The 63,379-nt window shown below is 40.8% G+C and overlaps 3 protein-coding genes across 6 annotated transcripts; 2 read left to right on the forward strand and 1 right to left on the reverse strand.

Annotated features, from left to right (window-relative positions):
- Positions 1–31,432: 31,432 nt before the first annotated feature.
- On the forward strand, positions 31,433–32,516 carry LOC137727690 (uncharacterized). The gene is made up of 3 exons (XM_068466516.1): positions 31,433–31,711; positions 31,909–32,004; positions 32,298–32,516. The coding sequence occupies exons 1-3, from the start codon at positions 31,433–31,435 to the stop codon at positions 32,514–32,516; spliced, it is 594 nt and encodes a 197-aa protein (XP_068322617.1).
- A 1,517-nt stretch (positions 32,517–34,033) lies between these two features.
- On the forward strand, positions 34,034–38,889 carry LOC137728847 (uncharacterized). 4 transcript variants are annotated; one of them, XM_068467628.1, is made up of 5 exons: positions 34,034–35,017; positions 35,842–35,983; positions 36,058–37,254; positions 37,739–38,153; positions 38,534–38,889. In XM_068467628.1, exons 1-4 carry the CDS (start codon positions 34,122–34,124, stop codon positions 38,138–38,140), a joined length of 2,637 nt encoding a protein of 878 aa, XP_068323729.1. In that variant the 5' UTR covers positions 34,034–34,121; the 3' UTR covers positions 38,141–38,153; positions 38,534–38,889. The 4 variants fall into 4 exon arrangements, with proteins under 4 accessions (XP_068323729.1, XP_068323730.1, XP_068323728.1 ...); XM_068467629.1 differs by having other exon boundaries at positions 37,739–38,146; XM_068467627.1 differs by lacking the exon at positions 38,534–38,889 and having other exon boundaries at positions 37,739–38,209.
- A 2,435-nt stretch (positions 38,890–41,324) lies between these two features.
- Positions 41,325–43,666, reverse strand: LOC137729031 (metacaspase-1-like). The gene is made up of 5 exons (XM_068467850.1): positions 43,219–43,666; positions 42,654–42,984; positions 42,364–42,481; positions 41,968–42,108; positions 41,325–41,580 (listed from the first exon to the last, which is right to left on the reverse strand). Exons 1-5 carry the CDS (start codon positions 43,664–43,666, stop codon positions 41,521–41,523), a joined length of 1,098 nt encoding a protein of 365 aa, XP_068323951.1. The 3' UTR covers positions 41,325–41,520.
- Positions 43,667–63,379: the final 19,713 nt, after the last annotated feature.

Consider the following 63,379-nt stretch of genomic DNA (forward strand, 5'->3'; position numbering starts at 1 on the left):
CTAATGCTACCAAAAAAATTACCATCTTTTTCATTTTTTTTTTCAAAGGCACGAAAAGAAAACATTGATTATTGTGATATTTTACATCAAGGAAGGCAACTTCACCATTGGACCTGCAAACATTGATTATTGTGATATTTTACATCAATGAAGGCAACTTCACCATTGGACCTGCAAAGTGGCCAAATAGTGTAAGCAGTCATAACTAATTTGAAGGTTTATTTATTTTTTTATTTTGGTAAAGGTAACTAATTTGAAGTTGTTATGTGTACTTAGGGGTCTCATAAAATTGCAGCTTTTTACATAGGGTAGTTCTACATGCACTAAATTTGTGCACCTACGTGCACGTACCAAATGACATGGTACATCCTACATAATATAAATTTTTATTGGTATCACATTCACAATTATTAACCAAATTCCAACTTAAATTAAAGTACAAATTTGATTGCTCCCACATCATTTGGTGCACAAATTTGGTATACCTAGTATTATTCTTTTATAATTTAAGGACAATTTTTCTTTATCAAAATGTTGTTTCACTTTAAAGTTAGGGAATAAAAATTGTTTGGTAAAAATAAAATATCAAGTTTTATTTTAAAAGCATTAAAAGATTAGCTGAGTCAATAATGAATATGTCAATTCCTACTATAACCTCACTGGTTTTCAAAAAATAACAGTGTTTATCCTTCTATACACACATTTTTTTTCTATTAGAAATGAAATCATCACCATCGCCTACCACTGCAACCACCAGCCAAACACTACCACCAACATCGTTGTTGCCGTCGCCATTGTTGCCGCCGCCACTGCTTGGACAATGCCACCACTGCCACCACTGTTGCCACCACCGCCACAATCCACAAATGCCACCATTGTCACCACAACCACTGATGGGTTGGGAATGCAAACTAAAAGCTGAAAATCAAAGACAAAAAATTAAAAACTAAAAACTGAAGTGTATTTCAAACGGCGCCTAAGGTGGTGTTAAAATTTCAGTAAGTGAAGGATTCCAGCCCTTCAAATATGACAACCTAAACTGTACTTGTAATATTGCTTTTGAGTTACACGAATCGTATTTCCACATCTTATTATTGAATTTATTCCCTTGTAATGTTATGATTTGCCTTTTAAGTACCAATAGTCCGTCAAAACTCTTGTAATTATTATTTGAATCCAATCAATGTGATCCAAATCAGTGTCATCCTTAACGATAACTCCGTCCAATTTTCTCTCATGTATTGTCAAGTCAGTCAAACAAGTCCAATTTAGAAATAAAAAGTAGGTCCATAAAATATAAGAAAAATGCTAAACAAATTAAAAGAAAAATAAGACAGGTGAGATGCACCCATCATATGTATGTGCAATTGTGCATGAATGGATGTTATTAGGTACCAATCATTTGTTGGGTGTCGGGGAGAGGGAGTGATACGGTCTAATCCGCCCCATAAATACCAAGACTTAGACAAGATAGCGACGCAGTTTGCGAATTTAACAAAAAGACAAGAGAACCAAAATAATGCATAGAGAGGATTTGGAATTTGATTGGCTTTTCTGTTCTTCCACTATTATTAATTATTATGCATGCAGCCCACCCCTTTTCAAAGTCTTTGTTTCTTTCATAAATGCAAATTTCATTTGATTCGTGTTTGTTCGTTCAACTTCGGGACCATATAATTGAAGCGAACTGTTATTATCATTTTAAAAATTTCATTCTACATTCTTTACAAGTATATATATATATATATAGTTTTAATTATAGAAAGTTTGGAATGCCAAAAAGATTTTTGGAGAGCTAATAACAATTCCCGTAATTGAATTACTGATGGACAACAATTTATATGACATAGGTACATTGATATGATATCATTCTATGTTAATGAATTAAAAATATGTTTATGTCTTTGTTCACATATAATTTTGTTGACACGAAACTTCACATAGCCGTATAACCGTACAATGTATGTTCTTCTCTTACCCGTACACAACGACGGAACACGAACATAGACACTATTATTGTTCTTTCTTTTTTTTTCTTAATGTCTTTATTTGGGAAGGAATTTCATCCCTTCTCTTGTCACCTTTTGTACTTCTTTAGTCCTCTTATATTTTGATTTATACAAATTCAATAACTAAACAAAATAAAGGAATTGTATAAGGTGAAAAGAGTAGTGTATAAATCATTTCACTTTCATAATAGGTAACTAGCAGAGAGCACACATTTTGTGTGTGTGAACAATCGTCCACCTTCTTCCACGTCTCCTCAAGTGCAACCATTTTAGTTCATTCTAAATATCCAAAAAAACATCATGATTGCACTTACCTGTATGAAAAAATGATTATGGGAGAATTTCTCTTAATAAGTGCATATTTTTATCTTATGTAAATATTTTGATATAAAATTACTATTTTGCCATTTTTATGTAAATATATTGTGTATCAAAAGTGGGGGCAAAATTGGAAGAAAAGGGGGGCAAAAGTTCAGAAGATACAAAATTACTAGTTTGCCCTCCTCATGTCAACATTGTGTATTCAAAAGTGAGGGCAAAATTGAAAGAAAAGAGGGCAAAAAGTTGACAAGCCCTCTTCTCTTAATAGAATAGATAGATATAAAACAATAATTGATCAGTCGTTAATAAGGATATTCACTAACTATACTATCACCTCATTAACAACTGATTAATAGCTGTTAAAAATATCTACCTCTACTTTAAATTTATATGTACTGTTGAAATCCTTCAGTGTAATTATTAGGTAATTAGTTAGTTAATTAGTTAGTTAGCTCTGTCTACATCTAACGTTAACTAGTTATTCATTTAATACAACGTTAATCGCTCTTCAGAGTTGACTCTATTATAGTTTATAAGATTCGAATTGTTCACTCGTAAGGTTATCATTCATAAATCATCCTCATCAAACTCGAATGTTGTTGAGTTATTTACCATGACTTGATATATAAAAGAACAGTCTCAGACCGCCCGTGGGTCTGGCATCTTGAATTCCCAGCCCGTGTCATATTCTCATCTGGTTGAATAATTTGAATAATAATTAAGGTGGTCTGAATATCCACATCCTAACTAGTTGATGACACTTAGAAGTTATCACCAATAAACAGCTTGTATTAGACGATGCAAAGTTGACCTAATTATATACCCAGAAAAAATGTAGATGCAGTCCATCTTTCTTGTACTATTATTTGATTTTCCGCGTGTATCGACAAACATTATTTAATTAAATCGGTAAGTGATTAATCGGGACAGGGCAAGTAGCCTACTCCATACAATACGAGGTCGGTCTGTGAGTTTGACCAACTGTATATTGGGTCTGTGAGTTATTGACCAACTGTATATTCCCCACGGGGTCGATTTCATACAGCTGCAGTTTATTTAGGATTTAATTACTTCGTCCTCAGAAAAATGAAAACAATTATCCCAATATTGCAGAGTTTGTTGGAGAATGTAAAGTCCTGTATCAGAGATATGACAAAATAATATGTAATTAATATGTGAAAGATTCACAACTAACGTCTTCAAAGCCTTTTGCGTTGAACCACACATCTAGCAATAAGTTATTAAGTGAGAACAATATCGGTGATGTTGATGGTAGAACATGTTGGGTTGAAAAAATTTATCAGAGTTTTAATTTTTTTTAAACAGAAATATTCATACTTCATATTCAGGCGATATATGTGGAGTAAAAAATAATCTGAAAAATCCTGGAGTTGATATTTGGGCCTTTATGCACAAGTGATGAGCACACCCTCATTAAATTGCATAGGCCCACATTTGTTCCGAGCACAGTTCAACCTTCAAGAAGCCTGAGCTACTAACTATGAGTTCTCCAAGTTCTGCTTCCCATGCAAGGAGATAAGACTAGGGAATTAAAGATAGAATTAATAATTAATCCCTATCTTTAAGCTTTCATTATTGAGATAAGACTAGGGAATTAAAGATGAATTAATAATTAATCCATATCTTTAAGCTTTCATTATTGAAGACCAACTCAATCATGCATCAAATTACAATTATATCCAATTAAGGATGCTATGAGATAATTCCAAGACATAATTTAATTAATAATATTTTTGGGATAATTCTCTTCTCATCCAATAGTTGAAATGACTTGACCAACTAGCTAAAGACACATAGCGCGAGATCTCTCTCCCCAGGCCACATCTCCCTATCAATACTCAATTGTATACTAAATTTTGGTAAGCTTTTGCTACGCAATTAAATCCTAAACTTTCTCTCTTTTCACATAAACTGATTTAGGCATTGGAGATCCATTGACAGTTGACCAACAAATTCGTCAAGACTGAAGAAGGTAGATTAGGCATCGGAGGTCCATTGACAGTTGACCAACAAATTCATCAAAATTGAAGATAGCAGATTTTTGCTAATACAATATACAAGTTTAACAGTATATTTAAGGACTAAGAAACTACTAAAATTTTGATTGTTTGGTAATTTGATAGTAGATCAAAAGCGATAGCTATGTTGCGTTAATCCTCGTAGTTTTTGTTGTTGATTTAAGTCCGTTTCACATTCGTCTGTCTCAGCTTATACTTCCTCTGAACTGATATGGTAAGTCTAACTTACTATTTTTCATGCCAAATAGCAAATGGTTTTAGCGGGACATCACTGCAGAAGCAGGCAGATGGATATTGCTTCAATAGTACGCAACAAATTTCGCAAGCGTACCAAACACTGCATTGCTAATGGGAGATACCATACTCCAAGGTCTTGCAAGTGCTAGCACCAAACGGAGCAAAAGGGTTAAGAACCTGTCTCCTATGAAGAAGAAAGTCTCATTTGGAAACCTTAGAATATTTTGGATGTGAATTGCAGCTTCATTTGATGCGATAACGAGCAAATATGATAACGAGAACAAGATAGACTCATGGTAAAATGGATAGAAGAAGATCTACGAAGACTTGGAAAGAGACTTTAAGAAAAGACATAGAGTACTTGGAGCTAACGGAAGACTTGGCGCAAAACCTAGCCCAATGGTGTTCTAGAATTCACACAGCCAAACCCATGTAGTGGGAAGTGGGATAAGACTTTATTGTTCTATTTTAGATTAATTTGATGTCTTTTGGGATGGATGTTTGATGCATTTTTATGGAGCTACGAAAAGGATTAACTAGCCATATTTTAGTAGTTTTTGTGCATTGTGATAAGAAGAAAGTAAATATGGAGGGATTTAATTTGGATGTATTTGTGATTATATTCCATATTTAGTTTTAACAACTTGGGTATGTATATTATAGATAGGTGGAGTTAAAACTTAAATGTTGTTTATCAGAGTGGAATGTCATTTCTCTTGTTCGCATGGACTCCACTTTTACACTCCAATATGTACCATGAAAGCCAAATAAGATTTTCAGTCTGACCCACAAATTTTATGAGATTTAACTTTTATGATACATTGAAGAAGAGAAATGTTTTCTTTCCAACTTTTTTATTTTTCGTCAAGGAAGATAATTTATATGAACTTGTTTATAACCTTGTGTCATATCATGTGAGTGTATTTCACGGTATTACAAATACCCATATGTAACCTTCTAGGTTCAACATCTTTTGGCTATTTGTATTGTATTAAAGTATATAGGTCTATTTTTCCACGTTCTTACAAAATTGTAATGGAATTGCCTCTCCATTTTGGCCAATAATTTTGTTGATGGAAAAAGAACGGGACTCAATATCAACACAGCTCATTGATGAATTTAATAGCTACTTGTAAAAACCAAAATTACCATTGGTTATCATCAATCTGTGATTCCATATTCTCATGTGCATGCGCATGCATAAAAGCTTTTCATTTCTTTGGATATCTATTGCCTTATCAAGGGCATTACACTATCTCTTCCAGGATAGTCATAGTTTAGAGAATGCGGATCATAACCTCCTCTTGAGCATTATAGAGCTTGGATTTTAATCTCTACTTCAGGAGTTGAGTCATTGGAACCTATACATCTATCATGCTTCATGCATGAGACATCAACATTCCTATGTCCGCGGATTGAACTTTCCGGGACAAGTATCCTTGCGGCAACTGTCATACGTCTGGCATGCGACAGTTATGCTTCGGGAATGCAATAGTTTTAGTAGTGCGATATTCTTCTTCTTTTGAAGGACTGAACCTTTTGAGTTTGAGGGTCTGCCACGCTTCAGGCGTGCAACAGATAAATCATTTGCTGCCTCACTATATTGTCCAATAGGGACATTAATTCTTGTAGGCACATTTGCAGCAAGTATATGTGATTTCATCACTTTCGTTGCATCATTAAATGCATCTGGCATTTGATTTGCATATCATTGCATCATTCAATTATTCTCACTTCGTTTGTATATTGATTGTTTCATGAATCAAAATAAGACAAATTCTCTTCGTTCTTCTGGAACAGTTTTTTATTTTATTTTATTTTTTTAATCATTCTTCTGGAATAATATTTTCTCATCATTCTTCTGGAACGATTTTATTTTCTCCCCCTAACGGCAGGAAAACTGTCTTATCAAAATCATAGTCTACAAGCCGCGCGATAAACATATCCCCAGTCAAGGGTTCTAAATATTGAATGATAGATGATGAATCAAATCCAACATAAATTTTCAATTTGTGTTGATGCCTCATTTTAATATATTGTGGCAATGTAATAGGCACATAGATAACATAACCAAAAACTCGTAAATATGTAATGTTTAGTTAGTGCCCAAACACGAGTTGCACTGAGAAGTATTGATGGTTGTCAAAAGGTCTCAACCAAATCAATAATGCATCATGTAAAATGACATGTCCCCATGTAGAAAATTGGCAATTTGATTTTCATCAATAGAGCGCGGGTAATCAATTTCATCCGCTTAATAAATACTTCTACTAAACCATTTTGAGTATGGACATGAGGAACTTCTAGTTCTTATTTAATAGTCTGTAAACTGAGACTTTTATGACTTTTATTACAATTAAGTTGTGGCACTTTGGCTCTTCAAACTTAAGGTACTCATTAAGGAACTTCATGTCCTGATCTTGAGGATCTAGGGACTTCATGCCCGATCTTTTTGCATGATGGAACTTCAGGTCCAATCATTTTTATATGATGAGAATCAAGAAACTGTAGGTTCTGATCTAATCAAGGAACTTCAGGTCCTGTATATACTCATCGTAACAAAAGATAAGTACAATAAATAAATTAAAGCAATAGGCGGTAATTCCAGCCATAATGAATAAATTGCATTTAAGTAAATAAAGCTTGTGACAAGGGTTTTAATTCAGCACCATTCACATAAATCAAAACTTAAAGTAGTAGGCGGTAAAACCGTCCATGATAAACAAATTGCTTTAAAGTAAATATAAATTGTGAAAGGGTTTTAAACTAACACCAATTCACATAAATAACAAGAAGTATCATACCTTTTTTTATTTATTATTTTTCTTTCTTTTGTCAGCACATATTCAAACCTTATTATTGTTACTTTTCTTATTTCTGCAGCATGGTGCCATGCACCAACAGAAACCATTTATATTATTTTGACCAAATGGTGTCATGCACCATTCAAATCCCTTTATATATATATATATTTTTTTTTTCTTATGGTGCAGCCAACACCTTTTTTTTTTTCTTCTTCACATGTGCCTTACCATTCCATCAATCCCCCTTTTCTATTATTTTTCTTCGTTCTCTGTCTCTGCCAGTCTCAAAACGCAGGGCTAGCTGGGAAGTTGTGGAGGTTGCCCAAATTCAATTCAATCCAAAAAGGCTACTAGAGACTGGCGTTGTTCTTGCATGACCCAGGGAACATGGCATCGTTAAGCAAGAACCTCCCTACAGAGACATAGATGACAATAAGGTTGACAGAGGCACAAGAGAGGGAGGCCAAGAGCCTCACCTGCCCACGATGAATAGGGGGTTTTAGCTGAAGAAGTTAGAATTTTGAGGGAAAAATGTTCGGAGAATTTAGAGAGTTTAGCAAGAGAATTGGAATTGCGTTTTGGAGAGAATGAGAGGCCTTTTATAGGGGTGTGGCCGGCCTCCTTAGGTGAGAAAGGACCGGCCACTTGGCTCTCTTTGTGGGCTAGGTTCTTGATTTGTGTTTAATTGGGTATAATTGAATAATTAACTAATTAATTAGTCAATTAATAGAATAATTGCCTAATTGATTAGCTAATTAATATAATAAAAAGGGAAAGATTTGGGAGTTACCTTGTGGAGATGATTTGATGAGGATGGATGAAATAAGTTTTGAATTGTTACCTATTTTGGGCACTTTGACTTGGTTGAGGGATGATTGCCCACTGCTCGCGTGTAGGAGTCCTGATATGCCTAAAGGCTATTTTTGTCATTTTTATCCAAAAATCCATGTGTTGTCTTGTGATTATTTTTTGCTCCACAAATGCCCCCACACTTGTTGGGCTATTTGCAGAAAAGGGTAACGGGTGTAGTGATTTTCTTGTTTTAGGAAACTTTGGACTGCTTCCTATTTTGATGTAGATTCCCTCTTTAATAAGAAATTAGATCATTCTAGGAAAGGAAAATAAATTTCTCTCAAGGCCTATTTAAGTCCACCTTAAGTGTGTTATTAAATCAATTTTGGAGCGCTATTTATTCTACCTTACATGAGAGAGAGCTTAGAGGATATTTGTTCCCCCTCCTCTAGCAATCTTCTACATCTTGCTTGTGCGAAATACCGTCTTTCGTTGCTTTCTCCATCTTCTCTGTGCCGCACTGATGTAAGAAAAATTTAATTTTTCTTGTCTTTTTCTTAGATAGTTCTATCGCAGGGTAGCTATCAGGGTGTTGCGGCACGTCGGCTGGCAGGGGCCAGGAGCCGGCTAGGCATGGACGGAGGATGTGTTGTGGCATGGACCACTGCTTTAGGCTGCTCAGCTTGGCTAGAACCAAGGGTATTTTGTGCGACTGAGGCCATGGATTATGGCGTTAGGGCGCAGTGTTAGGAGAGTCGTATGGCTCATGTTCTTTTGGCTTTTGGACTTGACACGGGCCAGGCCGGTGATTGGGAGAAATGAGGAGGTCGCGGGCCTCATGGGCTGTTAGAATGTTGGGCATGCAGGCCTCCTGCCTGCTACTTTGAGAGAAGAAATGAGAGAAAATACAGTATGGGTTGAGCTCCTTTGCTGAGTACCGTGAATGGCGTTGGTTGCTTGGTCCTCTTCACCGGGAAAAATATGGGCTGCTCTCGAGAGAAGAGATGAATAAGATCAAGGTGTATGCATTGTCTCGTCCAATCGTTGTTATGGATCTGATAGGAGCATATTTATGCGACTTAAATGGCTTGTTCTCGTACATTTACGTTATGTTTCTTTAGTTATTTTAGTACTTTAAGCTATTTTCGTGTGTTTGTAGGTCCAAAGGGCTAAAGGAGCAAAAAGATGCATTTTGGAGACTTTTGGAGCACTTTTGGGCTAAGGACGGATAGCTTATGCTTGAAGCCAAAGTGTTGGACGAAATTGAAGACCTAATTGGAGCCAAAGTGTTGGAACCTTGTTCTCTTTAGTTTTAGGACATTTAAACCTTTCCTAATCCCAATCATGCCATGCATAACACACATCCATTCTAACACATTGTCATTGCACATGCATTTCCTTCATTAGTTAACCCACATGCACTTATCACTTATCATCACCACATATCATATCACTTAATCACTTATCACTTATCATCACCACTTAACCACTTATCATATCATAACCACATATCATATCACTTATCACTTATCACTTAACATAACATCCACCTACTTCACCTACAACATCCACCTACTTCACCTACAAATGACATAGCCATATGTTCCCTCCACTACTCCTATAAATACCCTTGCATTCATTCATTCATGGACATCTCATTTCATACACAACACACCACAAACACTTCCATTCCTTCTCTTTGCCGTGAGTTCCCTTGTAATCCAAACACCATTTTTCCATTTCCCTATTAATCCAAACACCACTCCCCAAACTATTCACAACATTCTCCAAACTATCCTTAGACCTTGTGCTACAACAACGAGGAAGAGAAGAGTGCCTAAACGTTCATACAATTCAAGTTTGAGTTGTTGGAATGTTTAGGTGTTTCTTTGATTTCAATGTTTAAATTCAATTCTCTTTGTTTGTACGTATGAGGAATGGAAGAGAAGAGTGCCTAAACGTTCATACAATTCAAGTTTGAGTTGTTGGAATGTTTAGGTATTTCTTTGATTTCAAAGTTATAATAAACTAAACCCCCTTTAGCTAGGGGGTGATTCGAAATATATGTTTATGCTTGCATTTTGATTTGATTAATTCTAATTGCGTTTCATAAGTTTTGATTCAATTTGTTTAACCGTTTGATTGATAACTTATTTATGTATGTTTATTAAGAATGCGCGCTTAATTTTCATGCATGAATATGACGCTAGAATATAAGTGATTTTCACCTAATCGTTATGAACTTATATTCACAAGTAGTGGAGGTTGCTTATAAACAATCGCGTTAAATGAATTCTTGGCACGAGTTTCATGCTCATCATAGTAACGAATGCCTCGTCAACACTTATAGTTTTCATAATGCTTAATGATCTTTGATTGTATCTTTATTGTGCTGTTCACGTAAAGGACTTTTGGAGAATGTTGTGAATTGCGTTGCGCTAACCCATCCAATTCATTAACTTAAGGAAAACTTGACGGTTAATTTAAGCGGACCTAATTAACCCGGGGTGATGAGTTTCATAATTTATCGAAAGATCAACTGGAAATCTTTTTATTATGCAAGTGTAACATATGTGGAGATGACCCCCTTAGCTATTCTATCATCCATTCATTCCATTTCATCAATTTCATATTTACATTCTGTCTAGTTTATTTAACTTGTTTCGTTATTTCAATTTTCGTATAAACTTAATTCCCCCTTTACTTTAATGTCAATTTAGTTAGAAATCATTTTAGTTTGTGTTTTTAAAAGCATTTTGAGTCTTTGGTTTGTCTTAGTGTTTTAAAGTTTAGTTTTACATTCTTTGAGTCTAGTTTAGTGTTTTATATTGTGTTTTTACGTTTTTGAGTCAAATCCAAGTGATTAACAATCCCTCCTAATCCCCGGTTCAGAACGATCCCTACTTATACATATACTATAATTTGACGAAAAGAGGGTTTAATTTGTGTGCGTATAAATCTCGCACCAAATTTTGGCGCCGTTGCCGGGGATTAGAAAATTTGCTAATCCCTTGGATTGTTTTATTTTCGTTTGTTTTTATTTTATTCCAGATTCTTATGTTATTTTGTTTCTTGTTCTAGGTACTAGTTTATGACTCGGAGTTCTCATCCGATTCGTGAACGTATCCTGGAGTGATTGGGTTCTTCGTCCGGCTACAAGACGTAAAAGAAAGCGCTACTTGGGAGGTTGTGACTTCTTCCATGCCAAAGATGGCTAGTTCGATTGCTGATAAGGTTGTTTAGCGTAGAGGTCCTGTCATGCCCCCAATGCCGAAGTCTGTACCAAGACGTCCGTTAGGAGCTAAGTTTGGTTCACCTTGGAAAGGCTTGCTATTATGAAGAACGATAATGTGGACTCTATTGCTGAAGTGACGCCAAAGCCCACTCTTTATGCTGCTGAAACTGATTCACCTGTTAGAAATGAGGAGATTACTTGCGTGGGTAGCTGTGAGAAATCCACTAAGCCTACTTCTGGGAAGGTTGTTGAGATTTGTGTGCTTTTGAAACCAGATCTGTTTAAAGACATGGGCACTTGTGCCAAGTGTGTCGATGGCGTTAGAGAGGTTGTTTGCCCAAGTTACTTTGCGAAACATACAACCGAGTATAGGAAGACTACCCTACTTGCCATGATATAGAAGACGACTATCCTGACAATTGAGTCTATGCTCTTTGACCAAAAGGATACTAAGGCTGCCAAGGAGATGGCAAAGGATATGGTAGCTGAAACTTATTCTTCAGCTGAGAAGATCAAGAGTTGGAATCTGAGCTCGTCGTTTTGAAGAGGTCTAATATCTTTGCCCCCACTTCTCTGCAGCTTGAGACCGCTCGTTAAGGGATTGTTGACTTAAATACTATGCTTGATGCGATCCAACTTAAGTATGAAAATGCAGAGAAGGAAATCGGATGTCACATACCTCAAATTCAAGATCTTGAGCGTGCCATTTCTGAGCTTCATTTCATTGCTTATGCAAAGGATAAAGAGTTGATTGCTGCTTATAACCAAGTGATCCACTTCAAGAAGGTTGTTGATAGGTTTGAACCCCAAGTGTTGGAACTCCAAGGTGCACTAATGATCAACGAAAGTTTGAAGAAAAAAGTGGATGAGTTGCATTGCGTCTGTGTTGGTCTACTCGAGGAGATCAGGCTGCTGAAAGGTAAAAAGGTTGGGCTCGAGGCTCCGCTTGTTCAGAGTTAGGCAGATTTCTATAAGCTGGGTTATGTAGATAATCTTTTTGGTAGACTGTTTAACTTCGAGTTTGGTGGGAGAGACTTCGAAACCTTCTCTATTTCTCTGGAAGACTTGCTTGCCTTTACTTTTGAAGCCTTCATTGGTGAAATAGTCGGAGATGTTGATGCCCAAGTTGGAGCAGTCGAAGGTGAAGTTCCGGATGGTGCCGTTGCTGAGAATGTCGTGGCTGCTGAAGGTGTTGCGACCGAGTAGTCATGGAGTGTCCAAGCTGCTGAAGAGTAGTCTTCTAGGTAGTTTTTAGGATTTTCTTTGTTTCCCTCGTTGCTTTTTGCTTTGCTTGGACTCCTTCGGTCTTTGCTAGTTGTTTATCAATTTTGCTAGAAAAATTAAGAAACTTGTTTCCTTCATTTTTCTCCATCTTCGCTTCTTTTGTTCATGCCCTAACCTTTAGACTTTATAGACCAATGGCAAGCGTGCTAGTTTTCTATAAGCAGACAGGCCTGCATAGCCGATGCAGCAGTAGGTGTTGGTGTAAAACTTTGCAAAGTTGTTAGCTATAGGATCGGCAGCCGGATGCCTTACTTACAGAAGCAGACAAGTCGGAGTGACCACTAGGCTGTTAACCTTGACTTTCTCCAATTTCATAGGTTGCGTAGCAGGTATCACAACACTTTAGGACTTGGTGTAGGTCGTTCCGCGCTTGGGTGAAGCTTATCGATTGCGTAACAAGTCGGTAGTGAATAAAGCTTCGTATATGCACGCTAGCTTGTTTAACCTTTCATAAGAATGTGTGGTTGTATAAGTCTAGCGTGGCTTTACTGCTCGAAAGGCTAGCCGTAGGTAGTCTTCTGGAAATCGTAGGCTACCTTAGTGCACTTGGTAGCAGATTTATGGTTCCAGGGTAGCCGTTTGTAGGGCGTTCTACATAATGTGCCCCTTCTATCCCTAGGGCCTGGTTCCCTACGGATTAGGCCAAGAGACCCAAAATCCTTCAGCTAGTTAAGCCTTGAAAAAGGCCATTGTGGCTACTTCTACTAATCCCGGCGCAAGCCATCGTGCACCTAGTTATACCAGGGCAGCCCGGCTCATCCACGTTTGGATATTCAGAGTGTGAGTTTATCCTCCATCCTTGGAAAATAGACCCATGTAGGTGTCGAGGAATTGGTTTACCCTCTCGCACCGAAGATCAATTAGTTTATCCTTTCGCACGGGAGAGCAGACCCATGTGGGTGTTGGGGAATTGGTTTACCTTTTCGCACTGGAGAGCATGGTTGGTCCTTTGGGGTGCGCAATTCTTGCGATTAGTCCTTAAGAAGGGTGCCGTTTTTTTTTTTTTTTTTGAAGTGCAAGAGTGATCAGTTGTTGCAATCATGTAGCCGAGCCAAATTGCAAATTACTTTTGAATTTTTCATTGAAAAACGAGTGAAATGAATGAGAACTTAGTTGTAAGGTAGGAACTGCATAACAACTGGATTATCCTCGGCTTGTGAGGTGGTGCATGTCGAGCTACTTGAGTCTTTAGGCTTTGATGTAGCGGAAGGTTACACATGGTAGTTTCTCAGAGTGTAGGTGTTCCACTGCTTTTCGATCATCTTTTTCGTTCATGGTGGTGAATGTGTAATTTCCTTTGCCACCTATTCTGCTGATCTTGTACGGACCTTCCCAGATGAAATTCATCTTTTTAGAGCCCTCTTTGCTGGTAGTGATTAAGGTTTTCCTTAGGACTAGATTTTTGGGCTAGAACTGCCGGATCTTAGCCCTTTTGTTGTAGCTGGAGAGGAGTTGCTGCGATACGAGTGATGGTTTGCTCACGTTTCTCCTCTGCCAGATCTAAGCTTGTGGCCATTTCTTTACTGTTCTGCTTGATACTTGGCAGTTGAGTGCGGTGGCTTGTCGTTTGGTGGTGTGATATGCCCTCAGATATCTGAGGAGTTCATCTAGCCATTTTCCCTTCTTGTCGATGAGGAACTTTGCCAAATCTTTGCCTACGAATTGCGGGGTGTTGTTTGTGACGATGGATTAAGGGATACGAAATCTGCAAAAGTTGTTTATTCATATGAAGCGCTCTATGTCCGTCTGTGTCATGGTAGTCATTGGCTCTACTTTTACCCATTTGGTGAAGTAATCGATTGTCACGATTGTCATGCCTTTGTTCTTAGTAGCGGGAGACATTGGCCCTACCAAGTTGATTGCCCACTGCATGAATGGCCAAAGATTCGTTTGCGAGTGTGATTTGATGGCAGGTAATGCTGGTACTGGCTTGTAACGTTAGTAACGGTCGTATTTGTATGAACTGCTTAGCATCTTGGTGCATGGTAGGCCAGTAGTAGCTTGTGTTTAGAACCATTTTTTGTTAAGGATTGGCCTCCGGAGTGATTTCCACAAACGCCTTCGTGGATTGAGCTTAAGAACCTTTAGGTCATCAAGAGGTGCTAGGCAGCGGAGATGTGGTCCAATGTAGGATCTTTGGACTAGAATGCTGTTCCACATATAGTACTGTGTTGCCTTTATTTGGAGCTTGCTAGACTCCAACCTTTTTGTAGGGAATGTGTCATTGACTAAGTAGTCTATAATAAAACTTTGCTAGTTTGGAGTTGTACTAACCTATGACACTTCGACTGCTGGCTTCACCTCTATGCTTGGCTTGTCTAGATACTCCACCAAAATAAAGCGTTTAAGTTGGTGGTTGAGAGTGGAGCTTAGGCTGGCTAGTGAGTCCACGTGAGCATTGTTTACTCACGAAACTTGAGTGAGGGTGTAAGTTTGAAACCCCTCAAGTAGTCTGGCTAGTGATTATCTGGCAATCAGAATGAATTACAAGCCTTTTCACTACCAAGTTTTTTGCCATTTGGAGGCTTGCTAGTAGGGTCTCGTACTCTGCTTCATTGTTGGATACTTTGAAGCCTAGAGTGATCGCCTACTTGGGCATCGAACCATGTGGAGTGACAAGGACTACACTTGTTCTCGAACCCTTGTAGTTGGATGTCGACATAGAAATGCCAAAAGTCTCCATCGGGTGGAGCAGGTGCGGCTAGGGCGTGTTTAGCTACATCCGAGGCGTTGTTGGGCTGCTTTATTGCGTCGTGAATGCGTGGTAGGGAGCCATGAAGCTGGGGCCATGCTACACGCAACAAGAGATACTTAACTACTGGTATTGGGTCACTCTAGAGTTGAATTATGGAGTAAGGGTCAGCTGGGGTCGTGTGACACGTAGCAAGATGTGGTGTTCGACTGCAGGTACATGTTAGTCTTATGTATAATCTTTTGGGGCGATGAGGACAAGACTTGCTTCCGAGTGTGTCCTTCTAGTGTTCGTTTGCCCTTGGCGCGCCTTTGGGCAAAGTTGTTGCGTTTGTCAGAAAATTTTACATCCGTCAATGTTTACGGCTTTATCGTCGTGCGTCTGGATTGGGCGGAATAGTGCGTCATGAGGATGACTGTGCGCGTTTGAAGGTAAAACTTGAGCTTTCGGGTTACAACAATTATTGCCAAAGTTAGCTTTTGAATTTATGGTAGCATCAAAGAGAGCTTTTGAACTATGGAATACAGGTAGTCGGGCCCCCAGCTCTTCTCGTATGATGGTAAAGTTTATTGCTACTTTAGATACCGTCAAACATGCGAATAAGTCATTTGTTGCTTTCGGTTTAGATAGTATGAAGGTGATGTCGGGTACTTCTTCAAGTAATTGAATGTGCATCAATAAGCCTCGTCCCAAAGTGCATGTTTATCTGACATAGTGAAAGAGTCTGCAGAGTTAGATCTTCTTTCATGATCAATTTTTCGAACAACGGGTGATCTACTGGAAGTCATTTTTGGAATGCTGCTCTAGCTATCGAGTCGTTGCATTTGACTATCCTTGATTTCTTTTCTTTGAACCTCTTCACATAGTCGCGAAGCGACTCCTTTGGGTTCTTCTTGACGTTGAACAAGTGGTCGAACTTTTTCTTGATCGAGCGATGCGATGAATATTCTTTGATGAAAACCAAAGAAAGTTCAACAAAACTCTGGATGGATTGTGACGGCAGGTTGTAGAACCAATCTTGCGCCTCGCCTTATAGAGTGGTGGAAAATATCTTGCACATGAGATCGTCGTTGTTTCGATAGAGGATCATTGCGCTTCAGCAGTGCTTTAGATGTCTCTCTCGGTCTTCATCTCCTTTCAAGGAAGTGAAATGTGGCATGCTGAACTTGCGTTGAGGCTTTGCCTGCTCGATCTCCTCCGTGAAGGGTGACCTGCTTATGTGGGTCATGATCCGTTGTAGTGCCTCATCAATGACCTCGTTGCGTTGGAAATCGCACAATCACTTGGTCAGGAGCCTCTTTACAGCTAATTCATCAATCATGTGCATCTTTAGCTCCTTGGGGATGGCTCTCCAAGACTCCCAATCCACAACACATTTGGTACACACCAATGCTCTAATGTTGGACCAAAAATTGGCGAGCTGTTCTGACTTCGCAACCCCTATTACTTCGTTAGTAATGATTCGATAACGGCTGCGACCATAAGTGTGTTGGGCCCATACCGCAACAAATTTCTTCTTGTCTATCCACAAAATATATTTTCATAATACTTAAGCTAAATAAAAATTTATAAAAAATGCAAAATTTACAATGCTAACTTTTTCCAAAACCTTCGTCATTTGTTGTCTTTGACGAATGCGCACCACTGTTGACCATCGTACCAACAATCAAAGAACAAACTGATTATAATATGTAGACTTGGTAAGCATTTCCGAAATGAATTATGAAGAATAAGGAGAACAGAATGGCATATTTATAGGAAGGTTAGAGACTTTGCGCAACGAAGACTTTGTCGAGCAAACATCTACACTAAATACGGTATTGATTTCTTTGATTCAGATGCCCAAAATACGTTGACCTAAAACTGAACGCCATTTGCGCGACGAAGGTTTTGTCGCGCAAGGTTTTGCACAGCGACAACCTTTGTCGCGCAAACGTTTTAGCGACGACCGTGATTGATTGTAATTATGAAGTTTAAGTAAATATAGATATGTATGTTTACGTAAACTTCATATATCTATGTTTACATAAACTTCATAATTACAAACAAATTTTCACTTATAATATTTATTCTAAAAATTATTAAAATTTAAGTAAATTGATATTATATTCCATTCAATTATTTAAAAACCAAACAGGAATTAAAGCCTAATTAAGTCCAAATACATAACTTATAAAAAAACCTTAAATTGAAATATTGTCCTCAAAAACATAAATTTAAAACTACTATTTTGATGGTCATCCATTCCGCTTGACGTCATAATGCCATTGATTGTAATATCCCTCCAACACAGCCTCCATCAACTTCATCATATCTTCGTTTGTATCATCATCAAGAATATACTTACACTGTTACACATATATGCAAATAATTAATTCCAACATATAATAAAAAATTTCACAGAATTAATTATTGATCCATCAACAGTATACTGACTAATAATTCATCCATCACGCCCTTCTTCACATTCTTGGGCGCATATTTTCAAGAACGCCACTCGGTAGTAGAACAATTATTCCACATGGCTACACCAATCGCATGCGCGAACTCCACACGTTGCCTCAAATCATTCGAGTTGGCTAGCACGCTCTGATCCTTATTTTTATCCTTCATCCCAGCACGAACAAAATTGTGAAGAATAAGGAGAGCATAGGTGCATATTTACAAGAAGGTTAGGACCTTTGCGTGACGAATGCTTTGTTGTGCAAAGACCTGCACTAAATACAGTGTAGATTCGTCTTGATTCACATGCACTGAATGCTCTGACTCAAAACTGACTGTAACTTGCGTGACAAAGCCTTTGTCGCGCAAGTGTTCCTCTGATTCCTATGCATTGAATGCTTTGCTCCAAAAACTGAACGAGCTTTATGCAACGAAGACTTTGTCGAGCAAAGTTTCCGCTGGAAAATCTTCGTCGCGCATTTATTTTCGGGCCAAACAAAAATCACCCTCGATTTTCTTACTGGCTTTGCGTGATGAAAAATCTTTTTTTCGTCGTGCAAACATTTTTGTGTGGTGAAGTTCTTCGTTGCGCAAAGTTCACCAACCTTGCACGACAAAGATATGTTCTTCGTTGCGCATGGCGCCCCTTGCGCGACAGATTTTTCTTTGTCGTGCAAGTAGTTTTTCCTACTAGTGTAAGGATCATTTTTCTTTATCAAAATGTTGTTTCACTTTGAGTTAGGCAATAAAAACTGTTTGGTAAAAATAAAATATCAAGTTTTATTTGAAAAGTAATGACGGCTTGCTTTTAAAATCTGATTGCATTAAAAGATTAGCTGAGTCAATAATGAATATTTCAATTCCTACTATAACCTCACTGGTTTTTTAAAAATAATTGTGTTTATCCTTCTACACACATATTTTTTTTCTATTAGAAATGAAATCACAACCATCACCTACCACTACAACCACCAGCCAAACATCACCAACATCGTTGTTGCCATCGCCACTGCCACAACTGCCGCCACTGTTGCCACCATCGCCGTTTGGACAGTGCCATCACTGCCACCACAACTACTGCTGGTTGGGAATGCAAACTGAAAGCTGAAAATCAAACACAAAAAATTTAAAACTAAAAATTGAAATGTATTTCGAACGGCTCCTAAGATTGTGTTAAAATTTGAATAAGTGAAGGATTCCAGCCCTTTGAATATGACCACCTAATTTGTACTTGTAATATTGCTTTTGAGTTACATGAATTGTATTTCCACCTCTTATTATTGAATTTATTCCCCTTTAGTATTATGATTTGCCTTTTCAGTACCAATAGTCTGTCAAAACTCTTGTAATTATTCTTTGAATTCAATCAATGTGATCCAAATCAATGTCATCCTGGACGATAACTCCGTCCAATTTTCTTTCATGTATTGTGAAGTCAATCAAACAAGTCCAATTTAGAAATAAAAAGTAGGTTCATAAAGTATACGAAAAATGTTAAACGAATTAAAAACAAAAATAAGATAGGTGAGATGAACCCATCATATATTAGCAATTGTGCATGAATGGATGTTTAGGTACCAATCATTTGTTGGGTGTCGGGGAGAGGGAGTGATACGGTCTAATCCGCCCCATAAATACCAAGACTTAGACAAGATAGCGACCCAGTTTGAGAATTTAACAAAAAGATAAGAGAACCAAAATAATGGATTTGGATCCTCTCCTGAGCAAGGGAGACGGATCCTCCTTATCCAAACACACGGGCCATTGAATTTTAATCCAACGGCTACAAACAGGAAGTTCTTTTAAAAGTTATAATAATTATAGCTGTTGGATCAAAATCCAATGACCCGTACATTTGGGTCATGAGGCTCTGTCTCCTTTACTCAGGAGAGGATACAAATGCATAGAAGGGATTTGGAATTTGATTGGTTTTCTTGTTCTTTCACTTTTATTAATTATTATGCATGCAGCCCATCCCTTTTCAAAGTCTGTTTCTTTCATAAATGCAAATTTCATTTGATTAGTGTGGTTCGTTCAACTTGGGGACCATGTAATTGCATCTGCTGTTGGACAAGGATTTATATGGGATATGTACACCGTTACAGTATCGTCCTACTCATACGTAACGATGGAACACAAACATAGTTTCTATGATTGCTCTTTTTTTTTTTTAATGTCTTTTTTTTGGTAGGAGTTTCAACACTTCGCTTGTCATCTTTTGTACGCACTTCTCTAGTCCTCTTAATTTCATATTTTGATTTATTTAATTCAATATCTAAATAAAATGAAAGAATTGCAAAAGATAGAAAGAGTAGTACATATATCACTTCGCCTTCGTAATAGGTAATATAAAACAACTATTGATCAGCTGTTAATGAGGATATTCGCTAACTAACTACACTAACACCTCATTAACAATTGATAACTACCTGTAAAGAGTATCTTACCTCTACAATTAAACTTGTATGTACTGTTAACCGCTCTTATAAGCTCACTCCACAATAGTTCATATGATCCGAATTGTTTATTTGTTAGGTCATCACTCATAGAACATCCTCATCAAGTTCGAAAGTTGTTGAGTTATTTACTGTAACTTGATGTATGAACGAACTATAGCTTTGTCAAACCACAAATGAAAACAGTCTCATCTCCGCCGGTGGGTCGGGCATCTTGAATTCCCAGCCCGTGTCATATTCGCATCTGGTTGAATAATTTGAACAATAATTAAGGTGGTCTGAATATCCACATCCTAGCTAGTTGATGACACTTAGAGCCTAAGAGGTTATCACCAATAAACAAGTTGTATTAGACGATGCCAAGTTAACCAAATTATATACCAGAAAAAATGCAGATGCAGTCCATCGATCTTGTACTATTATTTGATTTTCCGCGTGTATCAACAAACACTATTAAATAAAATTGGTAAGGATGATTAATTAGGACGGGGCAAGTAGCCTACTCCAAACAATACGAGGTCGGTCTGTGAGTTATTGACCAACTATATATTCCATAGGGGTCGATTTCATGCAGCTGCAGTTTATTTAGGATTTAATTATTTCCTTCCTCAGAAAAATGAAAACAATTATGCCAATATTACAGAGTTTGTTGGAGAATTTAAAGTCCCGTATCAGAGATGTGACAAAATAATATGTAATTAATATGTGGAAGATTCATAACTAACGTCTCTAAGGCATTTTGTGTTGAACCATGCATCTAGCAATAAGTTTTTAAGTAATGACAATATCGCCAATGTTATCAGTGTTAATTTTTTTTTTTTTTTTTTTTTTTTTTTTTTTTTTTTTAAACAGAAATATTCGTACTTCATACTTAGGCCATATATGTGGAGTAAAAAAAAAAAAAAATGCAGTTCAACCTTCAAGAAGCATGAGCTACTAACTATGAGTCCTCCAAGCTTTGCTTCCATGCAAGGAGATAAGACTAGAGAATTAAAGATAGAATTAATAATTAATCCCTATTTTTAAGCTTTCATTATTGAATACCAACTTAATAGTTTTTGTGCATTATGATGAGAAGAAAGTAAATTTGGAGGGATTTAATTTGGATGTATTTGTGATTATATTCCATATTTAGTTTTAACAACTTGGGTATGTATATTATAGATTGGTGGAGTTAAAACTTAAATGTTGTTTATCTGAGTGGAATGTCATTTCGCTTGTTCGCATGGACTCCACTTTTACACTCCAATATATACCATGAAAGCCAAATATGATTTTTAGTCTGACCCATAGATTTTATGAGACTTAACTTTACGATACATTGAAGAGGAGAAATGTTTTCTTTCCAACTTTTATGTACATTATGTACATTAAAAATGCTTTACATTTGCAATTGTTGACAATTTATCTATTTGAGTGAATGCAAATGTTTTGAATTAAATTAAAAAAGGAAGAGACATACGAACATACATGCTTTAAGAAAGAGGTATTACGCTTAACTCTCGTTAATAGTGAATTTGTATTAATTATTATGACTGACATATTGTGTGGCTTAACTCAATCTCTCACCTCTTGGTATAAATAAACGTTATGTTAAAAATAAAAATAAAAAATAGAAAAAACCTGATCTGTGATTTTCTCTTAATAAAATACACTAAATAGAAAATCCTCTACATTATCCTAACCCCACTGATAAAAAAGAAGAGCCTTATAAACAACTTGGGGAATAATATGCATCCGCGACAAAATTTGTTGCAAGAAAGAAAGTTGTGGTGATACTAGAGAACCTTGAGAATCATAAAAAATTAGTGTGATGAATGTTGGTCAGTTTAAAATTATTGTGAAAACCTAAAAGTTGAAAGTGAAAGAAACATATCTTTGTATCATTTACATGATAATATACCTTTGCCATGCATGTAAATCCTTTCTTTCTAAAAGTTGACGTCCTCCCTTACGTTCTTTGGAAAATAAACAAAATGGTGCATTACTTTTTAACTTGGGTGTGGAAACTAGAAACAACAATCTTGCTACAAACCAGACGAATACTGTCCACGTTCATGCTTTAGCACTCAGCATCAGCAGCCGTCTTAGTTGCTGCCCACTGTAAAATATTACTAATAAAATATAATCCTTGAATGCATGGATCTCTAGTGAACTTAAGAAAACTAGAAAGCCAATAGAACTTGAATGCATGGATCTCTAGTAAACTGAAGAAAACTAGAAAGCCAATAGAAATATTAGAGCAGTTTCCAGTTAATGAAAGAGCTTTGAGAGAATAGAATGGTTTGGCGTGGAATATTGGGTTTTGAGTACGGAATAGTTCAAGCACCGATCGGACCTGCTATATCAGGACCGGAGCTTGTTGCTGCTGTTTCTAATGCTGGTGGACTCGGTTTCCTCAGTCCCCTAATTGGGTAGGCTTCTTTCCTCATTCCTTTTTTGTTTTTGTTGATGCACAAAATCAGTGAAGATTTTGGAACAATGTAAAGTGTCAAGTTTGTGACCTTCGCTCGGTTGCTCCAGTCAGCTAGTGATGATGATGTGTAAAGAGATAGAGATAGGAAAACAAACACAAGATGTACGTGGTTCACCCTAAGTTTGGCTATGTCCACGGAGTAGAGAAGTTCTCATTAATAGTGAAAGGTTTACACAAATACATAGGTTCAAGCATAATCATCATTAGTGAGTTCTAATGACTAGTTTAAGTACAATAATGACATTAGGAATTAACTGTAGGAGAATGGTCTTCTTTTGTAGTTGAGGAGAGTCTCTAGCTTTCGTTTGCGTTCGATGTGGGACTCTATGAGCTTTATTCTGACGTTGACATGTGTCGTACTGTGATTGACCTCTTGGTTGGAAGGAAACTCTTGTGCTTCAACAGGGTGCCTTAGCACGAACCCCTCAGTGGGTCCTTGAGGTATCATTTGGTATGCAAGAGGGACGGGACGAAACAGAATGGGACGGGATGGGACAGGACAGGACGGAACGGAACGAAACAGGAGCAAAGATGCCCTCGGATGGAAACAAGGAGCAAGAAGAAGGAGACGGAGAGGTTATAATTTTGTGTTCCACGGATGTGGAACGAGTCGTTCCAGGGGGGTGAGGTGGAACGAAAATTCACCCAAAACTCGTCCCGTGGAACAGCTCGTTCCACCCGTTTTAGGCTCACCAAACATGGGACGGAACGCCTTGTCCCACTCTGTTCCGTCCCGTCCCACGTACCAAACGATACCTGAAGGTATGTCGTTGACCGTGCTTGGTAGTTTCGGGATTGGTCAAGTATGGTACAAACAGCGCTCCCCTAAGTTTCTGAGTGAGGAAAGTTTCTCTGTCATATCCTAGCCTTTGTCATAGCACAGATTTGTTCTTGGGCCTCAACCCAAAATGCGTCTTGCTAGGAAGAGAGGGGCATGTACATATAAGGCCAAGAACCCACCCCAACCCCGCTGATATAGGATCTCACATTCTCGGTTGGGGACTTCAAAATCCAAGTCACTGAGTAGTCATGAAACTTCAAAGTACCGGAGTGTAGTAACATATAGTGGGAGTTTCCCAAGTCTCCGGGCGAGGAGAGTTGCCGAAAGAGGTGCCTTGATATTCTTGAATGGTTGAAGCTTTTTCCTTTGGACACATAGCTTGAGTGGTTGAAGTTTTGTAGGTGAAGGTTTTTGGTTGAACCTTGCAGATGAAGCTTTGTAGGTGTGACTTTTTAGTTGAAGTTTTGTAGGTGAAACATTTAGGTTAGAGCTTTGTAGGTGAAGCTTGTAAGTTGAAGCTTTGTAGGTAAAGTTTGTATGTTGAAGCTTTGTAGGTGAAGTTTGTATGTTGAAGCTTTATAGGTGAAGCTTTGTAGGTAAGGCTTTTTGGTAGAAGCTTGTATGTTGATTTTGCAGCCACACTCTTGAGCAAGAGTGTGGAAGGCTTTTTGAATTTTTTGTTGAAGCCTTCGGTTGAAGCTTTTTTGTGAAGCACATAAATAGATTTTGCTTCCACACTCTTGAATAAGAGTGTGGAAGGCTTTTTGATTTTTTTTTTTGTTGAAGCCTTCGGTTGAAGCTTTTTTGAACCACATAAATAGATTTTGCTTCCACACTCTTGAAGAAGAATGTGGAAGGCTTTTGAATTTTTTGTTAAAGCTTTTTTGAAGCACATAAATAGATTTTGCTTCCACACTCTTGAAGAAGAGTGTGGAAGGCTTTTTGAATTTTTGTTAAAGCTTTCGGTTGAAGCTTTTTAGAGGCACATAAATAGATTTTGCTTCCACACTCTTGAAGAAGAGTGGAAGGCTTTTTGAATTTTTGTTAAAGCTTTTGGTTGAAGCTTTTTTGAAGCACATAAATAGATTTTGTTTCCACACTCTTGAAGAAGAGTGTGGAAGGCTTTTTGAATTTTTTGTTGAAGCTTTTGGTGGAAGCCTTTTTGAAGAGTACATAAATAGATTTTGCTTCCACACTCTTGAAGATGAATGTGGAAGGCTTTTTGAATTTGGGTGTAGGAAGCTTTCTTCCTTAGATGTGGGAAGCTCATACCCTTGGGTGTGGAAAGCTCTCTTCCTTAGGTATGGGAAGCTCTCTCCCTTCAAGGGTGTGGGATGCTCATAAGGGTATGGGAAGCTCTTTCCCCTCAAGGGTGTGGGAAGCTCTCTTCCTTAGGTGTGGGAAGTTCATACCCTTGGGTGTGTGAAGCTCTCTTCCTTAGGTGTACGAAGCTCTCTCCCTTCAAGGGTGTGGGAAGCTCATACCCTTGGGTGTAGGAAGCTTTCGTCCCTCAAGGGTGTGGGAACCTCTCTTCCTTAGGAAGCTTTTGCTTCCACACTCTTGAAGAAGAGTGTGGAAGGCAATCTACATGTTGTAGTTATCTCTTATGTGTTGAAGCTTTGTTGGCCTTCTCCACATGTCATAATTAATAATTAATTAAATAATTAATTGTTATCAAAATAATTATTAATTAATTAATTTCAGATATTGTTTTTTTGGCAGATTTTTTTTTTATTTTTTTTTTATTTTTGTGGAACTAGGGACAAGAAAATGTGGGAGAGACAACATATATAGATTTTGCTTCCACACTCTTGAAGAAGAGTGTGCGAGGCAAGCCACACATTGTAGTAGTTGAAGGTTCAGATGAACCATATAAATTGATTTTGCTTTGCACAATCTTGATCAAGAGTATTTGCATTATGACAGAGGGGAAATGTCTGGGGCAGGTGCAAGAAGGTTGAAGAGCTTGATCTATGTATACCATGCATTGAAGCCTTTGTTAGCTTGCAATAAGACTTTGTTAGTGACTATAACCCTTGTTGGGCATAAGTTCTCCCCCAGTTAGGTTGAGTTAAGCTTGCTTATCCCCCTTTTGAGCTGTAAGGCTTAAGAGCTTTTGATTATTTGTGAATGCTAATAGTTTACATGTACAATTTGTACCACTCCTCACCTAGTTGGTCAGAAGGATGGCGAGTTGCTGAGGCAAAATTGTTTATTAATAGTACTAGTTGTACTCTTCATCGCCTGGTTGGTGATACGAAAGTGAGTTCCTTCATCACCTAGTTGGTGATTAGAATGGCAAGTTGCCGAATGATATTAAAGTACAGGTTGTACCTTCCATCACCTGGTTAGTGATACGAAGGTGAGTTCCTTCATCATCTGGTTGGTGAAACTAAGGGCAAGATGCCGAGGCACATTGTATCAAGTGCCGAATGACACAAAGTATGTTGACCCATTTCGAAGCTTAGTTGGCTTATGTATGAATGTGTTGAAATATATGATGTTTATGTTGATTGACATAAGTGATGCTTATGCATGTTTTGCTATGCATCAAGGAATCTATGCTTTGGATATGTGAACCATGTTGGTTGTAACACTTAGTTTCACTTACTTTGTGACTTAGTTTCACTTACTTTGTGTCAAAGTATGCAGTTGATGCTCTAAGTTAGAGTATAAAGGTAGGTCAGCGTAGACCAAGTGTTCTAGTGCTAGGAATGTAAAGGCTCAAACGAAGTTGTATGACTTCCTTTTTCTTTAAATATTTGCCGAATGGCTTGTGTTACAAAAGATCTCAAGTGGTTGAGGGTCAAAACATTTGTAATGTGCATACCTTCTTATAATAGCATTTCCTTCAGCACCTAGTCCTATCATTTTGAAAGAGCGATGCTTGACCCCATAAGCATAATAGTTGAAGGTACGTGCACTCTTGGTTGTCTTAATACGAACCTTTATCCCTCACATTGTAATGAGCTTGCTGAGAGTAAAAATCTTTCCTTTTACCAAGAGACGAATACGTTTGGTGACTTAGCAAGTAGCTAAGTAAGGTAGGAGAAGGTGCAATGGGTGTCTGAATGGCCAAAACCTCTTCACTTGGTAGAACTTGACTTCCACTCCCCACTTGTTGATAAGAGTTAACCATAAAAATGTTCCTTTGGTATGTCAGAGTAAGTTTTCCAAGTGTTAGCATTGATCATGTACTTGAAGAAGCATTCATGCAATGACTCATTTGATTTCTGCCTCAGCGTTGTTTTGTCATCTGCCTCAGTGCAACGAGAGTACTCATAATTGAAGCGACTGACATATTCACGCAATGACTCCTTTGATTTCTGACAAATGTTGTATAATTCATCGCCAGAGTGTAAGCGATTAGCTTAGAAGATATGTTGAGCCACGAAGAGTCTCTTTAGCTCAGTGAAGGAATCCATTATATCAGGTTGAAGACGACAATACCAATTAAGAGCTCCACCAGAGAGAGTGGAGGGAAAAATGAGACATTGTTCTTCATCACTATGTCTTTGGTATGCCATGGTGGATTCAAAGAGGTGGATATGCTCAATTGGTTCTTCTTTCCCAGTATAAGATTGTAAGCCAAACTTCAGTTTTGTTTCTCCTTGTAGAGGAGTGCCAAAGATCTACCTTGTCAGAGGGCCGGGCCTTGGCTGATCCCAGCCAGGGATTTGGGTGTGACGCTCGGCCTTTAGTCTGTTCATTTATTCAAGGAGATGCAAGATAAGAGGGTCTTGAGTGTAGTCAGGCATCATTAGAACTCTTATTCGTAAGTTTCCCTCATCCATTAGAAGTAAGGGAGTTTGGTCAAAGGCATGTGGCTTTTCCTTAGAGTCGATGTACTAGCTTTTAAGGCATACCTGTTGGTAGTCCCCCGAGTCTCCTACACCTTCCTATCCCTTAGAGGCATGTCGTTCATTTCTTGGATTGGGAGTTGGCCTAAGTTGTGGTAGAGGACCGAGCCCTTCAATGATTCTTGGGTCTTTGATCCTTGAGCCTATGTGGATAGAATTTTCTCGACGATGTCTTAAGAAGTTTCGACATCACGGTAAACAGCTTTTGATCATTCCATTCCCTCTGCAAGAAGGTGCGTCCCTCAATTTCTTCTGTTTTGGGTCGAAGCAATTGGGTTAAGAGAAGTCTCACATTGATCAACACATTAATAAATAGCTTGCTCCTCATTGGGAATATCCATGTTGAAAACCAATGACCCCCGTGTTGGGGGGCACCCATGTGATGGTTGACGTCCACAGGAGCAATAGGCTCATGTGACTAAGTATTCCTAGCCTCATGGAGCATCTTGAAGAGCTTCTTATACTACTTCTGGAAGATCTTGTTCCTCATTGCTATCTTATTGTTCTGAGCCTCCAGTTCTTCGACTTTAGCTTGAAGAGCAAACTTTTTTCGTTCATTCCTTCGCTGCCTCACACTAGGCACGAGGGGAATGTCTTTCTGTATGATGTGGCTTCCTTCATTCCCTATGTTGGAGAGGGATGCCTAGTTAAATAAGAGTGTACGAACGATGGAAACCATCTTGACAAAGCTAAAGAGAGTAGGAATAAGTGTCTTTTCTCACAAACGGCGCCAAATGTTGATGCACAAAATCGGTGAAGAATTTGGAACAACGCAAAGTGTCAAGTTTGTGGCCTTCACTCGATTGCTCCGGTCACCTAATGATGATGATGTGTAAAAAGATAGAGATAGGGAAGCAAACACAAGATGTACGTGGTTCACCCTAAGTTTGGCTACGTCCATGGAGTAGAAGAGTTCTCATTAATAGTGAAGGGTTTACACAAATACATTGGTTCAAGCATAATCATCATTAGTGAGTTCTAATTACTAGTTTAAGTACAATAATGACATTAGGAATTAACTGTAGAAGAATGGTCTTCTTTTATAATTGAGGAGAGTCTCCAACTTTCGCCTACGGTCGATGTGGGACTCTATGAGCTTTATTCTGACGTTGACATGTGTTATATTGTGATTGGCATCCTGGTTAGAGGGAAACTCTTGTGCTTCAATAGGGGTGCCTTAGTCCCTCAGTGAGTCCTTGAAGGTATGACGTTGACCCTGCTTGGTAGTTTCGAGATTGGTCAAGTATGGTACAAACAGTTTCCATTTTGTTGTTGTTCTTAAATTCCAGTTCGAAATTAAGTTTTCTTGATAGTTTTACTTAATTGGCATATATATGATTGCTATTGAGAGGAATTTGATGGTTTGGAACGTATACTTATGTGTTGTGACTGTTGTCCTGCAAGTAGTATTACCCTAGTAATTGGTAAGCCGATTTCTTTGGATAAATGAACCCGTTGCTTTGTTAAAACTTAAATTCTTTACTTTCACGACCTTTCGGAGAACAATTTGATTTCCCTCCAAGTAGGTCGTTGACAACTTTGTTGATGAGAGATTATTTCATGGACTAGGTGTGGACGCAAATTTTCGCATTCTCCTTCTTGGACGAAAATGCACCTGCAAAACAATTAACACCTAAGATCAAGGCCAAGAGCCTCATATGCCCACGATGAATGGGGGGCTTTGGCCGAAGAATCTCCGATGCCAAAGTTAGAATTTGAGAGAGAAAGTGTTTATAGAATTTTAGAAGAGAATTGGACTTAGATTTTTGGAGAAATGGGAGGTATATATAGGGGTGTGGCCGGCCTATTTGGAGAAATGGGGACCGGCCACTTATGGTGGTTTCCTGGCTCTAATTGCAAGATATTATGTCAAATAATATCTTGCAATCAATTAGGAAATTAATAAATTAATTTTGGTAATTAACCCCAATTTGAAAAGGATAATTGGGATTTGATGAGGAGTGATGAGAATGTTTAAAAGAATACCATTTTGATCACCTTCGACCTCGATTAAGCCGTTATTGTCCGTTGCATGCGCGTGGGAGTCCTGATGCGCCTCAAGGGTAATTTTGTCTTTTTAACCCAAAAGTCCATGTGTCGCCTTCATGTTTTTCTTGATAATTTTTTTGCTCCACACTAGGTCAATGCACCATGCATGCAAATACAAGTGAAAAGAGGAGATTTTTCAGTGTCCTTCGACTTATTCATAACACATGGCCTACCGACTTATGTTCAAGAGTCCAATTAATAAAAAATTCTTCTTGTTGCGCATTTATCTGACAATTGTATTATCAACTCTCAATCAAATTAGGTCCTTCTACCTGCACTCCATTAGTTTTCTGCACCCTCATATTGTTAGTAAGAGCAATGCTTATAAGTTCTATAGAGAGCTCAACACTTGATTAGTCCTAGTTATACACGTAAGGTTATTAGAGATTGATATCATCTATTTTTGTTAGCCGATAAGGAACATGTATAACTTTGGATTTAATCTATAACAGTCACGACAGTATTAGAACACTTGTATTGGATATGAACGGTGGATTGTCACGGTGATAAGGTTAGATTGATAAGGATCATTCAGCGGGAAGTGTCCTTGTTGATCACCATCGTATGTGGTATTTAACACTCTCTCAAATACACGCAAACAAAGAAACTCAAACCCCATTTCATTGAGTCCTAGCTCGATGACTTCCTCAGGTTAGTGATTCATGTGGTATTGTGATCATTCTATTCCGCTGTTAATAAGTTATATATACTATACTTACATTTGGTATCAGAGCTTTCACATAGCAATTAATCCTAAGAGGAAAAGCATCAAGAACTATTTAAATTGCAAGTTTAAAAGGAACTGATATACATATTATCCAGGGATGGGCATCATGTACACACATGCTAGCTAAAGCTATCTGTGTGGATATAAGTGTGTTCATTTAAATATGTTTCAGTAATGGCACTAGGGCTTGAAACATTGGCACTGGTCATCTAAAGAAGGTCAATTGTTTATGTTTTGGATCCAAGTGGCATAACACTTCGTACTCCAAAGTATTAATCCAACCATCTCTGCAAATCACAGAGGTTTGCACTTACGTTTACATAAATTCATATTTTTTATTATGATGGTGTCATGAATAAGGAAAAACAATCACAAACTAGTCAATCCAAAGTCGTTAAGTCTGTGATATAAAGATGGGGATTAAAGTTTAATACTTTTCATTTTATATGAATACAGCCATGAACCCAATTCCATGAACCTCATCACAGTTGAACCACTCATTAATGTCAACTACAAGAAATGGAAACAGGGTTCGGAGATTGTTTTGGAGTCATGGATATGGACTTGGCATTAAGGATTGAAGAACCACCACTGCCAGTTGATGGAAGCACCTCCAGTTAGAGACCAAAGTATGAAAAATGCCAGAAGTCTAAAAGGATTTCACTCATGATCTGTGACTTGATATGTTTCCATCAACCAGCAGTGGTGGTTCTTCAGTGCTTAATGCCAAGTCCATATCCATGACTCGCAATACAATCTCCAAATCCTGCTTCCATTTCTTGTAGTTGACACCAGTGAGTGGTTCACAAAGAAACTCAAACCCCATTTCATTGAGTCCTTGCATACAGTGAGAAGAGCAGCAGAAGAACCCTTAGTCCTAGCGCGATGACTTCCTCAGGTTAGTGATTCATTTGTTATTGTGATCATTCTATTCCTCTGTTAATAAGCTATTTATGCTATACTTACAATGCTTCAATCATCAGTTCCCCACGCTAGAGATGGGAGTCTCCCACTCGCACGCTCGTGGATGTCCCTCGAAAATCCTTAAACGTAATTGTGCGCTCCGCGTCAACAAATTTAATTGATATAGTATGTTTAGCTTGTTCAACTACAAGGGAGGAGGTCTTGTTGATGTTAAGTTGAGAACATAAGTTCTCATGTCTTGCATATGCATATCGATATATGAAATGTCAACCGTTATCTTCGACCTTTGTGGAATGGAGTACATATGAGTTTGCTAAATTTTCAATTTAAAGAAGGAATTGTTGATGCACTGATTTTAACTGATCAACAGGAGTCACCAGATTACTTGAAAGAGCTGATCAGGAAGACTCGAAGCTTAACTAAAAAATCATTTGGGGTTGGTGTAGTTCTAGCATTTCCTCATGAGAAAAATATACAAGCCGTATTGGATGCAATGGTTGCAGTGCTGCAGGTTTGCTGGGGTGAATGTTCAGATGAGCTTGCATTGAAAGCTCATCGGTCTGGGGTTAAGATTGTGCCTCAAGTACGTGTTCTTGGAGCAGTATTGTTCTGAATTATAATTGTGAATATTCATATCTTGTTTATCATAATTATTGTGTTTACTTATATCTATCTTCGTGCACACACTACATGTGTATGATGCAGCATCAGAACAATCATTGGCATGTTTGTTTTTAATTTATTTTCCTGGACATGTTTGATGAGTTGTTTCGGTTCAAGGTTGGGAGCTTGGATGAAGCGGAGAAAGAAATATATGCTGGTGCAGACGCAATTACTGTTCAAGGGCGTGAAGCAAGAGGGCATGTGATCGGTAAGGTGAACCTGCTTTCTCGGATCTAGGTGAAGCGAGCACCACATCGTGTTCTGCGTATACCTTTCTTCAATGATTGTAATTCTATTCCTGCTGATCAAAATGAAGCGGGCCATCACTGTCATCGGCGCTCAATAATACATGATAGGGTGAGGACAAGCAACGCTTGCCACTAGAAGCGAGAGTATGCCATTATTCCGATTTCTTCATTTTTCATGCCTTGCTTATAACTAAAAGTAATGTCTTTACTTGACTTGGAGCCCAATGGACAGCAATCTTGAGTTATAATCTCTAGCAGGAAATAGAAATTTGCCGTCTTGGCAGTACTGTTCCAAATGCAACGACAACAGGCGACATTGAAAGCATGGTGATGTATGGAGGCCAAAGTGTAGGCCTCATCAAGGAAAATTTACCTGCAGGGGAGGTGATAAAGAGGCTAGTTGAAGGGGCTCAGCTTCTGATCAAGAACAAGTTTAGTGATATATTATTGGACATGAACGATGGATTGTCATGGTGAACAAAGTTTCAACTTGTAAAACCTCCTCCCTGTCAGTCATGTTTATTGTTCAACCATGGTAAATCCAAATATGTCGAGAAATTGGGTACGTGTTGATTTTCGGAGTTTGGAGAATTTGGAAGATGCGAAATAGTGTTCTCTCTAATGAAGCAGCAAGCAGAGTTCGAGTCTGCGATTGAGCAGCAGCCAACAAATGCATGCCATTGGCATTGCTGCTGGAGCTTATGCCAAGTTGGAGGAAGATATTGACTGCATTAATATTGTTGTTCATATTTCAAGTTGTTTGCTTTCACCATGTACCACGTGTTAGACAAATAGGACACTAGTTAGACTTGTAATTTGATTGTGCTCCTATCTTGTAGGAAGAGTCCCTGCAATACAAGGAAAGTAATTATATATACTTTTCACGTATCAATATGAAATATACATTCAGCCATATAATCTTTTTTTTACATGCTATACAGAGCAGGTTGAAAACCCTAGCTCTCTTTTTTTTTCTTTTTTTTTTGGTCACGGATCATATTACTTCGTCCTCTCCGCATTTGGTTATTACTTCTGCTTTGCATTTGCCGCCTATATCATTGCCTAGTGGTGCCACAGCTCCAATTACGTTAACTGGCACTCTTCATTTAAATTTGTGTCAACCTTTTAAAACGTTTTAAATAACTACCTAATATTGTGGAAATCAGACATATGTTAGGTCACCAATGTTAAGTCTAGATTTTTTTAACATTAAGTGATAACATGACTAGCATTAAATAATGAGGTGATTAAATACTAAAGTTGATTTTCATTAATTGTTGTCTTTGTAGCTCTTGCGCCTCAAATTGATCCCTTTTAGCCAAGTTAAATTGCAAAATTTAGCTAATATGCGTCGATTTGGAAATTTAAAGTTCTATAGATGAGTTGAGAATTAAAACACACTTTAATATTTGTTTGTCATTACTTAGCACTAATGACTTTAAGTAGTTATTTGAATTTCATTCCCAACATCAAAAAAGTAACACACAAATGCAGTACAAAAGAAGGGGAAAAGGAAAAGATGACAAGCATACACTTCTAAAAAAGCCTTTTGGTTTAAAAACCCCCCAATGTGAAGGAAAAATCCACCAAAAGGAAAAAAAGGAAGTCACTTAGTTGCATCACAAACTATTATTAACTCAGTAATACCAACCCCGCGTTAAAAAAAAAAAAAAAAAAAAAAAACAGTGTCCGCGGCAGAGTAGTTTCTTCATTCAAGCCATAAATTTATCATAACTCAATGTGAATGACTGATTTGTTGATCAATTTAAAATTAGCTCTTAAAAGGTTAAAGAATTGAGTAGTTATTTATATTTAATTTTTTTTATTGGAATAGTAACATTGAGGATTGATGCTACTTAATACTACGATTTAATGGAGAGAGAGGTCGTAAGTCCGATACTCATAAAAAACGAATTTAAATTACATAATCTCGTCTGTAAGAAGTCTCAGTAAAAGCCAGTCACGAGGGGTTAGTTATAGAGTTGTACCTTTTGCCATGTTAGCAACGAAACCTCTCCACAATCCCAAACCATTTCCTCACCGTCACAGACCACTCCTAACTTCGAAACAGCGCCACCACAAATGGCGGCAATAGCCACTGTCCCGCCGCCACAACCACCACAAGAAGCAAACGTTCCCTTAGGCTCCTTAATCCACATAGACATCAGCACACTCTCTCAATCAGAGCTCCAAGTCCTCTCCCTCTTCTCCTCTTCCTCCTCCTCGGCCTTCAACCTCTGCCGCACCCACGACCTCGTCGTCCCCAAAATTGACCGATCTGTCTTCAACGAGAGCGCCGGGTCCCGCCGCCAAACCTACTCTCGTCCCCGCCGTCAACAGTCTAATACCTCCGCTGCCGCCGCCGCCACTGGCCACCGTCGTCGAGTTGCCGGCCTGCTCGCTACCCCTCCTAAGCTCACTCTGGTGCCACCGGATGACCCCGAACGCAACGAGAACCATGCGATCATCGCTCACCTCAAGAACTTCATTTCCCAGGACCCCAAATTCGACCAAATCGACTTCGAACCCTACCATACGGCATCATTTTCCAGGGCGCTTATCCCGAATGACGACATGAGGACCGGAATTGTTGGTTTTGAGGGGAGAGGTGAAATGGGGGTGAAGAAAAGGAAGCGAGGGAGGAAGCCCAAAGTGAAAGTCTTGGGTTTGGAGAATGAGGGCTATGCGGGTATGGGGTTGGTGAATACGGAGGGCGCTGCAGTAGACATTTCCGGTTTGGGGAATGCAGAAGAGCCTTTTGGGGAGGAGTTGAGGCGGAGGACGGTGGGTTTGGAAACGGAGGAGGAGTTGTTGGGGTTTATGAGGGAATTGGGTGGGCAGTGGGGGAGTAGGAGGAAGAAGAGGAAGATAGTTGATGCCAGTGAGTTCGGGAATGCCTTGCCGGTCGGTTGGAAGCTCTTGCTGGGGCTTAAGAGGAAGGAAGGACGTGCTTGGATATACTGTCGCCGATACATAAGGTTTTACTTGCTTTGTTTCTTCTTCAGTTCAGTCACTTGTATTAGGCTTGGCAACATTGAGTTCTAATAAGTTATTGTCTAATAGTTTTATGTTCCATTGCTCTACATTGACTTTGCCATGACATTTTGTTCTTGTGCATTGTTCCTGATAAAACTTATTCTTCTTTGTTCATCATGGACTCCCGATTGTTAGAAATTTGTATGCATGTGTCGGTAGGGGTGCCCGCAATTCAAAGCTTATTTATTTTGTTTTCATACCATTGAGAATGCTTCTCTTGTATGGTAACATAGGTTATCTTAGCAGATTATCCTTGAGTAATGATGATCAAATTAGGATTCTGTACCAGTTTTCCCCCCTCATACAAAAGAACTACTGGTTATACAAACACAAGGGTGGTCCCTCATGTTAGCGTCTATTTTTTCGTGATTGGCTGTAAGGTTGGACAATAACATTGAATGACCTACCAAAAAGCATTAATTTTGAATAGTTTGCTAAAGCCTGGAAATTACTTTGTTAATTTGATAGATACTGATAACCTAATAATTCGGTTGAAGTATGTCGCATGACTACCCTGATGCCTGATGTGGCAGTGTTAGAGAAAGCAGAAATGTGTGTTGTATATTTTGAAAACCTGAACAAAATGCATAACTATTTAATTGACCAAAAAAAATTCATAACCTGAACAAAATTCGTAACCAGTTAACTGATGCCTGGTGGTTATTTATGGTTTCATGTCAGTATTCATACTACTTCATATCCTGTATTTTGGAGTCACCTCTCTCTCTTGTGTTTCTCATCATTATGAGTTACTTGTACTTTCCAGCCCTACTGGAGAACAATTTCTGACCTGCAAGGAAGTTTCTTCATTTCTGCTCCCCTTCACCCATCACAATAATGCACAGCACCTAGATGGTGGCCATGCGCGTGAGAATGTTCAGGAAGAGTGCATAGTGGCTACTGAAAATGTAAGTTGTATATTAGTGCAGCTGTGTGGTTTATTGCACCTTGGATGATTTTTCAATTTTTCTTTGGGGTGCAGCAGCATGCTGATAAGCATGGAGACCGTAGGCAAGATGTGAATTCCAGCTCTGCTCTAGTTGTGTCTTCTATGTCTAATGAGCGTGAAAAGGAAGTTACCTTATTGGGAGTAGACAATCTTGCTGAGGTTCAGATACATGACCTTTTTGAATGTCACAAATGCAATTTGACTTTTAATGAGAAGGATTCATATTTGCAGCATCTATTGTCCCTTCACCAAAGGACTACGAGGAAGTATAGACTTGGTTCTACTGTTGGTGATGGTGTGATAATTAAAGATGGGAAATATGAATGCCAGTTTTGCCATAAGGTATTTCTGGAAAGGCGTCGCTACAATGGTCATGTAGGGATTCATGTTCGAAATTATGTCAGGAGGGTGGAAGAATCGCCAGGTCCAACAACTCTTCAAAAGAGAATAGAGTCTCCAAACAGTGAAGGTTTGCCATCAAGGACTTCAAAAATGGATGCTCTGATTGAAATTGCTCAAAACTCTATCATGGAAACCTCAACTGCTGGGCCTAATGATCAATCCAACGGTGATGCTGCACTTGATAAACCATACATGGGATGTAGTTCAGAAATTCATGCTTCCGATTCTCGTCAAGAAATGAACATAGATTCACCTCTTAGTGAACGGGACCTGGACGGTCGCTTGTTTGACAGAATTGATTCAGATCAACACGATAGTGAGCATACAATAACTGATGGAAGTATGGAAGGAGCTGACGATCCTATGGAAGTTGAAGATATTAATGACTCTTGTACGAATACAGACGAGTTATCTGCTACAGAGAAAAAGGGTAAACCATCTGAATGTTCTTTGGAGAAAGATGGCTTGGCATCCACCTCTGATGAGTTAAAGAAGTCTGGCACTAATCAGGATGGAGCTACTTGCTGCAAGATAGATGCTTCTTCGAATGACAAGTTTATTCTTGATGCAGTAGGGAATGAAATTTTGAATGGCACAAGTGCATTAGAGCATCCCAATGTCATTGATCACAGCACTAACAAGAATAGTGAACAAGCAGTTGACTTTGGTAGCAGCATTGAACAGGAACCATCTAAATCTAGTGATACTTTGATAGAATCTGTACTCCAAGCTTATGAAGGAAATGAACTGCAAATTGGGATTTCGGATTCCTTAATATCAGTGAATTCAGTGGTCTGCTTTCCGACATCTACTGCAATATCTGACGAGGTACCATCAAGCATTGCTGCCATATTTAGTTCCTTTCTGGTTTCTAGATACACTGATACACCAGAATCATGTTCAAGGTTTTTTCTTTATAGTTAAGACCAAAGTTATTGCTGAAGAACTGACAAAAAAGATATATGATGTTTTCTTTTTCCTCGATTTCAACCTTGAACCCTGCCCCCAAATATAGCAAATAAGAAGTCTGGAATGTTGTAGGTGTTAGGCCAGCATTCTGTTTAGAGGTATTTGTCGAATTCCCCCTTGAACTTGTAACCCGCTGTCAATTTACCTCCTAAACTTTTATTTTAGCCAATTACCCCCTTGAACTTTTATTTTCCATGATAGACCCTAACGAATTAATTACTTTATAAGTGGCAATAATTCTTCATTAGTACTATAATAAAAATTCTTTGATGTGATTATATTCCTTTGTTCTGTGCAAGATTTTTAGAAATTTAATTTCGTTGTTCGTTCTTCATGTTGAAAGGGAGACCAGCATCTTAGCAGTGTTGCCCATAGACATGATGATACAGGGTTTGAGGAGCTAGGGTTGGACGAAATAGAACCACTGAAGTATGGGTTTCCTGGTGGGCAAGAATCTATTACACTGCAGGAGGTACCAATGGATTTGGCAAATAATGCAGAGATGGAAAAGGCATTTGGTTCCTCTGTCCAGTTTGAATCAGAAGAAGTCATGCTAAGCATGGCTGGCAGACGACAGATAACAACTGCGTGTGTATGGTGCGGAGTAGAGTTCAACAATGAGGCTGTTGATTCTGAAATACAACCAGATTCGGTCGGTTTTATGTGTCCAACTTGCAAAACAAAAATCTCTGGGCAACTCAATGTGTTAGATGATGACATGCCTGTGAATGCTAATCCATTCTAAACAACGGTATCCGGTATCCTATCATTTCATGTGATTAGTTTCTAATGTTGTCAGTTGCTTTTATTTTTATTAACCTGACTATTTTAGGATATTTTCTCCTTCTCCTTTTGAATTTCTAAGTCATAATTGCCAAATTATTATTATTTTATATATATATATATATATATATTTTTTTAATTTTAGTTTTTTTGGGGGTCAATTTGAACCTCAATTGGCTAGTATTCACCATGGGAAATGAATTCTGCATATTCTTTTTCACTTTCCGCACGCCCCCTCTTAATTATGGCCCTTGATTCTTCTTAATTTATTTAATCACATGGCTAAAAAAAAGGTGTGCACGAAGTGAAAAATGCGTGCATAAATCATTTCCCTCACCTTATTATGTTTATGCAGTGTGAATTGGCATCTCTCCCTGCCTCTGCGCTTTTCTCCGGTCAGCGGTAAACTGAGAATCTAAGAGACCGAAATTAAAGGGTGCCATTGGCATTGAATAAGGCAAGGGCATCTAGTTCTTGTAAAATGGTGCCGATATTCCCCTCTTTTTCAATTTAACAGTTAAGACAGACCTCAGTTTATTTATATTGATTTTTAATACAAGCGGTATTACTACTAAAATTTACACTGAGGCAACAAAGAGTGATATTCTCGTTAGATGTGGGTCTTTCGTGGTTGAGGAATTATGTTGTATTTCTAATGAGTATGTAATAGAGGAATTTTGGTGTTTCATTTGGTATGTGGAGCTCTTGTTCATGCTCTATAAACTTCCACTAGGTCAAGTTTGATTTGAAACCTACGTTTAGCATGCATGGCTTATGTAATTTCTTGATTGTGTTTGGTAAAATTTCATTCGATCTAAATTAATAAAGTCTGATAACACTATCTTTCAAACGATGAAAAATACAACCCAAATCCACAAAGCAAACCCGGGGGGGGGGGGGGGGGGGGGGGGGGGGGGGGGGGGGGGGGGGGGGAGGGGGGAGGGGAATATGCTGAGTGCTATACAAAGATCAGTTTTTATCGGGGTGTTATTTAGGTTGTGCTATCCATACCCACTTTGTTTGATCTTTTTTGGATCATTCGACTCGACAGCCGAAATTTGAGAGACGTGCATGGGAAGTAACACACAACCCTAAATATAAAGTTTAAATTAAAGTAAATCGAATCCCATGATAGTGGCTCTTGTCCATACCATGTTTAAATTAGCCATTCGTAGGGCATCTAGTTCTTCCTTTTTATTACGTGACTCAGAATTAAGCATAAGATGCATGGTCATGCATATGCTGCTAAGTAATTGGACAGATTAATGAATTCACACATTACCTTTAAATTAATATGTATGAATTTTCTAGGTAAATGGTAGATTGCAGTGGTGGTTACGTTTTATCGTTGTTATTGGTTTAACAATTGATTAATGAAAATCCCAGATGGTATAAAAGCTATCCCTTTCCACCTAGCTCGTTGTATTATGCTTCCCTATGTGGCTAAGCTTCTATATATAGATATTGCTTAACTGGCCTTGTAGCCTAGCTTTGAGATATATGTTATACATGAAGCCAAAAAAAAAAAAAAAAAAAAGATCTATGTTAGACATGGATGATCATGGCCAAAAAAAAAAAAAAACAAAAAAAGAAAAACAATCGCTTGCCCTAACTGCAAAGAACTGACACTGGGTGGCACACAGCGCCAATGCTTTGCCCTAACTGTTCGGAACTGACGCTGGTTGGCACACAGCACCAATGCGTCCGCAGTGATGTAATCACTTACAGTGCTGCTCCAGAAACACAAGGAGAAACTAGTAGTCGTGTTCGCGGAGATCACAAAGGTGAGCATCATAGCCTGGAGAGAGGGCTTAGCAGGCGTTACCAAACCAAGGAATCACCATCAAGTAATTCTTCTAGTACTGGTAGTTCAAGTGTTAATAGTTTCAAGCCATCTTACATAAAAAAAGAAAGAAAGGATATCACCTTAAGTGCAAGCAACAGTTTCAAGTGACGACCCTGTGTGGCACACAGCACCGATGCCTCTGCGGTTATGTAATCCCTTACGGTGCTGCTGCAGAAACACAAGGAGAAACTAGTAATCGTCTTCGTCGAGATCACAAAGATGAGCATCATAGCCTCCAAACCAAGGAATCATCATCAAACAATTCTTCTAGTACTAGTAGTTCAAGTCGTAATAGTTTCAAGCAATCTTATACAGGTACAGGGACAGGGACGCCGATGTTGTTTGTTGGAAGCTAAACAGCTCCTGGAGTCGATGATTGAATTTAACAGATTTATTGACGTGTTAAGGAAAATGACCATAGTTGCACATTTTGACAAGTTGAGGGACCAATGGTCATGGAAATAAAGTTGAGGGACCATTGCTATAATTTGATTAAAGTTGAAAGATTATTGCTACAATTTCCTCTTTCAGTGTTATATGGAGGGGTAGAGGCAGGTGGTGAGGTTGGGTGCCCAGAGATGGGCAATGTCGATCGTCGGTGGACTGGAGAAGAAGAGTGAGGGTGATGGGTTTGTAGGGGTACGTCCCACATCTTTATATAAAAATATTTAAAAGATTTTGTTTTTAATTTTTTTAATCTAGTAGGGCTACAAAATGGGTCTCATATGAAGCCACGTCAGCATTTGACAAAGAAACTGACAAAAAAATTGACGGAAGTGACATTGTAACAAATTCGTAAGATAAGGTATAATATTATAATTTTTAAAAGATAAAGTATGAAATTGTGGTTCATCCAAAATTGAAGTGGTTTTTTTATAATTTACACATAGTTTTTTTGTTAATAATTAAAGAATAAAAGTCCAGAAAAAAAAAATGTAATAGATTTGGGAATGTCGCCCCTGCCCTGCTCCTGCATAACCCATGCCTTTGAGATCATTCTCGAATATATATTTAAAAATTTGGATTGTCATTTGAGCGTTGATAATCTTCCAAAATTAGTATTTATTATGTCAATGGTGATCTAGATAAGGGCTTTAATCATCTATCCGTTGCCCATCCGAGTAGAAGAAATTGAAAGGGTTCAAATTTCATGTGAAGAAAATCCTCATTGCTTCAATCCTGCTATGAAATTTTGTAACAAATTGAATGATTCTAAGTTTCATAATTATGTTAGATGACGCGTGTTCTTCTACCAAATCCATGTTTGCAATTTGAATGGGTTTACGCCTCCATGGAAATACTAGATTTCATATGGAGAGTTTTAGAAGAGGATGGAATAAAAAAAGATTGAATACAAACTTACACTTATAGATATGATTAACGCACATTGCAGTACACATAGACTGCCACTGGAGCAGGTGTTATTAATCACTTAATGTGTTACAGTAAATAAGAATGACATTACCGATTTATTTTTATCACTTATAAAGTTCAAGTTACAACACCATTGGTGTTGAATAAATGTCAAATGTTTCAGATGATGTCAACTGGGGCTCCTACAATCAAAAGACCAAACATTGTCAATAAATTCTCAAAGCATAGATAGAGAATGTCTAATCAACCAATCCAACTTTAATAGGACATTAATTTACTTCTGTTTTTATCCTATATATACTCTTATCACATGTATAACTCGTTTGTGTATCTTTTATTAGTATGTAATATAGATAATTTGACTCTGACACAAAATCAGCATTTTAATCGATGTGCATTTTATCATTGTATTGAGAGAGGTATCAATTTGATGTATCTGAATAGCATTAATTATATTTGGGGTATACGTTGCTGCCTAACACTGGCAGTGTTGTTTCGATAAGTGTGTGTTTGTATGGAGTGTTTGAACATGTTTAACCAACTATATGAATCTTGGAAAGATACTTAACCATCTCAATGCCAGTTTTAGCTTCACGAATTTTATGGCGCATAGCATTGAGCAGAGAGCCATATGTCGATCCGCGATTATTATCCGCTGCTTGGATAAAGCTATAAGTCAAGGCACCCGTCGAAGTGCCTCCAGATAAAGCCTGCACAATCCCACGAATTTGTGTCATTTTACTTTGCATTTGTTTCTTTAAAGTTAATTGAGTGTAGTAGAACTATCTCTGCTCTTTGTTATGGCACTAATACAAATTCAAACAGTTTATATATCTTTGTTCACACATTAATCGTATATAGGGTTTAGAGTTAGAGGAGGGAGAGTTAAACTTGCAACCTCTTTCGACATTGTTTATCGATTAAGAGCTAGTTTATTGATTTCTGCATGCATTGAGAATACTCACCGTAGTGTCTGCAGACTTTTGATGATCGTCACAAGCGCTTATGGAGACAGCTAGTCCACCACTTGTGCCTTTATAAGTAGGTGAGAATTGATGATCTTCCCACACATAGTGTCCTCCTCTACATTAAAAAACAACAAATACATACATACATACATACATACATACATACATACATACATACATATATATATATATCGTGTTTAATTTCTCAATTAGTAGGGTCTAATTAAGAAAATGTGTTCAGCACATTAATTGATACATGTAACTGGGTAAGTGCTGCTAACAATTACCTGTTGATCCGGCAAAGAAATCGTAGATCAAGAACAGTTCCACTATGGCAGGCATCAACAATGGCATGAAGTTTGGCACCATGGGGCAGTGGCCTAACAATGGTGGCGTTAATTTCATCATCAATGATCATCCCCTCGGTCTCAAAATCAACAGGGCACAACGTTTCATCATTGCCGTCAATCTCATCCATCGAATAGTCACGCTGGGTTGAGCCATGGCCAGAGAAGTAGAACACCAACGAGTCTCCTGATTGGCAGCCCTGCACCAACCACTGTAACGCCATTCGCATGTTTTGTTTTGTTGGGATCCTAAAAGGGTCCGTCTCATGTTCTACACCACAGCAAGAACAAGTGACCTTACATATTTTTTATGATTATAAATTGGAGAACTATTTTAAGATAATCATTTGATATTCTTGTACCATTTATTCTCAAATGAATGCGACTGGCCTATTAGTTCATACCTCATGAAATGATAGTTGTTAAATCAAAACAAATAGCATTTGAGAAATGTTTTTCGTGATTAATAGTGTGAAATTAATTATGTATAACTAATTAGGACTACCTGTGAGCATGAGTACGGAGTGATTTGGAAAACCCAATCTGTCAACAAGAAAGTATTTCATGTAGTGAACATCGTTCACAGTTCCTTTAAGCTTGTAACTTTTCCCATTGTAACTCACTCCACAGAGCACCGCACGCTTTCTTCCATACGCCGAAGGAGGCATCAAGGGTTTTGGTACAAATGGCTGGGACAGCTGATGCTGGTAGTATTGAAGATTAGCAGGGCGGGCAGTATTCGGGGAGGGCCTGGACATCACTCTAGTCATTCGGCTTTGAACACGGTTGACAGCGTGGTTTATTGTATCTTGGCCTGCTCGGATCAGAGGATTGACGGATGGTCTACTAATGCGGGTGATGCCTTGACACGAATCACAACGAATGATTTGTGCTTCTGATGGCACAAGAAATTGCGGTCCACACCCATTGCACCTCTCATTCCGACATGCCATTTCAAGTTCTAGCTTGGGCAATGAGGGTGCTAGATATGTATTATAAATACCAATTGGAAAGAGTAAACTGTTGATTTACCTCCTGAACTTTCACCTAGCTTTCGATTTTCCTTTTGAACTTTTCTATTGGAAAATTAAGGACTCAAACTAATTTTTTTTAGCCGATTTTCCCCCTACCGTTAGTTTTTCATATATTTCATCCATATTTCTGTTAAGTGAGATCATGTGCATAACATGTGAGGGTAGTTAAGTCATTTTACTCTTAAAAATGATTAAAAAATTGAAAATAAATAAAAAAGCAAAACTTTCCCTCTATTTTTTCCCGCTAATTCCTATCCTCAATTTTATTTTTTCCTCTCATTCTTATGCATGAGAAATGACATATGGTGTTATTGTCTTCATAAGTAGCTAAGTTAGTCTTTTTCTTGAAGCATGTACTACCATTTTTATTTTCTCTAACAAATTAATAATTTGACAAATGCTCATGATGTTATTGTCTCCAAAGCAGTGCATTAATATAAGAAACATGTTCATAATACTCATAAAAAATGCTCAAGATAATTATATATTTTTCATAATGTCATAATAATCACAATACAATTCCACAAAATGATCCTTAAGATGTTGGAAAACATAATACCCTCAACCTTACTTAGCCATCAGAAATGAAAATAGGTTTAGGTACAAGATTCCAACCAAACGAGGAAGGTCATGGAAAGTGTAATTGATCTCCACATGTCATGTGCATTTCGAGCATAATGTTTGTACTCTTGTTTTGATCACTATCTTATTTTGCTTGTGTTTGGTTAAGTGGAATGCCTATATTTTGTAATCGAGATTTTATGGGTTATATACCTTATGGATGGTAAAATCCCTTATGTTTTCCAACTTCTCAAGGATCATTTTGTGGAATTGTATGAGGATAATTATGACATTATGAAAAGTATGTAATTATCTTGAGCATTTTTTATGAGTATTATGAACATGTTTCTTATATTAATGCACTGTTTTGGAGACAATAACACCATGAGCATTTGTCAAATTATTAATTTGTTAGAGAAAATAAAAATGGTAGTACATGCTTCAAGAAAAAGACTAACGTAGCTACTTATCAAGACAATAACACCATATGTCATTTCTCATATATAGGAATGATAGGGAAAAATAAAATCGAGGATAGGAATTAGCGGGAAAAAATAGAGGGAAATTATTATTTTTTTTTTCAATTTTTTTTAATCATTTTTAAGAGTGAAATGACTTAACTACCCTCACATGTTGTGCACATAGTCTCACTCAACAGAAATATGGATGGAATATATGAAAAACTAACGGTAGGGGGCGAATTGGCTAAAAAAATTAGTTTAAGTCCTTAATTTTCCAATATAAAAATTTATGAGAGAAATCAAAAGTTAGGTGAAAGTTCAAGGGGTAAATCGATAATTTACTAAATCCCAAAAATTGGTAGAGAATATTAGATGCGGGACAAAAGTTGGGTACGTTTGGTAGGATTGGTCTGAGATGCTTCTACTCATTTATAGCCAATATTCGATCACTTTTAGGATTGGTGGAGAACCTGGTTCGGTCCGCGCGCCTTTAAATTTCTTTCGTATAAAGTGTTTTTTTTGTTTTTGTGTGCGTGTGATAGATATGCATGATTCGAGTTGATCAAACAACTCGGACCCATGACCAGTGACTAAACATCTAAATCCCAGCAAGGCAGCAACCCATCGCATCGGTTCAAATAGGAAACTATGTTCTGCATATAAAGAAATCAACACAAGATGTTAATATGGCTTAATCATGATCATTTAAATATGAGGGATTACAGGGAAGAAAAATTTGGAAGTGAGAGAATCTTACTTCTGCTCCTCTCTCACTTTCCTCTGTCTTTCTCTCTTTATAAAGAAGTCAACATAAAATATGACGCAATTTAATCATAATCATGACTGTTCAAATAAAAGAGAACTGTAGAAGAGGAGAATCCGGAGGAAGGAGAATCCTTCTCTTATAGGATCAATTAGAATATTGTCTAATGTTTAATTGACTTGTATTGAAAAGTTTAAAGCCTATCCTGTTAAAATCATGTCAAATGGCTTTATTGAATGGTTGTGATGAGTACATTGTCTTGTTTTTATTGGTTTTTTTTTTTTTTTTCTTTTAATCAAGCTGGAAATGCATTATCAAGCAAAACCAAAGAGTAGGACAAATTCCCACATTTAAATTATGTATCAAATTCAACATCAACTATGCTCAACCTCGTATTGTCGGTGAAGAACATTTAGATCTCTTTCCTTTTTCATTGTTTTTTTTTTCAATTCCCTAATATAGTATCGTAATCTTTTTTACTACTGTTGACTCTAAAAATTACAAAACCTACGTGGCGCGCAGGCCGAGTAACTAATAAGCTAACTATGTCCTTCGGTTGAATGCGGGGCGTGCCAACTCGTCGGCCGAGCTCGGCCGAGGAGTAAAATTTGCTGATGTCGCTCTGAGCGCGTTGCTGACTTCTCTATCTTGCGATTGCGACCGAGGAAGGAACACTCTCGGTCTCTGGGTTCTATAGACTGAAGACAAGGCTGCTAATTCTGCGGAGTTCACAAATCGTCAGAGCCCGATTCGGTCACTATGATTTTATTCGTGAGAGTAAAAGCACGTCGAATCGAGACCAAACTGTATGGGCACAGATACTCAAACGTGATGTAGGTCTTGATGGTAAACGTCGTTCGGCCGTCAGAATGCCGAACCCTGAAACCCACTTGCGAGTATCCAATCATAAAGCCACTCGGCGCTCTGTACGCCGAGCAATGTGATTCGTAACACCTGACTTTGCCGAGAACGCTAGCAAGGTGACCTCTGCCAATAAAGGTTCGAAAACCCTTCTCGGTCGAGACTTAGATAGATAACCGGTCGACCTCGACGCAGTGCTGTTTATCCAAACTGAAGGTGCTTCTCGGTCGGCTGGTTCTGCGGCAGCAGTGCTGTTTATCCAAACTGAAGGTGCTCGCCGGGCGCTTCCACAGTGCTGTTTATCCAAACTGAAGGTGTGTCGGCAGAAAAAGAAAAGGAAAAAATCTCAAGGTGTTTGAGAGGTTTTGCGCAGGGCAATTGTATGATGATTTCAAGGGGGCTTTGAATGTTGCATGATCTCGTGTATTTATAGTACCCCATTCCTTGAAACCTCCTCTGATTTGGATTGGGAGTCCTTGTCCTATTTCGATTCTGGTTCGAACAAACCTACTCCCACTGGGATTCTGAATCTTCCTCCTTTTGAGGCTTTATTTCTTGCTGGTCGAGAATCCTGGTCGCACCAGGATTTCCTCAATCTTTCCTACTTATCTGGACCTCTTGAGATAGGATTCGGCTGACCCTGCCAGCTGGCCCGGGTTTTATTATTCGGCCCATAGCATCTGTTATTACCTTGGGCCGAGCACATCTGACTGCTCGGCCTAACCAAAATATTTTGGGCCCAAACATTGCCTCCTCGCTTCTGAGGTCGCCGACTGTCACCTCTTGGTCGGGCCTCGACCTTGAAGAAGCGAAAACATTTATTGCTTTTTTGAACTTTACTCCCTTAATGATCATTATTCCTGCATATTTATGAGACATGATCGCACTTTCCTCGTTGCCCCCAACGCGTGGCCACGTGTCGATTCTCCGCCGTTCTCAAAAGCTTCACTCATGGGCCTCGAAACCGTGCACTAATTGAACCGTCTCATCCTTATTAAATGCATTGAACCTGTCGCCACACGCCATCGTGCATCCTGGATTTTCGACTCCTCGATCCCATTTTCGCAGGTTCCCAAAATATCCGAAATGATTGCAGACTTTCCTGGTTACATTTCCCCCCAATCTGAACCAGCGCTTTTGAATTCCAGACGTTTGATATTCATTCTGAAAAGCCTATAAATACCCACATTTCTGCCATTCGCCTCTTACGCCTTCAGAAACTCCAGAATCCCTAATTTCTCATCTTTGTTTGCTCAAATCAAACCTTCCAGCCTTTCTGCAATTTTTTGTTCAGTTCTTCCTTCTGCAAATGGCCTCCTTTATTTCGAAGCTTTCCGATGAGATCAATAAGTGCAAGTCATTCATCGATCGAAGCGCCGTCAAGACGCTGCGATTTCAAGAGGATATGGCCACCACCCACCAGATTCTGGGTCCCCTCTTTAAAGACGCAGTGCCGTCGTCTGTCACCAACTTGCTCAAGGACCAATGTCTAACCTCCCTGCTTCAAGGGTTTGACTGGTCGAAATGGTGCTTGGCTCGTCCTCAAGGAGCTTGGCCCTCGACCACCACGGCCTGGGCCGCCTGGGTCGACCGAATGAGCTCCTTCTTCTCCAAGGAGTGGAAGGCTCTCGGCATCTACGATGCCATTATTCTGTCAACCATGGAGATTGCCATGGATAAGGAGCTGCTCATGGCGGCCCTGAGTTTATGGTGTTCGGCCACCAACACCATGGTCCTGCCTTTCGGCCCTCTCGGCCCCACCATCCTCGACGTCTCGGCCATCCTTGGGACTTCCTCGACCGGCCTTCCTATTGACGCCGCCCTTTCCGGATACCCTTCTCCTCTCGACCTGAAGGCACTATTCGACGAAAGGGCCGTCGAGACGCTAAGCCGGGGTGATCGGGAGCCCCCAAGGGAAGAAGTTCAGAAGCTCCACAAGAACTTCTTCAACTACAATACTCTCATTCTTCATTTCGCCGGCCGAGGCGAGGAAAGCCTTAGGAAGGGAGAGCACGAGGCCTTCCTCTTCTACTGGTACAACAAATTCATTTGTTGTACTCGGTCGAACAAATGCCTGGTGGAGAACATGCCGGTGGCCCAGGCACTGGCTAATGGACGCTTGCTGGCGCTCAGTCCAGCCATACTCGCCAATCTCTACCGTTGCCTGGCCGAGGCGACCATTGGCAAGATCGACCCGCATCAGAACGGACCCCTCTGGGTGTTCCAACTCTGGTTACAGGTTTACTTCTCTACTCTTCGACCGGAGGTCCCTGCCTTCCAGCGAACGGCCGCCCTCGGTCTTCAACTGGCATCTCGACCGGCACCACCTCACCGGGCCGACGAGGTTTTCAAACACTTCCTCGGCCTAGATGTCCTCTCGGATGACGAGTTCCTAGTGTGCCGGCGCTAGGAGTACCCTTCCTCGCTCAAGCTTCCTACGGCCGCGTGGGCCGCGTCCGAGGATGCGAACATTCGTCAGCGCTGGGGGTCGTTTGTTTTGGCTCGCGACCTTCCACTGGGTTGCGATGCCCGCCGAGCTGGCTGGGAGGTCTACCACCCCCATTTTGTCGCCCGGCAGCTCGACTATATTCAAGGCAGCCCCGTCCCCCTGCTCGCTTCTCGGTCACTCCTAAGTCGGGGGCGTCTTACCGGTTCCTCTGAGAGGGAGTGCAAGACGTCCCACCAGGAGTTCCAAGAGAAGTGCAGGAAATTCCGGATTCGGCCGGCGGTCCCTGAATCTCTGGGAACTGATACCTTCGGGGACTGGTGGGAGGAGTATACCGGCAACTTCTTCGGCGCCCCGGCCGAAGATCTGGCGAAGAAGATCTTCGGCGACCGCCCTAGGTCAACATCCTCGACACAGCCTAAGGAGTCGACCCAAGGTAGTCTTTCCGTTCTTCTTTCCTCCTTTGTTTTACCACGATCCTCGTTGCTAATTACTTCGCTTTTCAGGGGTTCGCGTGCCGAGGATGGTGGAAGTGGTCGCCGCGGTGGCAAAGGCGAAGAAAGCGCCTATGAAGAGGACCCTTGTCACCGAGCGGTCGATCCCTGCCAAACGCCCCAACCAAGGGGCCGAGCCGGCGGAAGAGGCCCCTCGTCCTTCTAAACGCGTCAAGAAATTGGCGAAGAAGGGCGACCGGGAGATTCATGTCGTCCCCAGTGACACTACTGGGACGCCCGCTCCTGCCGGCTCTCCATCTGTGTCGGCTGCCCAGGCACCTCCAACCTCGAATCCTCCAGCCGTCTCCCCGGCCGATCCAATCGTCGCACCCGCATCCGCTCCAACTTCAGAGCCGGTCGTGGCGCCCGAAATGGGGAAATCGGCTGCTCCTGCCGAAACACCCCCGACTCCAACGGTCGTTTTGGAGGTATAATTCTGCTTCTACTCTTGTTCCTTCAGGTTTTTTGGTCGTAAAATAATCTCTTTTCGTCCAGGATGTCGAGAGCGAGAGCGAAGAGGTCCCCCTGGAACGCCGTCGCCGACCAGTCAGCTCTCCTCCCGTCTGTCCTCCTCCGGTTGTCGAGGCGGCCGCTCGACCGACTCCTCCTGCGGCGGATCGCGGCAAGAGACCCATGGCCGATCCTGAGGCCACGGCCGAGTCGCCGATTCATCCGCAGGATGCAGATCTCCCCATTCCTCCGCAAGAAGTCTCTTCGGCCTTTGTAAGTCTTTCTTCTTTTGTGTTGATTTTCTCTTTTGATACATGTTTTTAAGACCATTAAATGTCAGGTGCCCGAACATTCATTTCACCGGCAATTTTATGCGCCGATGGGCGTTGTTTATATTTCCTGGCCGCCATCGTGGCCATCAAATGTAGATGACCTCCATCGGCCGCGTGAATTGCGTAGCGGTCTGAGGCACTGGGCTCGGCCATTAAGTTCCCTGGGTTCGAGCAATGACCCAGAGGGCATGGCCGAAGTCTCCTCTCGGCAGGTCTAAAACATTCTCCTTTTTCCTTTATGCACTACATCACGTCTTTACTGTTCTTCACCAAATTTTCCTCTTATGTGCAGTCGTCGTGGGAAATGGAGCTTGACGCTCTACTCCAGAGCACGACCGGTGAGGCCGGCTCCTCTGCTGCTCCGGCCGAATCGGTGGGAGCCACGCCCGCCGAAGTCTTCGTGAAGCTGCACGAAGTCTTGTCTCTGACTGCTTCTCAAGCTCTCCGGTGCAAAGGCCTTGACTCTGTTGGAGAGTGTCTCAATGACCTCGCCAGCGGTGGTCATCTGAGCCCGGAGGGTATCTCTTTCCTTACCGACCTCTTTGAGCGAACTCGGCAACACTTTCTTGTCTTCGAGCGAGCCTTGCAGGCCGAGGACGACTTGAAGGTGGCCAAGGTCGCGCATAAGGCCGGCCGAGTGGAGATGGAGGCACTCAAGGCGAAGAAAGCCAAGCTGTCCGAGTTCGATCGTCAGATCTCTGACCTCCACCGTCAGATTTCTGACCTTCAACGGCAAAGGTCGGCCGCTGCTTCTGAGCTTGAGAAGGACTTTGAGGCCAACAAGACTCGGCTAACGGCCTTCGCTACCGGTGCACGGCGTATCCAGCAACTGCAATGCAACAAGAAGACCCGGCAGGCTGAGATAATTTTGAGCGAAGCCAAGTGGCTGGAGCTAAAAGCTGCCCTCGAGACCTTCCTCCCATCGACCCCTTAGAACCCTATCATTGTATTAGTATTTATTTTTCTTGTAATGACTTTTGATATTAATACAATGGTCGTTTTGCTATTAATACAATGTTTTTTCACTCCTGCATTTCCATGTAATTGGATAGTACTTCTTTAAAAACTTTCCATTAATCGGTAATTTATGAACTGAACCCGTCCGATCTCTTAGATGATATGCCCCCTTGCCGAGGACTTTGTGAACGATGAATGGCCCTTCCCAATTCGGCGACCACTTCCCAAATCTGGGGTCTTTAATCCCGATAGGCAACACAGTTTGCCAAACCAATTCACCTTCGCCGAACGTTTTTTGTCTTACACGCTGGTTATACGCTCGCTCGGCAATTTTCTTTTGCGCTACCAATAGGTTACCCGCGTCGATTCGACTTTCTTCTAAATCTTCTAATTCCTGCCGCATCGCTTGACAATACTCAATACTGAACAAATCGCTCTGCTCGATTACTCGTAACGAGCTTATACTTAACTCGACTGGTAACATCGCGTCGTGTCCATAAGTTAACGCGTAAGGGGTGGTTCCAGTAGCCGACCGAGGTGAGGTTCGGTATGCCCATAATGCTTCATTCAACCTCAAATGCCACAAACCAGGTTTCTCTTTTACCATTTTTTCAAGGATGCCAATCAACACTTTATTGCTTGCCTCGGCCTGCCCGTTTGCCTGTGGGTAGTACGGCGTAGATTGTTCGAGTCGGATGTTCAATCTTGCCGCGTACTCCCTAAACCTATCGGCCGTGAATATAGTGCCATTATCAGTTATGATCGTTTCTGGCACGCCGAATCTGGTCACAATATTTTCTTCTACGAAATCGCATACTTCCTTGGCCGTTAATTCGGCGTATGATCTTGCCTCGACCCACTTAGTGAAATAGTCAGTTGCTACCATTATCCACGCGTGTTTTGCTGCCCCCGATGATGGCGTGATTTTGCCAATTACGTCCATTGCCCAACCTTTGAATGGCCATGGTTTAGTAACCGAGTGTAGTAATTCGGCCGGGGCTCTCTGCACATGTCCATGAATTTGGCATGGTACGCATCTTCGTGCATATTCGATACAATCCTTTAATATACTGGGCCAAAAATAACCGTGTCGTCGAAGCAGCCAGCGCATCTTTCGTCCAGACTGGTGTGCCCCACAAATACCTTCATGTACCTCGGCCATTGCTTGGTCGGCCTCATGTGGGCCGAGGCACAATAGTAGTAACCCGTCCTCGCCTTTGCGGTACAACTCATTTTGGTACGACACGTAGTTTGTGGCAAGGACCTTCGTTCTCCGGTCGTGTTTCCCGTTGGGATTATCGAGGTATCGTAACATCGTCTTTCTCCAATCATCTGGTTCTACCTCGACAGCACAAACTTCCACGGGGTCACCTCGTTCTAGTAGGGATGGGAGTGACATTACTCTAGTACGTATTACGTGTGTGCGCTGGAAGTTTTGCCGATCGATCAAGGCCGGGTACGATTGCAGGCCTGTGGCTGCGATTCGGCCGAGCTTGCCCCCCATGAGTTGTGCTCCGGAGGCGATCTGGGCGAGTTCATCGGCATCGGTATTGTGGGTTCGTGAAATATGTTCAAACGTGATCCGTTCGAATGACTCGGCCAGGTAAGTGGCGACCATGTGATATGGCGCTAAAGTACAACTCATGCAACGAAAAATGCCGTTTAATTGGTTAATCACAAGTTCGGAATCACCGAGGACAAGAACACGAGAGGCCCACAGATCGTGTAAAACGTGTAGGCCGATAATGAGGCTTCATATTCGGCCTGATTATTCGTGCAGCTGAAATCCAACTTGAGAGAAAATTGCCATCGGCAGTGGTCGGGCGACTGAATTGCAATGCTAACACCCGCCGAAGTCGAAGTGCTGGAGCCATCGAAATGCATAGTCCAATGGTTATCGCGTGTGGTGACGAAACCGATGTCGACGTCGCCCCCCTCAAAACCATAAGGGGATGGGTGTTGTGCCAGGAAATCGGCGAGGGCTTGCCCCTTGACGGCCTTTTGGGGTACATACTGAAGGCTAAACTCGGATAAGGCAAGTGTCCATTTCCCGATTCGTCCTTTGACAATAGGCCGAGTCAGCATGTAACGAATTACGTCGGTTTGGGCGATGACCTGCGTAACTGTGGGGAGCATGTAATGCCGAAGCTTGGATGCGGCGAAAAACAAAGCTAAGCAAAGTTTTTCGACGGGTGAATAATTGAGCTCTGGGGAATTCAAGTTTCGGCTAAGGTAAAAGATAGCTTGTTCGCGCTCGACATTATTATCTTGCGCGAAGAGACAACCAATGGATTCGGCGGCTGCCGAAATGTATAATTTAAGGGGTTTGTTGCGACAAGGTGGAACGAGCACGGGTGGAGTAGAAAAAGGCCACCTTGATTTGCGTAAACGCAGTTTGATGCTCCTCGCGCCATTCGAATCGGTCGGTTTCCTTCAGCTTAAGAAGCGTAGAGAATGCTTTCATTTTACCGGCCGAATTGGCGATGAAACGACGGAGGAAATTTATCTGCCCGAGTAACGACTGGAGCTGTTTCTTTGTCGTTGGAGGTGGGGCGCTGATGATGGCGCGGGCTTTATTCTCGTCGACCTCGATGCCGCGATGGTGCACCAAAAATCCTAGGAAATTACCGGCTGAAACACCGAAAGCACACTTGGCCGGGTTCATCTTGAGGTTGTTCTTGCGCATTCGAAGGAATGCTTGCCTCAGGTCGTCCAGGTGTGTTTGACGACGTTTGGACTTCACGACCACATCATCGATATAAACTTCGACGATTGTAACGATTAAGTCGTGGAAGATCATATTCATGGCTCGTTGATATGTGGCGCCGGCGTTCTTAAGGCCGAAAGGCATGACTACCCATTCGTAAGTACCAAGTGCCCCCGGGCAACGGAAAGCCGTCTTGTGGACGTCAGCGTCGGCGATGAAAATCTGGTTGTAACCCGCATGACCGTCCATGAAAGATAATAGTTCATGATTAGCTGCAGCATCAATTAATAAATCTGAGATCGGCATTGTATATTCGTCCTTGGGAGTAGCCAGATTTATATTACGGAAATCGATGCAAATGCGAAGGGCACCGTTTTTCTTTAACACAGGGACGATATTGGCCAACCATTCGACATACCGAGCGGTCCGAATAAACCCGGCTTTTAGAAGCCGAACTAATTCGTCCTTAATGCCGAGTTGTACTTCGTTCGAAAATCGGCGAGGAGGCTGTCGAAAAGGCTTACACCCTTCCTTGATGCGTAGCTCATGCTCCACAAGGTTTCGGTCGAGGCCTGGCATTTCATGATAGCTCCACGCGAAGCAATCTCTAAATTCATGGAGTAGCTCACGGAGTTCGACCTTCATGGCCGGGGGAAGTAACGCACTAATAAACAATGTTCGAGGGTCATCGGCCGTGCCTACGTTAACTTCTTCTAACGGGTCCTTGACTTGAGGCCGATGGTCTTCGAGTTCGGCCGGCGCCGCTTGAACTTTATCGAAAGTTAGAACGGGGCCGTCATCTGCTTCGGCCAGAAATTCGACCAAATTGATGCCAGAATGTGGTTGCTTGGTAATGGCGTACCAATGGGCCAGCAGACGTTCCATTGTAGATGAAACCGCGGCCTGACGCCGTTCTTGCGTGGTGTGCTCAATCATCGGCATTGATGTCCAAGTTCGCCAAACCAAGTCTCGCCGAATCCTGTTGGACAGTCTCGGCGCCGACGTCAATCACTTTTTGTACCGAAATTCTCGTCGGCCGCCCATCCTCGTTGAGGCCCTGGAGGGTGATGTAGCCGACGTGATCGTCATAATAGCGAGCCTGAATCATGTTGGTCTCAAATGGTTGATTATCAGCCGGATGGACAGTGACCGATTTGCCGTCCCAAAAGATGAGAACTTGGTATAGTGATGAAGGAATGCAACTGGTTTGGTGGATCCAGTCTCGGCCAAGTAATGCGTTATAGTCGGTCTTGGAATCAATTATGAAGAATGCCGTCATGTGTTGACGACCGGCAATGTTAACTTCCAAAGGTAGCACTCCTTTGGTTTGAGACTTGTCACCAACGAAGCTGCTCATAGTGATCCCTGACGGAATGAGTTCATTATCAGAACGGCGTAAAGCCTTCATGACAGATATTGGCATAATGTTGACTGTGGCTCCACAGTCGACAAACACTTTGGAAATAGAGAATCCTTCGATGTGAGCCGTGACGTACAACGGCTTCAGGTATTGGAGATTAACCGAAGGGGAGCGAGGAAATAGCTCGGCCAAAGCCGCCTTAAGGTTGTCCGTGCTTCGGGTTTCTCGGTCGTCGTCGTTTGCGACGAAATCTACTTGTGTTGCCTCCTCGGTGACCACGTCCCCATCTAAGAAATTCGACTGGGGGGCACTTGGTTGGAATTCGGCTGGTAGGACGTGGACCATACTGATCTCCATTTGTTCGAGGACCGAGAAACCCATTGGATCCTGGTCGTCGTCTTCTGCAGAACTAACCATAGCATCGGTCGCCGGAACATCCTTGATCAGACTTTTGAGTTCCGCGGTAAGAGCCGGGGTCTGAGACGTGTTAACCACGTCGAGTGTGGTTTGGCTATTTTCCTCGACCATGTTGACTGCTGAAGACTTATGGTGGTCCTTCGTTATTCGGGCTCGTTCTTCATAGGCAATACGGGCGTTCCTCGTGTCTAGATATGCATCCAACCGTGCTATCCGTTTTTCCTCGTCGGCCGTGAGGCCGAAGAGGGATACAGCCGAAAAAACTTCGAAATGATAGCGCAAATGCTGAAGGTCATCAAGCGAAAAAGGTAATTCAGAGGTGTCGATATCTGTATAGGGATCGACTTCAAAACCAAGTACCCGAGCCTCCCGTATATGTTGGAACCTTGCCTTAATCGCTGGGTCAGAGGTTTTCTGAATGATTTGCTCGGCGTCGGGGCAAGTGAGAGCTAGGCTGAGGGCTTCCTGACACGCCTTGGGTAGTCCGTACAAGTCATTGGCGGAGTATTTCTTATGAAACTCTCGCATGTATTCCAAGGATTCACCGAGGAATGGGGGGTGTAAGTTGCGCCGAATTTTAATAAACGGCTCGCGCGGTGGTAACGGGGAAAGTTTTCTTTCGGCCTCTTGCGTGAAGTGTTCTAGCCGAGCTCTAGTTTCCCCAGGCCGGAGAAGGATCTTAATACGTTTCTCAGCCTCCTCAATGGTGGTTTCGAAACCAATATCCGCCACTTTCTTCCCTTCGGCTAACTCGGTCATGATAGTCGGGGTTGGCCGTTCGCTAATATCTTCCACGGCCTTTTTTGGCTGCCACTGGTTGGCCGGGCTGGCCTGCGCTTCTCGTCGCCGAGCCATGCAATCTATCCGTTGGCGGCGACGTTTTTGAGATTTAGATAACGCCGTATATAAGCCAGTCGGAGAATTGTAACTGTACCAGCGTTGATCCGATGTCCTTGGTGGTTTGAAAGTTTTGCGATCGGCTGGTGAGGCTGAACTATTAGCATTGCGCGAGTAATAATCCTCATTGTAGAAAGGTGCGTCGAAATCCAGACGCCGCCTGACCGAGGTCTAGTCTTTCGGCCGTACTTGTGGGCCGAGTCGATCAAACACTTGATGTCGTGGACTTAACCCTGTCGACGATGTTGTAGGGGCCGCGGGTGGTGTTGATGATGTCTTCCTCCCAGGCTCAACTGGTGTTTTACAATGGTCACATAACACCTTTGATCCATGAGCCTCGTCGGAACTTGACCTTGTCATAGGCTCATCGGTGGGTGGCCCCTATTGTTCCGCTGGTGGTGCATTCGAAAAGATATTGAGCTGTAGTCTTGTGCGACCATTCCGTTTATGGACATGTTGCACCGGTACGTATTCGGCCTTCCCTTTGTTTTTAGGAAGGTGAGCATCCACCATACCAATCGTCGTCGAAGGGAAAGGATTAACATCGACCGCCATCTTTTCCGGAAATTTCAACTTTCCTTTTTCGATCCAGCTTTGAATTGTGTCCCGGAACACAACACAATTATTGGTTGCATGCTTATTAGAATTATGATACTTGCAATATATCTTTCCTTTTAATTCATCGGCCTTAGGGATAGTATGTCCTGGCCGAAGCTTGATGATCTTTGCTGCCAATAACTAATCGAAGATTGCATCAGCTTTGGTGATATCAAAAGTGTATACTTTTGATGACTTGCCCGTTTCCTCGGCGGTCAAACGGGTTTTGGCGTCTTTGGTATTTACTTGCGCCAAAGCCTTGCAAACATAAGGTTTGTCTATTATTATCTCGGCCGCGTCCACACTAACATACTGAGGGTCTTCACTTTCGGCCGATGCATAGCTCACCGTGGGGTTCTTATACAACGTCCCCCGGGATGGTGACTTCGATATCTTTTCTTCTCGGAGCAGATAATCATATTGTTCGACATGTTGAGCAAGTTCGTACATATCCCGAATATTTGCCCCCAGAAACTTCTTTTTGTACTCCACGTCTAATCCGTTAAGGGCGATCCTGACGAACTCCACTTCGGGGAGTGGTACTCGGCACCAATTCCTGGCCGACTTAAACCTTGTTAAGTACTCCATCGGAGACTCGTCGGATGCTTGAGCCATCCTGGCCAAGGATGATACGGATATCTCCATCCCTGGCCGATAGAATTGTTCATGGAATTTTTCGACCAACTCTTCCCAACTCTGCACAGAATTGGGTGGAAGATTAATGTACCAGGCGAAAGCTGAACCTGTCAGTGAAAAATTAAACAAACGTAGTTTGTAGAAGTCGCTATTGACGTCTCCACACTGCGCTGTGAACCGAGCCACATGTTCTAATGAGGATAAAGACGACTCCCCGGCAAAGAGGCTGAAATCAGGGATCTTAAATCCTCGTGGGTATTCAAACCTTTCTACATAAGCCGGGTATGGATGAATGAATTTTGGAAACTTCGGCCCTTTCTTCAGGGCCGAATCAATCATTCTCTGGACTTCAGTCATGTTTACGGAAGCGGCTTCTTCTCCCTGGCTTGGTCCCTCAGATCTATTTCCTGGTCCACCTCTTCTTTCTAAGGTGATTGGTTGCGGTCGGGCAGACCCTCTCTCGGCTGGTATTGGCACATTCGTCGAAAGCTGCCGAGGTGGGCCGACCTGGCCATCTTCGAAAGCTTTACTAACCAATAGTTCGAGCATTCTGGTCTGTGTATCGCTGTTACTACGTATTGCTTCTAGCAAATCATTCATCTTCTGACCGATCGACTGCTCGACCTGACGATATTGTTCCTCCAGTCGTCGCCGAAGGAATGTCCTAGTTGGTGGATCGGAACCTTCTCCACCATCGTCGTCACAATCTTCCACAATCCCTTCCATGAACATTCCAGCCGTTTGATTCGGGACTGCTGGGTTGTGAGGTTGCCCGCCGAGATAGATTTCATTCTCTCGGCGTATTACACTTGTGGCCTCGGGCGGCGCAACTGTGATCGGATTTTTTGTAGAGTGCAAATCCTGCCCAAGGCCTTGCACTGGCAAGTCAGTCGTTGACTTTCCCATGGTTGTTTTCTGCTTCGTGGACCGTGTCTCAATGGTCATGAACTCCGAAGGTTTAGCACAAAGGTCCCACTGGGCGTGCCAAAATGTTGACTCTAAAAATTACAAAACCTACGTGGCGCGCAGGCCGAGTAACTAATAAGCTAACTATGTCCTTCGGTTGAATGCGAGGCGTGCCAACTCGTTGACCGAGCTCGACCGAGGAGTAAAATTTGCTGATGTCGCTCTGAGCGCGTTGCTGACTTCTCTATCTTGCGATTGCGACCGAGGAAGGAACACTCTCGGTCTCTGGGTTCTATAGCCTGAAGACAAGGCTGCTAATTCTGCGGAGTTCACAAATCGTCAGAGCCCGATTCGGTCACTATGATTTTATTCGTGAGAGTAAAAGCACGTCGAATCGAGACCAAACTGTATGGGCACAGATACTCAAACGTGATGTAGGTCTTGATGGTAAACGTCGTTCGGCCGTCAGAATGCCGAACCCTGAAACCCACTTGCGAGTATCCAATCATAAAGCCACTCGGCGCTCTGTACGCCGAGCAATGTGATTCGTAACACCTGACTTTGCCGAGAAGGCTAGCAAGGTGACCTCTGCCAATAAAGGTTCGAAAACCCTTCTCGGTCGAGACTTATGTAGATAACCGGTCGACCTCGACGCAGTGCTGTTTATCCAAACTGAAGGTGCTTCTCGGTCGGCTGGTTCTGCGGCAGCAGTGCTGTTTATCCAAACTGAAGGTGTTCGCCGGGCGCTTCCACAGTGCTGTTTATCCAAACTGAAGGTGTGTCGGCAGAAAAAGAAAAGGAAAAAATCTCAAGGTGTTTGAGAGGTTTTGCGCAGGGCAATTGTATGATGATTTCAAGGGGGCTTTCAATGTTGCATGATCTCGTGTATTTATAGTACCCCATTCCTTGAAACCTCCTCTGATTTGGATTGGGAGTCCTTGTCCTATTTCGATTCTGGTTCGAACAAACCTACTCCCACTGGGATTATGAATCTTCCTCCTTTTGAGGCTTTATTTCTTGCTGGTCGAGAATCCTGGTCGCACCAGGATTTCCTCAATCTTTCCTACTTATCTGGACCTCTTGAGATAGGATTCGGCTGACCCTGCCAGCTGGCCCGGGTTTTATTATTCGGCCCATAACATCTGTTATTACCTTGGGCCGAGCACATCTGACTGCTCGGCCTAACCAAAATATTTTGGGCCCAAACAACTACAAATCATATATACCTTTATTTATACCTTATTTATCTTCCTTATGCACATGAAAGCCCACAGCGGGATTAACAGAGGACAAAAATATACATGATTTTACAACCAAAGCATTGTAAGAAGGATACAGAAGGACGACGCACTTGGTGCTAAGCGTCTCCCCTCCTACACCACTCAAAACTTCTTGAAGGAAGACAAGGCAGACCATCTTTGTTGAGAACATGAACCAACGAAGATGGTGGCCTGTCAACCTAAGATTGAAAGCTCATCCCCGAAGACGTGAAAGACGCAAAATGATCAGCCGCTATATTAGCTGTTCTTGGAACCCAAAACCAGTGACAGACTTGAAAAGACTCCCCCAATTAAGCAATTTTCATAGGGTGAGGAAAGCTTCCCAACTGCCATTTTGAATGGATTTCCTCAAGATTGTTTCATTTGAGTCCGACTCCATGATCACCTTATTTAAACCCAACTTCTTAGCAAACATACATCCCTCCAACACCGTCAACGCCACTGCCACAATAACCTTAGAAGCCTTGATTAGGGATTTTCTAGCAACAACAAACACATAATTTTGATCTCGAATTACAATTCCAATAGACCCATTTCGAGTACCGGAGTTCCAACTAGCATCCACGTTCATCTTAACACACCCTGAATCCGGAGAAGACTAAACAGTGCGTTGGGAAAAAGCACACTTGTAACGCCCCGCCTTAAATATTTATTTTGGAAAATAATTTCGGTGGTAGGCCAAAATTAAACTCTTGTTTAAGTAACTACCAATTGATCACAATTCATTATTTAAATTTCCTAATCACTCACAAAATCTAACCAAAAATTTAGTTACTAAAACATAAGATTTAATTTCCAACTAATCATCAAAATTTCTTTTCTTCAATCACATTCCCACAAAAAATAAAAAATAAAAAATTACTCTCAATTATTTAAGGTTGCCTACGTACCCTTGATGCAGGATCAAGCATTTCGTAGTTCATCATTCATTTTTAATCCATTTCCAAAATCAAATAAGTGACTATCAATCACGAAACTAGGTTCAAACAAACGATTCACACCAATTTCATATCATAAATGCATTTAGAATATCGAAATTAGCTTAAAAGAATAGCGTCGACCCTCTGGCCACGAGCCGCCGCAAGTGGCAGCTTCTGGCGAACTGAAACCCAATTTTTCCAACTAACTCTAAAAATTTCCAAATTTTATGAAAATGAAGATCTCAATGAGTAGAGCAAGTTTTATACATGTGGCCAAGTCCAATTTGGTCGGGAAAAGCCCGAATTTCCCTCAACCCTAGAAATAGGTGACTTCAATCCGTCACCTCTGGTGCTCTGCCGCCCCTATAGTCATTTGGGGGTGTGTTCCTGGGCTCAAAAGGTGTCTAGGGGTGGTGGTGATTGAATGAAATTGTTTCAGAAATGGGAGGATTGACAACACGAATCCATCGCACCCATCGGTGCGGGTTTTGCTAAATCAAAGCCCATCTCCATCAATTTTGGGTTGTAATTGGTAGAGGGTAGGTCATGGAGTGTTTCCCAAGTGTTTATTTGACATGGTTCGTTGGAAAAACCGATGGAAAACCGTCGAAGGGAGTGAATAACCAGGTCGGGTCGCTAGACAAACCTAGTCAGGGTGATCCGGTACTCCTCCCTTTTCTCACTTCCCCTCCTTTCTTTTCTTTCCCATTCGCCCTTTCCTTCTCTCCCCTTCCCTCCTTGGCCCATCCGTTCCCCCCATCTCTCATTTTCTCTCCTCCCTTTTTCATCACAACCGTCGATCTTTCCTCAACACAACATCTAGCCATACACGTGTTACTTCCTCCCTGCTCCGAAACTGTTGGAGCCTTCTAGATTAGGTTAAACTTATAAAAATGTCCTCAACTTTAAACGTTAATAACTTCTTCATTATAGCTCCGTTTCACGAACGGTTTGCGCCTACGCGTTTGTGAGATTGATCTTTATCCAAATATGCCAAGAAATATGATAAAATATGTCCTCGTAAAATTTACGTTTAGCCGCCTATGAGCACTTTCGTCATTTCCACTTATCGATAGATTTTACAATGTAAATTATAAAAATGTCTGGAAACAAAACTTTAAAATTTTCCAATTCAATTTTCATAACCATAAATCAATTTATTTTCGATTTTCATCACATATTCATAATTATGAATATCTAATTCATGTATTTAAATTTTCAAGGTATTACAACGCTGCCCCGCTGGATTGCTTTCAGGATTTCATTCCATAGCTTGTTCAAAAACAGCCAAAGCATAAGAAATAGCCTAAGTTACCTGTGTAGGAAAGATTGGCTTATGGTTGAAGACAACATCACACCTGGCCTTCCATACGTGCCAACAAGTAAAAGCCACTTGAGACATCATTGTGGATTTCTCCAATTTGGAACCCAGATGAGAACTAATTAATGAATGTAACCAAGAGCCAAAAGTAGTGATTTCATCTTTATTTATTTTGTAATTTAGTTGCCCGCCACTAAATAGGCTCTACCCATGGACACAAGAGTAGAAGATGTTCCACCGATTCTTCAGTGTCATTGCAGATTGAGAAGATTAGAGAATGTGACGACCTTCGTTTGAATAGATCCGCCATAGTTGCAAGGGCCCTAGGTAAAGCTTTCCATAAGAAATTTTCAATTTTTGGAGGCGTCTTCAGATTCCAAATATATTTCCAAACTTGAGGCACACTAGTAGAAGAGAGACGTTGCAATCTGCCAGAAACCTCCCTGTTATGCTGCCAATGGCAGCCCGATCGTACCGTATATAGCTCATTCTTTACTGGTAGCCATATAAGCCTATCTATGCTCCACGGATCACCAATGTGTGTATCATTTCTTACTAAATATTCATGGTCCGTAATAAAAGGTCTTTAAATTCAAGCTTCGATTGTCGAGTATCACGGTCGATTAAAGATTCAACTTTTTTATTTCGACTGATAGATAAAGAACCTTACGGTGAAGGATGGCCATTGGGGAGTGAAGGGAGCCACCTGTTGAGCCAGATCCTAACATTGGAACCATTTATAATCTGCTAATGGGCACCATTTAGAAGAATCTCCCTCCTGTCTAACAAACTCGACTAAGCCCACGACGCCCCACATCCTCGTATAGCGTCAAGAAACGAGGTGGAAGGGAAGTACCTGGCTTTAAGAACCTTAACCCGGAGAGAATCTGGCTCATTAATAATTCTCCAACATTGTTTAGCAAGTAGGGTAGCGTTGAACTCTTGAAGATTCCTGAAACCCATACCCCATCAGTTTTTGGCAAACCTATGTCTCCTAATTAACCCAATGAATTTTCCGTTCATCATGTTTCTGTCCCCACCAAAATCTAGCAATTAAAGAATCAATTTCTCTGCATATGGACACAGGAAACTTTCCGACTTATAATTACTATGTAGTCGGTTAACTCCTGGATTATATTGTATTCAAAACTAGCCTTAACTCAGTGTTGTGGAATTTGTAATTTGGTCTCATTCAGGAATACGATCAATTCACAACCAGAGAATCATTTGCCATACGAGAGTTTGACTAACGAAGCAAGTTTCGTC

Source organism: Pyrus communis, chromosome 3 (assembly GCF_963583255.1).
Source record: "Pyrus communis chromosome 3, drPyrComm1.1, whole genome shotgun sequence".
In the NCBI taxonomy this organism is placed as follows: Eukaryota; Viridiplantae; Streptophyta; class Magnoliopsida; order Rosales; family Rosaceae; genus Pyrus; species Pyrus communis.

Bases quoted from the DNA above. Each gene is read 5' to 3' on its own strand.
- LOC137729031 (XM_068467850.1), bottom strand. From the start codon at position 43,666: ATGGCATGTCGGAATGAGAGGTGCAATGGGTGTGGACCGCAATTTCTT. The intron at 42,985-43,218 runs GTAGTCCTAATT...GCTGTGGTGTAG, and splicing joins CTCCGTACTCATGCTCACAG to AACATGAGACGGACCCTTTT. The intron at 41,581-41,967 runs GTTAAGTATCTT...TTTTGATTGTAG, and splicing joins CTAAAACTGGCATTGAGATG to GAGCCCCAGTTGACATCATC.
- LOC137727690 (XM_068466516.1), top strand. From the start codon at position 31,433: ATGAGTTTGCTAAATTTTCAATTTAAAGAAGGAATTGTTGATGCACTG. The intron at 31,712-31,908 runs GTACGTGTTCTT...TTTCGGTTCAAG, and splicing joins GGGTTAAGATTGTGCCTCAA to GTTGGGAGCTTGGATGAAGC. The intron at 32,005-32,297 runs GTGAACCTGCTT...AATCTCTAGCAG, and splicing joins GAGGGCATGTGATCGGTAAG to GAAATAGAAATTTGCCGTCT.
- LOC137728847 (XM_068467628.1), top strand. From the start codon at position 34,122: ATGGCGGCAATAGCCACTGTCCCGCCGCCACAACCACCACAAGAAGCA. The intron at 35,018-35,841 runs GTTTTACTTGCT...TGTACTTTCCAG, and splicing joins TACTGTCGCCGATACATAAG to CCCTACTGGAGAACAATTTC. The intron at 37,255-37,738 runs GTACCATCAAGC...TCATGTTGAAAG, and splicing joins CTACTGCAATATCTGACGAG to GGAGACCAGCATCTTAGCAG.